The sequence below is a fragment of the Strigops habroptila genome, chromosome W (genome assembly GCF_004027225.2).
Source record: "Strigops habroptila isolate Jane chromosome W, bStrHab1.2.pri, whole genome shotgun sequence".
NCBI lineage: Eukaryota > Metazoa > Chordata > Aves > Psittaciformes > Psittacidae > Strigops > Strigops habroptila.
Window position 1 is genome coordinate 26,097,589 of NC_044301.2, and position 68,229 is coordinate 26,165,817.

At 46.5% G+C, this 68,229-nt stretch overlaps 1 protein-coding gene and 1 pseudogene across 1 annotated transcript; both read left to right on the forward strand.

Annotated features, from left to right (window-relative positions):
- Nucleotides 1-4,085: 4,085 nt before the first annotated feature.
- Nucleotides 4,086-11,713, forward strand: LOC115619299 (annotated as a pseudogene).
- Nucleotides 11,714-17,497: 5,784 nt separating this feature from the next.
- LOC115619300 (heat shock factor protein 4-like) lies at nt 17,498-42,637 on the forward strand. Its single transcript, XM_030511338.1, is given in 9 exon segments — nt 17,498-17,539; nt 18,396-18,460; nt 28,729-28,828; nt 29,574-29,698; nt 34,389-34,395; nt 37,346-37,563; nt 39,552-39,657; nt 41,125-41,190; nt 42,587-42,637. Coding segments are annotated over 9 exon segments (780 nt in total).
- The last annotated feature ends 25,592 nt before the right edge of the window (nt 42,638-68,229 follow it).

The following is a 68,229-nucleotide window of genomic DNA, read 5'->3' on the forward strand; positions in this document are numbered from 1 at the left end:
GCCTGCACTCTGCTGCCAAAGGGATTGAGAAAAATGCATTGTCAATATCACTTGTGGCATCCCACTTGGCTGCCTTTGACTCCAGTTCATATTGAAGTTCTAGCATGTCCGGTACAGCAGCACTCAATGGTGGTGTGACTTCGTTCAGGCCACGATAGTCTACTGTTAGTCTCCAGTCTCCATTATGTCCCCTGAGATACCAGGCAAGGTGGACAGCTGCTTAATTTCCTCTCTTTCCAAGGCAGCGATACCAAAAGCCCATCTATACCCTTTTGGGTCTTTGAAGCAGCCTCTCCTGAGATAGTCTGTGCCAAGGATGCATGGAGCCCCTGGACCAGTCACAATGGGGTGCTTTTGCCACTTCCTCCCAGTCAGGCTGATTTCAGCTTCCAGTACAGTTAACGCTTGGGATCCTCCTGTCACTCCAGAAGTATAAATGGGTTTCACCCCTTGATACCTTGATGGCATCAGGTCACACTGTGCACCGGTATCTACTAGAGCCTTATACTTCTGTGGGACTGATGTGCCAGGCCATCTGATCCACACAGTCCAGTAAACAAACACAATTGTCCCTCTCCTCCATGTGGCTGGAGGCAGGGCCCCTCTAATAGTGATCACAAAATTCTCCACTTCTGTCTTGTAGAAAGGGATTAGTATTCCTTATCACAGGAGCTGGAGTAAAATCAGCTCTTCCACTCCATCTGGGAAACTGCTCACCAGAGACTGGAGCAGCAGCTTTCCTGGGAGGATCATCCTTGACCATTGTTCTCCTCTTCAGTTCACGCACCCGTTGCTCCAGAACTGAGGCAGGTTTTCCATCCCACTTTCTCATGTCTTCTCCGTGATCCCACAGGTAAAACCATAGGGTGGCCCATGGCATGTACCTCCTCTATTTTCTCGCTCAAGCAGTAGGGCACCTTCCGTTAATAGCTGAGACATGGGTTAGTACACGTGGGGAGCTGGATAGATCGAATAAATCGTCTCTCAATTGTTTGAACTCCTGGGACAGTTTTTCCACAGCTGAAGTGAAGGAAGGGGTGAGATTGTCTTTGAACTCTTGGATTTGACGAATCAGGTAATCCACTGTTGGTGATACTCCGTCATTCCAGGTCATTGATGCCAATGTGTGTCATATGATGATGGTGCACTGTGTGTAAGTTTCCGCCACATGGGTCGTGTACATTCGACTTCATCTGGATCTACGGATGTGTTCCTGGCATCCGGCCTACGATAGATCATCTCTATAATGGCTGATTCCCTCAGGGACTGGATGCCTTTCTCTATTGTGGTCCAGTTGGCTGAGCGACACAAAACGTCACCCTTGTAGGGAAACCTTTCCTTCACAGCTGCCAAGAGCCACCTCCAAAGGCTGAGGGCTCGCTTCTCTCTTGCAATCGCTTTGTCAATTCCTCCTTCCCTAGCAAGTGATCCCAGCTGCTTGGCTTCCTTACCTTCTAGTTCGTGACCGTCGGCCCCATTGTCCCAGCATCGGAGCAACCAGGTGACGATGTGCTCCCCTGGAAGACGGGTGAAATCTTTTCGCATATTCCGTAGTTCGGTTGAGGTCCGGGGTCGAGAAGTCACCTCGTCTTCTTCTTCCTCTTCCTCTGATCCACGTAGTAGTAACTCTTGTTCAGATGCTGTTCCGTGTAGTAATGGCATTGGGTCTTCATCTTTCTTCACTGCAGGGGTTGCTCTTTGTGCCTCTCATTTGCTTTTGCTTACAGGGGCAACAGACATTGTCACAAACTGGACATTTGGTTTAGCTGCAGTGTTTGTCACTGTGGTTGGAGTGGCTGCAGTGTCTGCCACTAGGATTGGAGTGGCTGCAATGTCTGTTGCTGGGGTTTGTGTAGCTCTTGTGCTTGTCACTGGGCTTGATGTAGCTGCTGTACTTGGAGTAGCTGCGTTGTCTGTTGTGGTCAGGGTTTGAGTAGCTGCTGTGCTTGTAGTTGCTATAGCTGCATTGTCTTTTGCTTTGCCATCAGATTCAGAGACTTTTTTTTCCCTTTGAAGGTGCTGGATAGTGTTGAGCAGGGCTCTGTAGGCATAGGCCAAGCCCAGCACGTTGCAGTGTGTTGTCCCTCTCTGGTATAGCAGGACGACAGCACACGTCGTTTAAGTGTTTTACTAGTTTTTCCGGATGTTGCACTTGTTCAGGGTTGAAGTTCCAAAGCACTGGAGGGGCCCACTGGCCTAGATACTTGCCCATACTATCCCACACACCCTGCCACTCATGACTGTCCAGCCTCAGGGAAAATCTCTTGGTGGTCCTCCTATATCGTCATCTAAGCCTAGACCAGATTTGAACCCGATACTGCTTAGCTTTTGAGATTAAACAAAATAGGGTGTTCCCAGGGTGGGATGGCCGTGGGTAAAACACACTCCATATGTTTGCCAACATGCTGATCCCCAGCACAATCAGCAGGCAGGTCTCAAGGGTATTCAAAGGCCATCCAAAACCTTCAGAACTCTCAACTGCTGTTGCAAATAGCCTGGTGGGGGAACGGGGGGTGTAAGGGAATGCCTCCTTCGTAGGTTGACCCCCCGAGGAGAAAAAGAACATATGCAATTGCTAAAATATTCCATTATATACCTCCCAAAGTATAGAGGTGATGGCCGCACTGGAAGCACAAGCCAGACCAGTTTCATGATCAATGAGTCCATTGTATTACAAGTCATTACCATGAAGTACAGTGAAACAAGAACCTTAGCCCAGGCCCCCCAGCTGATAAACACTAAAACAGCAAATAGTGGCTGTAAGTAAGGTACAACATGCTGAAACTCTGAGATCAAGTGCAACAACTCTGAGAGCCAAATAATCACCATTGTGACGTGTAGTAACAATGAGTGCTTATCACAAATATGATTAGACACACTCTGGTCAGATCTGTCGTTATCTCAACCCTTCAAGCCCCCCGTTGGGCGCCACAAAGAACTGTCATGGTTTGAGCCCAGCCGGTAACTCGGAACCACACAGCCGCTCGCTCACTCCCCCCCTTTCTTCCTCCCCCCGCTCCCGGAGGCATGGGGAGGAGAATCAGAAGAACGTAACTCCCACGGGTTGAGATAAGAACAGTCCAGTAACTAAGGTATAATACAAAACCACTACTGCTACCACCAATGATAATAATGATTAGTGAAATAACAAGGGGAGAGGATACAATTGGTCACCACCCGTCAACCGATACCCAGCCCGACCCGAGCAGTGATCTGGGCCTTCCGGGTAACTCCCCCCGGTTTATATACTGGGCATGACGTGCCGTGGTATGGAATACCCCTTTGGCCAGTTTGGGTCAGGTGTCCTGTCTCTGCTTCCTCCCGGCTTCCCCTCCTCTCTGGCAAAGCATGAGACTGAGAAAGTCCTTGGTTGGAATAAACATTACTTAGCAACAACTAAAAACATTGGTGTTATCAGCTTTGTTCCCAGGCTGAAAGCTAAAATATACAGCACTGCACCAGCTGCTAAGAAGGAGAAAAATGACTGCTATAGCTGAACCCAGGACACTCTGTCTGGTACTTCACAGAGATCAGGTAAGAGGAATGGGGTTCTAATGTCCAAGCATCTTTGCAGGAATAACCAGATTGTTGTTTCCAGCGCATGTCAAACATTTCCACCGCTTTGCTATGACATGATTGACATTCTATGTGTGATGATTTTATTTTACATGACTAGCACCTGTTTATATAATAGAGAAAATTGTGTTATATGCTGTGTTTTTTCAGTTGCTGCTCACGATTTGGGTCTTATGGGAAATATTACATTCTTAGGTACATTTTTCCAAGTAGCTATTTGAAAATGGCAAGGGACAAAGTTACTAAATAGTTATCCTTCTTGTGACACTTCTCTGATGGGTCTTTCTGGGGATCGATGACTCTTGCCTCCTGACTCACTCTTTCAATGTTTGGCCTTACAGTGACTCTCCAGGCATCAAGTGAGAAGAAATGCCTGGGGGATCTGTTGATGTTTGCAGAAACACTAGTAAAGGAGAGTATCATCTGCTCTGTGGTCACCAAGCTCAGCAATCACCGTGACTGAGAGTTTGTTTTCCCCTTCCAGCTGGTATTCAGAGGATGAGGAAGGCATGCTGCAGAGCCTGCTCCAGTTCCTCAGCCAAATCAAGCACCTGAAGATTGTGTTTGACCAGTCCAAGGAGGGCAACCGGAAGAATGTGACGCACATCTTGGATGTGTTGGCAAAACAGAACCACAAACTGCATCAGCTGTGCATTGTGTGCCGCAAGGAGACCCCCAATTTCTACTCTGGCCAGGACATCCTACAGAGCATATGGAATATATGTGACACTAAAAACCAGATAGATCTTCAGCATATTGATTTTAGGAAAATGCCCTTCACTCTCAACGATGAGCTTGTTGAACTCTTAGCTACCACCAACCCAAACTTGCACAGTTTGTTCATCAACAACCACACCCTAGCATGCAACGTGGCTCCAGACACCATTAGGAAAGTTCTCTGAGCATGTCCCAAACTCTCAGCCTTGGGGGTTTACTATGCCAGTTTATCTGATGATGTATTTCAGGAACTGCTCAAGCCTGAAAGAGCAGCTTTCACCCATTTAAACATTTTCTGTGAGCATCTAGATAAATATATACCAGTGATCTCAGAAGAGCTCTGGGCTGCTGTAAGCCAAAAGGATCCTCAACTCTGTGTAGACCTAGAATTTGATCATACGGTCCCTGCCTGCAAAATACCGTGAATCCTAAAGCTGAATGTACCTGTGAGCACACTGCAACTTAACACCTAGAATTACATGGTAAATCAGATTAGGTTTGTCGCCCAGAGCTACAGAAGTACTTTAAAGAAGCTGGCGCTGCAAACCACATTCTCGGAGGACTTAAACTCCTCGCTAGTGGATCTGACTAAGGTAGTGCAGAAATCTGTTGGAGATCCACTGCTACTGCGTGGTCAGCCAGGAGGTGGTAGAAGCATTCCTCATGCACTGCCCCAGTCTGAAACAGTATACCCTGAAGGTCACCAAGGAATGGCACCCCTGGAAAACCAGTAATAGTTCAATGACCAGTCTTTATTCTTCTCTGCTTCTTTATGTAGCAGGGAAGCAGAGTTTACCCTTGGCAGGTTTGTACTGAGGACCTCAATGAAAGTTTATTTTGATTCTACATTTTAAAAGAACCTCAAAAAGTCAAGCACTTTGTGTCAGGCACCCAGCGACCACTTAAATAGACAGTAAATATCAATGCAGCCATTTTCTGCCTGGTGGGGTACTTAGCCATGTGGATTCAGTGAGCTATAGCAATGACCTGTGGTCATCTGATGGAAAATACACTCTAATCTTGATAATTCCTCTTTTGGCATTTCAGTGATGGTGAGCTCACCCGTTATCAGGTAACTTCCAGCTTGGAGGGATAGAACAGGAGCTGAATTATGTTAGAAAATTCAAGCACTTAAGGGAAAACATTCACAAGTTAGTAATAAAAGGCACATGGCCTGCAAATTATTCCCTTGTCTATCTTGTCTGTCTTTTGCTCAGAAATGCAGATTTCCAGGTTGTAATTTGAATGCCTTTTGCAAAGACCTTTGCTTTTATTACATTGTTAGTGTTTCTCAGGAGAATCAAGAGAACTGACAGGTTTTGCATCTGATGTCTGCATTCACACACAAGTTACCTTGCCTCTGAATTAGATGTGTGTGTTGGTCTGTTGTATCAAAGATTTTGGTGAATGTTATTTGAAAAGCAGTTTCTGAGTTGAAATGAGCCTTGGATAAAGCTACAATGGGAGCACCTATTTAGAGCTATCTAAAGCATTTATTGTTATAATAGTAGTAGTAATAAAAATAAAGCATATTGTCATCTAGATTCTGTGTGTAGCTGTTTCTATCAGCCTCTCTTCTCATCCAAGAGCCAAATCATTCTCTTGACAAATAACATGGGATCTGTAGACAAACTAGCTTGCAATTCTGACTTTTCAAAACCTTGCTGAAGACATAGAGCCCTGAGGTCTAGTCGGCCCTTGTTCATCTGTGCTGGCCAAAGTTTAGAACAAGGAAATTCCAAAATAACAATTCCTGTGTCTTCACCAACTAGGTATTGCTGTGCCTGGCTGCCCCAGAGACTCACGGCAGTGGATTTACCCCGGTGAGTTGCCAGGCTTCCAGCAGAAGGTGCTCAGCACATGTTCCCTGTGCATGATGCTGCGTGTTTATTCACAGTTGCAGTGCACTTTCATTCTGTGTACCGTTCTCCAGGGCTGGTGATGCCATCGTATTGTGCTGAGTTTTGAAGAGTGCAAGCAGCACTGCTGATGCGACTCCCTGGGAGCCTACTTTCTGCTGGCCCAGGATAAAATTGGGTGGTTGGTTCTCTGTTGGGTTCAGGGAGGCAGCATGCCGAGAGCAATGGAGCTGGTGTAGCTGGGACACTGGAAAACTAAGCAGGACACACCCAACTCTCTGGTGATGGATGGATACTCCAGCAATGTGCTAGCCTTCCTAACCAAACTCAATGCTGGTAGAAGATCCTGAAATGAACCATCTCATCTGCTGGAGTACTGTAAATACAGTGAGTATGAGGTGTCAGTGAGTGCCTGCAACACCAGAAAAAAACAGGTTTGAGGCCTGAGCACTGCATTGCTGTCATGATTTAAGCCCAGCCAGTAAATGGGAACAACGCAACCACTCGCTCACTCCCCGCCTTCTTCCTCCCCCTGCTCCCGGAGGGATGGGGAGGAGAATCAAAAGAATGTAAACCCCATGGGTTGAGATAAGAACAGTCCAGTAACTAAGGTAAAATACAAAGCCACTATTACTACCACCAATAATAATAATGATAAGGGAAGTAACAAGGGGAGAGGATACAATTGCTCACCACCTGCCGACCGATATCCAGCCCGACCTGAGCAGCGATCTGGGCCTTCCGGGTAACTCCCCCCAGTTTATATACTGGGCATGACATGATGTGGTATGGAATATCCCTTTGGCTAGTTTGGGTCAGGTGTCCTGTCTCTGCTTCCTCTCGGCTTCCCCTCCTCCCTGGCAGAGCATGAGACTGAGAAAGTCCTTGGTTGGAGTAAACATTACTTAGCAACAACTAAAAACATCGGTGTTATCAATCAGCGTTGTTCCCAGGCTGAAAGTTAAAAAACACAGCACTGCACCAGCTACTAAGGAGGAGAAAAAATGACTGCTGTAGATGAACCCAGGACAGTACCCATCCCTTATTCTATACCATTCACGTCAGGCTCGGATCCCACATTTTTCGATATACCATATCGCTTTTGTCTCATATATATATATATATGCACACACCCACACACCCACGCACAAAGAGAGAGATATCATTCCTTAGTCCATGGACAATCCCTACAAAGTTTGCTGAATTCACTCAGTTCATGATGTCAGGCTCCATCTCTTGTAACAGTCTTTCAGGGCAAGAGGGACGGTGTGTAGCGTTGGGTTGTTGCCTGCTGATGACACCGCCAAACTCGTCTGGTCACTGTTGAGCTCATCTGGTTTCATCAAAATTCATTCTTTGTTGGAGTGATGATTGGAGGGAAGTCGGGGTCAGTTGCTGGTGACCTGAAGACATCTAGCTGGTGGGCTATAAAAGTGTTATACAGCAGGCAACAGCATACAATTGAGTTCATTGGCTATTTTCCCCCAAAATCAAATCCCCTTGAGGTACACATCAGACTTCTTTGTCTTCCCGCATTACCCACCAAGTATATCCAGGTCCCTGAGCAAAAGCAACCCCACGAGTGGGTTTGCATTTACCTGAAGCATCTTGTGCGATCACGAGAAGGTCGAGTTCGATATCCTCAGGACAGTGAGAAGAGCATGCAGCAAGCTCACTGCCCTGGACTTCAAGAGAGCAGACTTTGGCCTCTTCAGGAACCTCCTTAGTAAGGTTCCATGGGATATGGTCCTAGAGGGCAGGGGGGCCCACGACTGCTGGTTGATATTCAAGGATCACCTGCTACATGCTGAGGAGTGCTGCGTCCCAACTCGAAGGAAGTGCAGCAGGAGGGCCAGGAGACCTCCATGGATGGATAAGGAACTGCTGAGGAAAGTTAGAGGGAAAAAAAAAGCTTATAGAAGGTGGAAGCGAGGACAGGCGGCCTGGGAAGAATACAGGAACTGTAGGAGAGGATGGAAATTATTTCATTATTGCCAGAGAGAGGTAGCTGCTTGGCTGGAGAAGAAAGAGTTAAAGAAGCAGCAAAGCACACTGTGTGATTAAGCAGAGCAACCCAGCTGGACAGGAGTAGGAGAACAGAAAGATAAGGAACTGGTTATTCTGGGACCGTTTGTGAAACGACGAAGAATGTTGAAAAAACCAAAACTGTAAACCAGGAACTAAACATGATGTGATAAAAAAGTTTGGCATAAGAGTTAAAGCAATAGGCTAAAGACAGCTTTGCTAGAATGGTATAAAACCTAGAGCAATAGGCAATAAAGTGATTTGCTGCATGAAGATGCTCTGAGTCTGTGCCTTACATACGCCACACAGGAACATTGTCCGGGAAGCTAGGAACCAGGTTAGGAAGGCTAAGGCCCAGCTATAATTAAATCTGGCAAGGGATGTGAAAGATAACAGGAAGGGCTTCTATAGGTACGTAGCAAAAAAAAGACAGACTAGGGACAATGTGGGCCCTCTCCGGAAGCTATCGGGAGAACTGGCTACCTTGGATTTGGAGAAGGCTGAGGTTCTTAATGACTTCTTTGCCTCAGTCTTCACTAACAAATGCTCTAACCACACCACCCAAGTCTTGGAAGGCAGATGCAGGGACTGTGAGAATGAAGACCTTAGGCCCACTGTAGGAGAGGATCAGGTTCGAGACCATCTTAAGAACCTGAACGTGCACAAGTCCATGGGACCTGATGAAATCCATCTGTGGGTCCTGAAGGAGCTGGCGAATGAAGTTGCTAAGCCACTGTCCATCATATTTGAAAAATCCTGGCAGTCAGGTGAAGTCCCCAATGACTGGAAGAAGGGTAATATAACCCCCATTTTCAAGAAGGGGAAGGTGGAAGACCCGGGGAACTACAGACCAATCAGTCTCACCTCTGTGCCTGGCAAAATCTTGGAGCAGATTCTCCTGGAAAACATGCTAAGACACATGAAAAACAACGAGGTGGTTGGTGACAGCAAACATGGTTTTACTAAGGAGAAATCCTGCCTGACCAATTTGGTGGCCTTCTATGATGGGGCCACAGAACTGATGGACAGGGGCAGAGCAGGTGATGTAATCTATGTGGACTTGTGCAAAGCGTTTGACACTGTCCCGCATGACATCCTTGTCTCTAAATTGGAGAGACATCAATTTGATAGATGGACCACTCGGCGGATAAAGAATTGGCTGGATGGCCGCACGCAAAGAGTTGTGGTAAACAGCTTGATGCCAAGTTGAAAAACAGTAACGAGTGGTGTCCCTCAGGGATCGGTGTTGGGACCTGTCTTGTTCAACATCTTTGTCGGCAACATGGACAGTGGGATTGAGTGTGCCCTCAGCAAGTTTGCTGAGGACACTAAGCTGTGTGGTTTGGTTGATACGCTGGAGGGGATGCCATCCAGAGGGACCTGGACACACTCATGAGGTGGGCTGATGCCAACCTTATGAAGTTTAACCAAGCCAAGTGCAAGGTCCTACACCTGGGTCGGGGCAATCCCAGGCACAGCTACAGGTTGGGCAGAGAAGAGATTCAGAGCAGCCCTGCTGAGAAGGACTTGGGGGTGTTGGTTGATGAGAAGCTTAACATGAGCCAGCAGTGTGCGCTTACAGCCCAGAAAGCCAACCGTATCCTGGGCTGCATCAAAAGAAGCGTGACCAGCAGGTCAAAGGAGGTGATCCTGCCCCTCTACTCTGCTCTCGTGAGACCTCACTTGGAGTACTGTGTACAGTTCTGGTGTCCTCAACATAAAAAGGACATGGAGCTGTTGGAGCGAGTCCAGAGGAGGGCCACAAGGATGATCAGGGGGGCTGGAGCACCTCCCATATGAAGACAGGCTGAGAGAGTTGGGGCTGTTCAGCCTGGAGAAGAGAAGGCTGTGTGGAGACCTCCTAGCAGCCTTCCAGGATCTGAAGGGGGCCTATAAGGATGCTGGGGAGGGACTCTTCATTAAGGACTGTAGTGGTAGGACAAGGGGTAATGGCTTCAAACTTAAACAGGGGAAGTTTAGATTAGATATAAGGAAGAAGTTCTTTACAGTGAGGGTGGTGAGGTACTGGAATGGGTTGCCCAAGGAAGTTGTGAATGCTCCATCCCTGGCAGTGTTCAAGGCCAGGTTGGACAGAGCCTTGGGCCACATGGTTTAGTGCGAGGTGTCCCTGCCCATGGCAGGGGGGTTGGAACTAGATGATCTTAAGGTCCTTTCCAACCCTAACTATTCTATGATTCTATGAATCTATGAAGCAGGAATAACCCAGACTGTCTTCCCCAACAAATTCTTTATGTGCACCACAGGAACTTTATCTCCCTCTACAGTACGTAAAAGTTCTGATTGGGCTGGGCCAGCCCTGTTGGCAGATCCCCTACTGTTGACCAACCAGGTGGCTTTTGGTAAATGTGTATCCCAGTGTTTGAAAGTCCCACCACCCATTGCTCTCAGTGTAGTTTTTAACAGCCCATTGTACCATTGGATTTTCCCAGAGGCTGGTGCATGGTAGGGGATGTGATATACCCACTCAATGCCATGCTCTTTGGCCCAAGTGTCTATAAGGTTGTTCCGCAAATGAGTCCCATTGTCTGACTCAATTCTCTCTGGGGTGCCATGTCACCACAAGACACGTTTCTCAAGGCCCAGGATAGTGTTCCGGGCAGTGGCATGGGGCTCAGCATATGTTTCCAGCCATCCAGTGGTTGCTTCCACCATGTTAAGCACATAGCGCTTGCCTTGGCAGGTCGGTGGCAGTGTGATATGGTCGGTCTGCTCTCCTTTGTGCTTGATTTCTTGTAGATGTGGCCCAAAAACATGCCCAGACCTAGAGAGGGGGCACTGCTTGAAAAGTGGGGGGAGTGAACAGAAACAGCCTCAAAAGTGCTGGGGTGGGAGGTGAGGAGGAAGGTCTGGGTCTGTCGGGCCTTCACCCACACCCTCTCCATGCAGACAGCTTCAGGAAGGTAGTGGACATCGAGCAGGGGAGTCTCGTCAAGCCCGAGCGGTATGACACTGAGTTCCAGCACCTCTGCATCCTGCAGGGCCACGAGAACCTCCTGGAGCACATCAAGAAGAAGGTGAGGGCCCGTGGGGTGGGGGGACCCCCAGTGAGCCCCTTGGCCGGGAAGGAAGGAAGGCTGAGGTGTGGCAGACCCCTGGTCCAGGAGGTTCCACACCACCCATGTGGAAAGGCTGCGTGGTGCTTCTTCAAAACATCCCTCAATGATATGCCCCAGAACTTAGTCTGTGCGGAGATTTAGCTCCCTTGGTTTGCTTTAAGCCTGTTGTCTCTTTATTTAATTTGTTTCTCCCAGGCCTTCTGTTAGGAGAGAAGTAATGAATACTTGTTTCCCATCCCTCAGGCATCTTGAGCAGGAATTGCCTTGTTTCTCCCTAAGCAGGAGCCTTGGGCCTTTCTAACCCTCTTAAGTCCCCTTTTTTGGGGTGGATTGACCAGAACAGCACTCCATGGTCATTGTGAGGGTTTCTACCACAGCTGCATTCCTTTCTTGATAACTCCCCAAATGCTTGTTTGCTTTCAGATCACAGGCCCCTGTGCTATGGACTGCTCAGCATGACTCCAAGATCACCCCATGGTCTGGTTTCTGTCCATCTCCATGTACAGTTGGGGCAGGGGTCCTCGGTGTGCAGGGCTGGGCTTTCATCAGAGTTTTATCTGTGGTTATTGGCTCTGTTGCTCAGTATCACAAGACCTTCATGTAGTGCTGCACGGCCAGGCTTGCTTCCACCGCTCTGCTTTTGAATCGTTATAAGTACGGCATAACTACTGTGCGGTCTTCCAACAGTCATCTCCTCTTATAGAAGAGAGAACCTACTCCTGCCCTCTGCTGTCTTTTAACCTGTTACCAATGCCCAGAAAGGGCTGTTCTCTTACTGAATTAGTGTAGCAACTTCAGAAAAGGGGCTTCAGCAAAAGCCTTCTGGAAATCCAAGTGTAATATGTCAATTTGACAGCCTCATCCATGTACAACACAAGGCTGGATTGGGTCTTTCTATAGTTAAAGTAGAAAGATTTAATCACACAACCTGGTTCAATTCCTCCCTGGTCCTCAAAATACTTTGTTTTTCTTTCCCCAAGCAGATTTGAAATAAGTCCCCTCTGCTGGGGAATATTCTGTTGCCAACACACCCTCTGTATGAAAGGATTTGTCCTGCTCTTTGCTCTATTTTATCCCTTTGGCCCTTGCAATAATACCTTAGGGATAGTTCAGACTCTTGTACACGTTGCCTGTCCTACTATTTCATCACATCAAAGCCCATCTGGTGGAAGTCCTGCACCCGAGCCACAGCAATGACTCTGCCCATGGCCCTTCTTGCATTGGTAAAATCCACCTTTGATTTTCCCTCCTCAAGTGTCAGTAGTGAAAAGTGAGGAGACCAAGATGCTCCAGGAGGGCCTCAGCAGGTTGCTATATGATGTACAGATACTGAGAAGTCAGCAGGAGAACATGCAATGTCATGCGCAGGACACGAAGCAGTGAGTTGAATCCTACTCAGGCTGTATTTGCTTCTCTAGAGTTGTTGGTCTTGGGGAATGTTTGAAAGAAGAAGCCATGTGGGATTTCTATGCAGACCTGATGATCTACAAAATATGAATTAATACTGAGCCTCTGTCTTCTGTGAAAGGTAGACGTTCTCTTCATCTATGTTTTCCCTTTACAGATGAGGAAAGCACAGAGGCAGCCATGTAGGAAATATGGGTATAACCTGGAGACTTAACTCAGATAACTATTTATTTCCTCCAGATAGAAATCTCTCTGTCATCCTCCACCTTCAAAATATATGACTAGCCTAAAATATATAAGAACACAAGAACTCCTGTAGTATTTAGTCCATGGGCCCATCTTTCTGAAGACTATGTCTTCTGACATGGCCAAAATTGTTGTATAAGAGCAAAACAAGCAATTGCAATGCTGCTTGCATGTGGCTGCCTGACCTCCAGCTGTCTGAGCCTCTGGGATTTTCTGAGTCAGACATGGTCCCTAGGAATTTAGTCAATTGATATGGTTTTATAAATCAGGTTGAGAGGTTTTTATTTACCTCCAGAATTTTAATCCTTACAAAGAACTTTATTTTAAAAGCACATGAATAATCAAAAAGACCCCCAAACTTTTTTTTTTTTTTATAATGATTGCTGGATATTCATGCATCACCAGATGACACTGGCATCCTGGGCTTTGAGAGAACGCCTTATACTGAGAAGCTTCATTCCAGCCCAGCACCTTATGTGCAGTGGATAAATACTTTTATCCTACCTCAATTTTTAATGAGTCCCACACTCAGCACATGCATGAAAACCACACCATGAGATCCAGGTGAAGTGGCAATGAAAGAGTTTCTAGGCTTGTATCTTATTTAATTTTTAAGGAAATTGATGATTTGGCCTTCCTTTTAGTTTATTTTCCCTTTTCATTTGCTCACTCTCTTCCTCCATCTGGCAAAAGGCAAAATTGCATTCAACTGAGGAAAATAATACAAATTTTATAAAGTAAGACAGACCAGAAATCCAAAGCTGAAACCATGGTGAAGAACCATAAGGATATAACTTCAGTACGAGCTGTCAGACTACAGAACCTGCTTTACTGAAAATCCTGTCAGTACGAGTTCAGAAAGTTCACTGCAGAGATTCTGGCTGTGGTACCAGGGCAGCTATTGTGCTATTTCAAGCCCTGGACCTTATCATCCCAGTTCTAGCATCAATCCACACTAGAAAAATTAAAAAAACCCAAAAGGATTTATAAATTTCACCTGTGTGATACGTTTTGCTTGCCTGACAGTTTTCATACATCCATATACTTGAGATAAACTGACTGACAAAACCATTTGCTCATGGATTTGGCTGACATATGGATTTGGAGGCAGCACAGTAAATAAACTTGGCATCTTCCCATTCCACTTAGTGGGCTGACTGTTCAAGGAAGCCTGTAAACGCCCTTGTGTGCTGCATCTGCAGACAGAAATGAAATATGCTCTATGCAGTTGCAAGCTGGATACAGGCCTGTGCTGGATGAAATCAGTGACTCCCACTAATAAAATCATTACAGTTCTCCTAGTTCAAGGCTATAAGATGCAGAAGCATCCCTCTAGCCATTCCAGTCGCTATGAAACATGCCTTTATACCACCACGTGTATGAGGTTTCAGCAGGCAGAATACGTAAGATCTCTATCCATAGGACCTCTTGGCCTTTGGGGGCACTGGGGGCAGTTGTGGAGAGGTTAAGCTTTCTTGGCTCCTTGTCCTGGGTTCAGCTATAACAGTCATTTTTCTCCTTCTTAGTAGCTGGTGCAGTGCTGTGTTTTCAACTTCAGTCTGAGAACAGTGCTAATAACACACCGATGTTTTTAGTTGTTGCTAAGTAATGTTTACCCTGACCAAGGACTTTCTCAGTCTCATACTCTGCCAGGGAGGAGGGGAAGCCGGGAGGAAGCAGAGACAGGACACCTGACCCAAACTGGCCAAAGGGGTATTCCATACCACGGCACGTCATGTCCAGCATATAAAATGGGGGGAGTTACCCAGAAGGCCCAGATCGCTGCTCAGGTCAAGCTGAGTATCGGTCGGCGGGTGGTGAGCAATTGTATCCTCTCCCCTTGTTATTTCCCTTATCATTATTGTTATTCGTGGTAGAAGTAGTGGTTTTGTATTATACCTTAGTTGCAGGACTGCTCTTATCTCAACTGGTGGGAGTTACATTCTTCCGATTCTCCTCCCCATCCCTCCGGGAGCGGGGGGGGGAAAAAGGGGGGGAGTGAGCGAGCGGCTGCATGGTTCCGAGTTACCGGCTGGGCTCAAACCACAACAGTTCTTTGTGGAGCCCAACGTGGGGCTTGAAGGGTTGAGATAACAACAGATCTGACCAGAGTGTGTCTAATCATATTTATGATAAGCATTCATTGTTTTGGATTAATAGTCACTCGTCACAATGCTGATTTATTTGCTCTCAGAGTTGTTGCACTTGATCTCAGAGTATCCGAATGTTGTACCTTACTTACAGCCACTATTTGCTATTTTAGTGTTTATTGGCTGGGGGGCCTGGGCTAAGGTTCTTGTTTCACTGTACTTCATGGTAATGACTTGTAATACAATAGACTCATTGATCATGAAACTGGTCTGGCTTGCATTCCCAGCGTGGCCATCACCTCTATATTTTGGGAGGTATATAATGGAATATTTTAGCAATTACACTTTTATTTATTTCTTTTTCTCCTCGGGGGGTCAACTTAGAAAGGAGGCATTCCCTTACACCCCCTGCTCCCCCACCAGCCTATTTACAACAGCATTTGAGAGTTCTGAAGGTTTTGGATGGCCTCTGAATACCCTCGAGACCTGCCTGCTGATTGTGCTGGGGATCAGCATGTTGGCAAACATACGGAGTGTGTTTTACCCACAGCCATCCCACCCTGGGAACACCCTATTTCATCTGATCTCAAAAGTCAAGCAGTATCGGGTTCAAATCTGGTCTAGGCTTAGACAACGATATAGGAGGACCACCAAGAGATTTTCCCTGAGGCTGGACAGTCATGAGTGGCAGGGTGTGTGGGATAGTATGGGCAAGTATCTAGGCCAGTGGGCCCCTCCAGTGCTTTGGATCTTCAACCCTGAACAAGTGCAACATCTGGAAAAACTAGTAAAACACTTAAACGAGGTGTGTTGTCATTCTGGTTATACCAGAGAGGGACAAATCATGGCAATGTGCTGGGGCTTGGCCTACACCTACAGAACCCTGCTCAACACGATCTAGCACCTTCAAAGGGAAAAAGATGTCTCTGGATGCTATGGCAAAGCAACAGACAACGCAGCTACTCCAACTCCAAGCACAGCAGCTACACCAACCCCAGTGACAAGCAGAGCAGCTACTCAAACCCCGACAGCAACAGACACTGCAGCCACTCCAACCACAGTGATAGACACTGCAGCTAAACCAAATGACCAATTTGTGACAATATCTGTTGCCCCTGTAAGCAAGGGGAAAAGCAAATGAGAGGCACAAAGAGCAAACTGTGAAGAAAGATGAAGTCCCAATGCCATTACTACACGGAACAGCATCTGAACAAGAGTTACTACTACGTGAATCAGAGGAAGAGGAAGAAGAAGAAGAGGTAACTTCTCGACCCTGGACCCAACCGAGCTGCGGAATATGCGAAAAGATTTCAGCCATCTTCCAGGGGAGCACATCGTCACCTGGTTGCTCCGATGCTGGGACAATGGGGCCGACGGTCACGAACTAGAAGGTAGGGAAGCCAAGCAGCTGGGATCACTTGCTAGGGAAGGAGGAATTGACAAAGCAATTGCAAAAGAGAAACGAGCCCTCAGCCTTTGGAGGTGGCTTTTGGCAGCTGTGAAGGAAAGGTTTCCCTACAAGGATGATTTTACGTGTTGCTCAGCCAAGTGGACCACAATAGAGAGAGGCATCCAGTCCCTGAGGGAATCAGCCATTCTAGAGATGATCTATCGTAGGCTGGATGCCAGGAATGCATCCGTAGATCCAGATGAAGTTGAATGTACACGACCCATGTGGCAGAAACTTACACAGGGCACACCATCGTCATATGCCCACTCATTGGCATCAATGACCTGGAATGACCTAGCACCACCAACAGCGGATGAACTGACTCGTCAATTCACTTGTATGGCATGGTTTATGTCCTCCTCTGATTTTTGTTTTTCTTGTCCCATAATCTTCTCCACACTGATATTGCAGTATATTTATTTTCCCTCTCAAATTGTGTGATGCTCTTACATGTCCTATGGAAATTGGTCATCAACAAAGCACAGATTATGCCTTCTAGCAAAAGATTTTCATTTCCCTGTCAGTCCTTGCTGATGGTGATGTTAGAAACCACTTTTCTGTCAAAGTCCTGAGTGAGAGAGCACAACTCTCACTAATTGCCCTGTATTGGCTGCGTTCTGGTTGTACAGATGCCTTTGGGCTTCCCAAATCTTTCTTTTGTACAGGAGAGGAGCCTCCTCCTCATGCCAGCACTGAAGCTGCAGGCAGCAGAATTGGTTAGCCATTCCCCCATTGGGGACCTCCAGCAACTGTTACAGTTGCAACTGTTACAGCAACTGTTGCTGGTGTTACTGGTATAGAATCATAGAATCAGAATGGTTTGGGTTGTAAAGGACCTTAAGATCATCTAGTTCCAACCCCCTGCCATGGGCAGGGATATCTCCCACTAGACCAGGTTGCCCAAGACTCTGTCCAACCTGGCCTTGAACATTGCCAGGGATGGAGCATCCACAATTTCCTTGGGCAGTTGTGGAATTACTAGTTGAGGAATTACTGTACAACCTTTTAGACGGAAGGAGCACTGCAGAACCATCTCCCATAACACCTAGCATGACCAGTACTAGAAAAGGCCTCTCCAGTGATTTCCAGATGGTGCTGACGTGACTGAGCACATCACATTGCCCAGTCTCCTTGAGAGCCACGTTCTGACCCTCACGTGGCATCACAGAGCCATAGGACTGGATAGAAATGCACGAGGCTATCAAGCCTTTCTCCAGCTCTGAGGCTAGACCAGCCACACTACTTGTTGTAGAGACATTTATGCAACTCCATTTTGTTATATTGAGCAATGAGTAAGAGACACGCTCTCTTTGTTTGGAGGTCAAAGCAGAGCATTAGGCTCAAGCTGACCTGGGAATATGTTGCCAAGTGATTCCTCTCCAAAGCCATTCTGCATCCTTTTTTAGAGTCCTCTTATATCAACACTGAATTTCACAGGGCTGAAAAACTCATCCGAAAGAGCTGAGAACTCCATCCAGTGTCTCCCCTAGGGGGTTGCTTCTTTCACTTGCAAAGTCTTTGTCAGACTTTATAGAGCCTCTTATAAAGATCTCTAAAGACTTTTATGGAGTCCAAGTCTAACTGCGGGCCTAGGAATGTTTGCATATGTACTTCACAGGCAGTTTCCCAGGTCTAATTGGGCTAGCTGGAGTTCTGTATGCACAGACGTGAAGAGAGAAAGTGCTCAGCACATGCATCTAGCAGCCTTCACCCAAAGCAGGCACCTGGCTGCGTTCCTTGAAAGCCAGGCAGGTCATTTGAGTTCTTAGAATGCTTAGTCCTGTTCTGGGCTCCAATGTCTCATGCAGTTTGGCTCCTACATTCCATGGCTGCTCCCAGCTTTGAGGTGGTTCGGGAGGGAGGAATGCATGAGATAAGAATGGCTGCAAGAGCAGGGAGTGCTGAATCACTCTGCTGATGAACACCGGATTTTGATCTCTCCTGATAGCTGATTCAGTTTCTGTTTGGCCAGCTCCAATCAAGCCCTAGCAGCGCTGGGATAAAGAGGAAGCTGTAAGTACCCTTGTGTGGTGCGCACATGCTCACGGGTGCATAATGCTGCCCCTCACTAAAAGCACAAGCTCAGCTTGCCTGGACAGGCAGTCACCAGACCAGGGCACCATGGTGATGGGAAATGAACTGCCAAGTCAGACCTGCTTACATGCCCCATTCAGTAGCCTTTAGAGAAGCACCATGTCAGCTCATGACCTTTATTTGGGGAACACAGTGTGTGGTGGGAGATGGGAACACTGACTAGTGGGAGGGTAAAGGGCAGGATCCCACTGCTGGTCCTATAGGTTCCAGTTTTGCCACTTGTCATCAGTAGGAGCAGGGACTGTACAAAGTAGGAGCAGAGCCCAGCTAGCCCACAAACACCTTTAGTTTGACCCACAGTCACTGCATGGGGTGTGTATCAAACACAGGTTTGGTGGCAGGTAACCTGCAGGCCTTACAGAGAGGAAGGTGGAGAAAGCTAGGGGTATCTTTAGAGTCATAAATAAGCTCTTCAAGGCAAGTGAATAGAGGAGCTTGGCTTAGGAAGCTTAGTGCCTTCCAGGAGATCAGCCATGCATTTCTTGCTCTGTGGTACTTGTCATCTAAAGAGGGGAGAGGGGCTACTGAGAGGAATTTGTCTCTGTGGCTCAGGCTGAGGGCAGGGACCCACCTCCAGTTCCCACCTTTATTACCTTGTGGCCTTTGGCAACTCAGAAACTTCTTCATGCTTCAGAGAAGGGAGACAGACTTCCCAAGAATGGCTGCTCAAGGGAGTTGGTTTTCTTTAAGTCGGCATCCTTGTTCTTGGCTGACGACTCTTGTGAGGATTGTAAAGGAAACACAGATTGAATGAAGGAGCCCATAATCTGTACAAGCAGGCTGGGTACGTTTAAGCTCTGCCTACCCCCTCTACTGAGCCTCTTGGAAGGGGTAAACTGCAAGAAGAGTGGTAGCAAGGAAGAAGGCTCAAGGGGAGGGGATCAGCTGCTCTGAGTCACTGAGGTTCACAAGTGGGGAAGCAGAGAAATGAAATGCTAGATCTGATCTCTAATTTCCACGGTCAAGGCTGTGCCCTCCCTTTGGCTTTGCAGCCCAAGAAATGTCTTAGACCACTGCTTGTTAAAAAAACCCAAATTGTTAGTGAGAAACTGTACTGAAAGGGGCAGAAGAGCACAGAACTATCTGCACAGCAACTGTATTGACCTCCTTAAGAAGAGGGATCACATCGATAGAACCCAGCTGCAATTTGCATAGTGTTGTGCATGATAATCTGGGTTTCTGCTCCCTTGGAAACACAAAGGTCTGTCTTCAAGTAACCTCAGCTCTTGTGTCTATATCTCTACCTCTAACATTTCACCTTTCACAGTTTTGTTTCCCTGCCTCTCTTTTAAATGGCTGCAGGAAAGCATACTCTACAGCCTGGAGCAACTGTTGTCACAGAGCAGGGTGCTGACTGAAGGCTTGGGGTAGGTTTGGACAGGATGGGCACATCTGTAGGTCCCACAGGAATGTCTGACCTGGGAGGCTTTAGATAGGTTAAATGCCAAAGTTACTTTGATAAGAAGTGTTGGATGGGGAGGGTCATTTGTGGCTCCCGGAGCAGAGAGCTGGACACTTTTAGAAATTTATAATTGTCTCAGGCCTGACTACGATATCTCAGTGTATACTGAAAGGCAGATTATGCCATAACAATGTCCATGTCAGGGTGATTCAAATGTTCTTTTCTATTCTGTGTCTTTAGTTAATGTCATAGAATAGGAAAAGACTCTTAAAACAAGCTGTTAGACCACACTGAGATCTCAAGCACTGTGGTCACTTTGTCCTGCTGTATAATGCCCTTCACTGTGGGATCTAATTGGAGTCTGAGCAAACCCATAATTTCTCCCAGCATATCCAGCTCCAGTGTCTGTAGGATGAAGGGAGCTAGGAATTATCTTCTGTCAAGCCTGTTAGACATTACTGTGGAAAAAACTGTTAGCTTTCCCTGGTGCACTCCACCAAATCACTGTCTTCTAAAGGAACACTGAAGATGCTTTTCCTGGCTGTGGGCCAGTGGGAGGAGAAGAGGGATTTGCTAGGCAGTTTTATAGGATCATCACAGCAGTAACAATAGTGGGTGTGTAGGAATGGAGCCTGGTTTATATCCCCCAGACCCTCATGATAAATGGGCAGCTGTAAAGCGAGACGAGCGGGCGATGCGGATGTACTGTGTGCTTTCCCTGTGGTGTATATGCCTGATCAAGATCCGCGATGGGAAGGTATCTTGTATGCTCTTATCAAAGATATCAGATGAACAGTGACGGACCATGGACTTGGGGCTCTGTATACAACCCATTTGATACAGTCTCTCTGTGATACTTGTGTATTTACCCCAAATGTTTTTAAAACATTGTTTCATTTGATAATGACGGACATGCGATACACTATGTGGGAGAGGATAGAAACTATTTGATTATTGCCAAAGAGAAATAACTACTCGGCTGGAGAAGAAAGAGTTAAAGAAGCAGCAAAGTACACTGTGTGATTAAGCAGAGCAACCCAGCTGGACAGGAGCCAGAGAACAGAAAGATAAAGAACTGGTTATTTTGGGACTGTTTGTGAAACGACGAAGAACGTTGAAAAAACAAAACTGTAAACCAAGAACTAAACATGATGTGATAAAATAGCTTGCTATATAAGAGTCAGAGCAATAGGCTAAAGATAGCTTTTGCTAGAATGGTATAAAAGCTAGAGCAATAGGCAATAAAGTGATTCGCCGCATGAAAAAAAAAAGGGAAAAAAAAAAGAGTAAAAACTGATAATGGACCTGGATATACAGCCAAAACTACCTTAACACTTTTCCAACAACAGATATCCCACACTCTCCCATGGGCCAAGCAATTGTTGAGCGTGCGCATGGCACCCTCAAGACTATGCTAACAAAACAAAAAAGGGGGAGTGGGGGATACACACCCTATGAATGTTCTTAATTTTTTGAACCTCAAAAAATTAACTTGTTAGGTTCTGTTGAAATGGATGAATGTTTGTATTTTAATTATACAGGTCAGAATCAATCATTAATTCAAATTGTTAACTCTTCTTTGTCTGTCTATTGAAATGCTTCTATATGGTGTAATCATACATCTGTTAACATTTCTCGCTCCTCTAAAAGTCCTTTATCGCTTCCCTGAGGCGTCTTTCTAATCTGTGGCGATCGAGCATGGCCTGGTATCCCTTCTCACCTACGAGGAGGCCCTTGTAGTCTAGGCAGATTAACAATGTTAACCCCAAATATTTCTATAATACTGATGTGGGGTCGTATTTAGAGGACAATGGACATATGATGAACCAGCCATATGAGGGCCTCTTCTAAGCACGTAGCTGCATACCAAGAAGAAGATGATAAGAGGATGTGAACCAGCCATCAGAGAGCCTCTTCTAAACACGTAGCTGCATATCAAGAAGAAGATAAGAGGAAGAAAACATCTGCAGTCGGATACATGGGAAGAACACCAGGAACTAGATGAGCCAATAAGGACACTTATCAAGCCGCGTGATTGCCTTGTGCAAGAGGGCTTTTACCAATCAAAAGGCACGTGACCGCATGTAGGGATAGAAAACTTTGTATATAAAGGGATAGCCAAGAACAATAAAACGGCTTCTGCTTGATTCACATTGAATTGTGTAGAGTCCATTGTCGTCTCTCCTCAGCTGGTGACCCCGACGTGATCATCATACGATAGTACCGGGAGCAACCCCGAAGGAGAGGACCGGCTGGAGAGCCGAGCCAGCGGGACTGGAGTCGGGATGGATCGGAGGACGGTCCGTGAAGAAAAAGAATGTACATTGCAACGGGACACCCTTGGAGGTGAGCAGCCGGTAATAAGAGATGGGGCAGAGTGTAACAAAGGAAGAAAGTGCGATTGTGAAACTGCTCCTACATATACTCTCCAAGAGAGGAATTAAACATGATGAGCTTGTGCTCCGAAACTTATTAATATGGTGCCGAGAGAACGGGTTCCCCCCCGATCCACAGGCTGCTTTTAAGGTCGAAACTTGGGAAAAGTTTGGGGAACGGTTATGGGATGCCGTAAGCGACGGCAACAAAGAAGCTAAGGGACTAGCAACAACTTGGAAGCTGATTCTAATGACCCTTCAAGCGATGAGGGCAGTGTGATCAGCTGCTGCCAGAGCTTTTATAGCTTTACAGCCCCCATCATCTAAGATCAAAGTTTTCGATCGGCTCCCTGTCCCTTCCCCTGCTGCCCCGTCGGCACCTCCAATAGAGGACGAGGTGGATCCCCGGAAAGAGGAGGGGATGGAAGTGGATGAATCCTGGCCCGTACCGCTGCCTCCCGACCCTTGCATAGAAAAGCCACCCAGGGGAGAGCCACCACCCGTCCCGCCCGACCCATCTCACTCCAAGAGCCAGCCATCGCTTTTTCCACCTCTCCCTCCGTCCACGCCTCCCCCACCAATGTCTCCACGAAAATCATCCACGCTCGAGCCCCACAGGGAACCGGACTGGGTGCAGAAACTACTTCGAAAGTTGGAGGACTTGGAAAGAGATAAGATCACTCGAGAAGAACACAGTGGGGAGGAGGAGGGCGCGATAGCATGCTTGGGAAGCTCCAGGGGGTGGGGGGAGGCGAGAGGCAAAACTGCTAAAACTGACAGGGACCCAATACGTCAAAGGAGAGGGATTATTCAGAATGCGTTAGTGGAAGGAGAATTCCTTCCCACGGCATTCCCAGTAATTTTGAGCGGAACGACAGCGAGGGGGCCGTGGTGACCTAATCATTGGGAGAGCTTTCGTTGGGAAATCATAAAGGAGGCATTACTAATGTCGTTAGCTGTGCAAAATGCTAACGTGGCATGCAAGCGCATTCTAATGGCTTTACCAAAAAATTCTAGTATTGTGGAAATGGTGGAGGCATAACCAAAAAAAAAAAAAAAAAAAAAAAATCCCAACCAAAAGAACATAATAAGGGTCCTTGTATAAGATAAATCATTGTAGCTGACATGGTTTTAGGACCTTATGACCTTCATACAAAATTTATTGTAACCAAAACAGGACTGCAGCTAAGGAGTATCTGAAACTAAGCAGATGTTCAGGAGGTGATGTAGCGAAGTTAACTGATAAGTAGAAGGACAAGGAGAAATCACTCATTTATGTCAGCAGTGTTACCAAACTAATTAAGCTGGTGTGTTTGTCTAATTGGATTTTGTCTGTGTTTTAGGTATTGTAGTTGTGTGGAGTGTGTTTGTGGGATCCCTTGTGTGTGTGTGTAAAATTAATAATAGGATATCAACAGAGCAAAGTAATGTATGCAGATATGTTTTTCACGTTAAGAAGCCAGCAGGAGTGGCAGAAGGAATGTGGAATTAAGAGAGCTCTGCCAGATCCCTTAATTTTAGCTTTGGAAAGGGACAAAAAAGAAAAGAAAAGAAGCAACGGAAACCTAAGTTGGAGAAGTGTTGTTCGGGTTGTGATATTGGAGAAATGTGTTTAAAATTAAGGAAAAAGGAGGAAGATAGGGTAGAAGATTATGTATTACTGAGACCTCCGAGAGGAACATCCCCCGCCCCGAATCCTTCTGATACTGACAAGGAGGAGAGGGTTGCTGTTGCTGACAACTGAGCAGGAGGATCTGAAAGTGTTACCCCAATTGCTGCATGCATTCGTAGTAAAACAGGACTGGTAACTCAGGCACCTTTGAGACAGGCAATAGGACCAGAGGGTCGGACGAGAATAAAAGTGAATTTTTCAATGGGAAATTTAGATGCTTGGAAGTTAGCTGTGAAAGACTATCGAGATGATCCAATAGGAGTGGCAAAAAGGTTTGAGTTGATTGTTAAAAGCCAAGATCCTGACTGGGGTGATATAGACGTAATGCTGGATGCTTTAACTGAAAAACAGCTGGTGTTAAAAACTGCCTGCACTCATGTGAGTGCTCAGATTACTGCAGGAGCATTAGCAGGCAGAATGGAAGACCATATTCCCACCACAGCACCAGACTGGGATTATGATGAGCCTGAGGATTATGCCACTCTGAAAAGATATCAAAATTGGATAAAATTTTGATTGGAAAACGCAATTCCTAAAACAGTAAAGGAGTCAATCCTCGTGGTACTGGACCTTCGGAAATTTGGCAAATGGATGTTACGCATGTCCCAGAATTCGGTAAACAAAAAAATGTGCATGTCTGCTTGGATTGTTTTTCTCTTGCAGTTTGGGCTACAACTCAGACTGGCGAATCTAGCAAACATGTGCAGCATCACATGCATTCGGCTATAGCGGCCCTTGGCATGCCACGAGAAATCAAAACTGACAACGGCCTTGGCTATGTAGCTCATTCCACGCAAGCGTTTTTCCAGCTCTGGGGCATTACTCACGTGACGGGTACGCCCCATTCACCTACCAGTCAGGCTATGGTCAAACGTACGAATCAGACATTGAAGTGTTTGCTTCAAAAACAAAAAGGGGGAGAAAGTGCTATATCACCAACAGATAGATTAAACAAAGTCCTATATGTGTTAAATTTCTTACGATTGCCGCAAGATAGCTTGGTGCCACCAATGGTCTACAAGGAGGGTTGGAAGAAGTTAAGAGCAGACAATGTAAGGTAATGATTAAAAACGGATAACGGGCCTGGGAAGGACCAGTTAAGTTAATCACATGGGGAAGAGGATATGCATGCGTTGTTACAGATACAGGAACCAGATGGATACCAGCCAAGTGGGTAAAGCCATGGCAAGAAAAGTTGCATGACCCACCCGAAAACACCCCAGCACCTAAGGACTCCGTGCCATAACTGTGGAACTTGGGAGCCTTGGAGTTTGTGTGTTTGCAAGTATTGTGGGATCAGATGGTATTGTCGAAGTTCTAGGGCACGCGCGGGGTGCAGAAAGTGTTTTGAAAGTAAGTTGCGAGATTGTCATGATGCGATATGTGTGCTATTGATAACCGGACACGAGACAATACACAGCTCACGTCTCGATGGTCTATGGGCAGAGTGGGTAAAACACCTGTTTTTAGAAGCTAAGAAAGTGCACATCTGTAGTAGCAAGTGCGGGCGGGATAATTTAGTGCCGCACATTTGGGAAGTTTCGGAGGAAGAGTGGGAAGGCACAAAATGAAAGTGTAGGAAACGATACATGTGCAAAAGGGGAGGAAAAAACTGAGGGATATGAAGGGCATGCTTGTGCTGCTTGAGATAATTGTACAAGGACTTGCTCACCTTGCTGTCAAAATTGACCCATGGCAGAACATATGGGTCACTATAGCCAATGAAACAGGTCAGGACTCCCTCTGTTTGTCTCTAGCAACCCCAGGAGACCCATTTAGAACTTGTTTAATCGGGGTAGAAGGTTATCAGTCACAATGGTTCAAGGGATATGTGTCAAATGACACACTGTCTGCTTCCCAGAAAAATTCTCCAAGATGCCTTCCTTGCTTTTTCCCTCTCCCCCACTCTCCCCTAGGATCTCTAACTGTCTGGCTGCTTCCCTGTGACATTTCAGTCCTGAAAGAAGCCAGGCTGAAAGCCTCTCTCATCAGTTCACAGGAAAGTATTACTTGTCAACAAGGATACAACTGAGGCCCAATTGTAAAGATCAGGAACAATTTTGGGATGTGCCGTCTCGAGTTATCGCCTCCTCGTTTGCACCTGGAGTAGCTGCAGCAAAAGCATTAGGAGACGTGACCGAGTTAGGGTGTTGGGCCGCAAAGCAGATAAATTTAACGTCTGAAGTACTTACGCAAATGCTTAATGATGTAGATAGCATAAGACACGCTGTTTTGCAAAATAGAGCTGCAATTGATTTTTGCTTTTAGCACAGGGTCACGGGTGTGAGGATTTTGAAGGGATGTGTTGTATGAGTCTGTCTGACCATTCGGAGTCAATTCATAAAAGTCTCAAGGAGATAAAAGACAACATGAACAAACTAACGGTGGTCAATTCAGGTTTAGATAAGTGGTTAAGGGGTTGGGGCATAACGGGATGGCTTTTAGATCTTTGTAAACAAGGCATTGTAATTTTAAGTATAATTGTGATTGTATTGTTAATCGTTCCCTGTATCTTAAAGGGAGTGTCTAACATGATTACTAATTCCTTGAAGAAAGTTTGGCTGGTTCAAAGAGAAAAAGGGGGAATTGTGGGGTCATATTTAGAGGACAATGGACATATGATGAACCAGCCATATGAGGGCCTCTTCTAAGCACGTAGCTGCATACCAAGAAGAAGATAAGAGGAAGAAAACATCTGCAGTCGGATACATGGGAAGAACACCAGGAACTAGATGAGCTAATAAGGACACTTATCAAGCTGCATGATTGCCTTGTGCAAGAGGGCTTTTACCAATCAAAAGGCGCGTGACCGCATGTAGGGATAGAAAACTTTGTATATAAAGGGATAGCCAAGAACAATAAAACGGCTTCTGCTTGATTCACATTGAATTGTGTAGAGTCCATTGTCGTCTCTCCTCATACTGAATTATACTAAATTCCACCATCTCCGCAGGTTCAAAATATTTGCTCATGCTTTTACTCCTGACTGCAAAGACATGGCTACATTGTGGAGTCCTGCAGAGATAATCTCAGTGTCCTTTTTTGCACCAGGAGTAGCCGCTGCACAAGCTCTTGCAACTCTAAAACAAATTAGGATGTTGGGTTGCAAAGCAAACAAAGGCCACATCTAATGCTCTTTCCAGTCTCCTCCTTGCTACAGATTCCGTAAGACATGCAACCTTACAAAATCGGGCTGCCGCAGATTTTCTTCTCCTTGCCCATGGTCATGGGTGTGAGGACTTTGAAGGTCTATGTTGCATGAACCTTTCAGACCACTCTGAATCGGTTCACAAAAGTATACAAACTCTTAAAGAACTTACAGGAAAACTTCAGGTTGAGGATGACTGGAACCCATTTTCAGGTTTATTTGCTGGAATAAGAGCATGGGTAAAAAATTGATTGTATTAGGAGCTCTTGTTTTCTTAGTGTTTATTAGCTTGTTAATTTGTATTCCTTGTTTAATGAAACTTATGCAATCTCTTATTGATCAAGCCCTCAAACAGGTATTGATAGTAGATGTACAAAACAAAAAAGGAGGAGATGTGGGAGGTGAAGGCAACGGGGTCTGCATGATGAGCTTGAGCAACACTCTGAATACAAGCTATGAGGCCCTGATACCAAATAAGCCTTGGGAAACAGATAAGCCAGGATGTTGAAAAACAGGGAGTGTAACAAGGAATTTTAATTGAAGGCCAGATGTGAAGAAAGAAGACTGAACTGTTGCCGCATGAACAGCGCGTGATCAGCATTGTGATTGGACTATTGTACGTGTGTTTAACCTATGGGATTTTCACAGAATCCAATGGGATTAAGCGTGGCATGCCCAGGCATGTTAGGAAAGTACCAAATGAGGGTATAAAAGGGGTTTGATTGATTGTAATAAAGTTTGTCTCAGTATCCTCACCAACCTGAGTCCATGACTTCAATACACCACAGGAAAATATACCAGTTCCCATCTTCTCTGGGACTATATCACAAATCCAAGGACTGCCACCCAGGAAGTTTCATTATGGAAAGGTAGTGCCAGTTTGAGGCTCCTTCTCATTTACTCTTGGTTTCAATCATTTACTAAACATAAAGCACTCCTGTACAGGACCCAGCACACAGACCCACTTCTTATTGTCAGTGACCATCTGTAAAAGCCTGTCAATCATTTATTAAAAGCCTGTATGCAATGGGTTTAGGCTCTGCTCTGCTTTGTGTCTCCCTCTGCTTTGTTACTTACTTAGTGGTTGGCACAGGTTCCTTTCATGCAGTGCTATGTGGTTGGCACAGGTTCCTTTCATGTACGGAGATGTAGTTTTGCCAAAGAGGCCCTGAGCGCTGGTAACAAGGCCAGATTCCCAGTATTGTCCTAATAATTCTAGTGTAGCTACCTCCGGTTAAACAACTGAAGATTAAGCCTAGAGCTTGAAACCACCAGCAACTAGAAGAAAGTATGACTTGAGTTTGTTCAAAATATGAATTGAATTTGGTTTTTTACTTGCATCTTTCAAATGAGAGCTAGAAAAACTAAATCATCTCTTCTCTGTATGGCTAATGCCCTTTTTAAATGGTGACCTCCTCCAAAACTGTTGTTTCCCTTCCCTGTCCATAACACTGGACAAGAAAGTACCTTACAGCTGAAGAAAAACAAGAGTACCCAGGGAAAATAACCCTAGGCTGAGACGTTTCTTGTATGAGCAACCAGGAACCAGTCAGTTATGTGCTGGGAAAACAAACCTGTTTCTCTTCACAGACCTCTGATGCTTGACAACAGGATCTCAGCCCCACAAGTGTCTAAGTTCAGCTGGCATTTGTCTACAGACCCCCTCCGTGACCCCTATTTCATACAGTCGGTAGGTTTACACCAGCCTCTGAGCTTTCTGGGATTTCTTTGGCCAGAGTGGGAAAATGTTTGAAGCAATAATACGGATTACACAGCAAGTAGTTTGGCAAGAGCTTGGCAGAGAAGAAGAGGTTTGCTAAGCTGAGTGACATTCGTTATTTCTTCAGCTCCCCTGTTTCAAGAGGGGCACACGCTTGCATGCCCTCGTGCTGCTGTGGGAGGGAAAGGCAGCCCCTGCACACCAAACTCTCCATGGTGTTACCCCAGCCTGGCTCACCTTGAAAGCAGAGAGGAAGAAGTATGTTCTAGCAAGGAGTACTATGATCTTTCTGACCAGAGCCAGATTGTTGCAGTTGCTGAGAGATCCCCGCCACCCTAACCCACCAAAGCAGACATCACACGCACCACACTTAAAATACTTGAGCTGTTATGGGAGACCCATACTCCCATTGGGCTGTGTTGGGTCTTTCCCTCCAGAGGAAGCTAAGCAGTCTAGGCAAAATATCAGCCATGGTAAAACCTCTCAGTAGCTGACACTTCAGTCACAGTGCTTACTTTACACCTGCACCTCTGTGTGGTTGGAGGAAAGACCAGAAGAAATTATAATGTTGCATAGTACGTAAAAGCTTCCTTGGTTTCCATACAAGGAGGACTCAAGGGCATGGTGAGCAAACCCTATCTATCTCATCTCAGATAGGGCCTTGGACTTGTTCTGGGCCTTAGAAGGATAAATATGATTTTTGCTTTCCTCTTAGCCATCGACAGAACCTGCCTCTTGCTTAAACAGCCCTGCAATTGCTGGAGGACCCATCATATCTGATGTTACCGAGGTGTCACCATCCAACATAATAAATATGCAATCCCCTCCTGAAAATGACAGGTAAACATGTTTGTGATTAAAACCAGGGTGAGTCACATCTGGAAATCCATAACTTTAAAAGAGTTTTTCCTGGCTGTAACTCTACCAAAGTTTCTGTCTGATTCACAAATCTCAATAGAGATGGTGGGCTGGAATATTTTTTCCCAGTTTGCAATGTGAGTCAGATTTTCAGAATTAGGGAGGGATAATAACAGCATAACTTTCAAAACAAAGTCGTGACTTTCATGCTGAGAACTTACACTCACCTCTTTGAGACGTATTCCATGTTTGTTTATATTTTGTTCTCAGGACAGGGGCACTCTCAGACTTTATCAAATAATGAGGTACTAACGCTTGTTGGGCTTGTTGAGACAGAGAAAGAAGTTTCCTTTTTGGCTTTGACAAAGAAGAAACAATCAAATGTCTTCATTTTTCTGCTAATGAGAATGGAGGGTTGCATCACAACAACTTCTGATATTTGACAGCTTTTCTGTGAAAAGGCCCTAGTAACTTAAGAACTGAAGGCAGAGGTATTTTAATGCTTATCTCTTCCTGCCACAGACATGCAGAGAATTTAGGGCTAGTAGCAGAACAGCTACAACTACGTCACTGTGTCCTGGGTTCAGCTGTAACAGTTATTTTTCTCCTTCTTAGTGGCTGGTGCAATATCAGTTGCCCCTATAAGCAAGGGGAAAAGCAAATGCGAGCCACGAAGAGCAACTCGTGCAGTGAAGAAAGATGAAAACCCAATGAGCATACTAGAGGGGGTGACATCTGAATAAAAGGAATTAGTACAGGAATCAGAGGAAGAGGAGGAGGTAACTTTTCGATCCCTGACCTCGACCGAGCTGCAAAATATGCAAAAAGATTTCAGCTGTCTTCCAGGGGAGCACAGTGTCACCTGGTTGCTCCAATGCTGGGACAATGGGGCCGACAGTCACGAACTAGAAGGTAGGGAAGCCAAGCAGCTGGGATCTCTTGTGAGGGAAGGGGAAATTGACAAAGTGATTGCAAAAGAGAAACGAGACCTCAGCCTCTGGAGGCGGCTCCTGGCAGCTGTGAAGGAAAGGAATCCCTAGAAGGACGATGTTATATGTCGCCCAGCCAAGTGGACCACAATAGAGAGAGGCATCCAGTCCCTGAGGGAATCAGCCATCTATTGTAGGCCGGATGCTGGGAATGCACCCGTAGATCCAGATGAAGTTGAATGCACATGACCCATGTGGCAGAAATTTACACGGAGTGCTCCATCATCATGTGCCCACTCATTGGCATTGATGAGCTGGACAGAAGCAGGAGCACCAACACTGGATGAAGTGAGTCATCAACTCCGAGAGTTCGAAGACAATCTCACCCCTTCCATCATTTCAGCTGTGGAAAAAATGTCCCAGGAGGTCAAACAACTGAGAGATGATCTATCCAGCTCCCCACGTGTACAGACCCACATCTCAGCTATTAACAGAAGGCGCCCTATTGCCCGAGAGTGAAGATACAGGAGGTAAATGCCACGGGCCACCCTATGGTTTAACCTGCGGGATCACGGAGAAGACATGAGAAAGTGGGATGGAAAACCTGCCTCAGTTCTGGAGGAACGGGTGTGTGAATTGAAGAGGAAAACAAAGGTCAAGGCCGATCCTCCCAAGAAAGTTGCTGCTCCAGTCTCTGGTGAGCAGCTTCCCAGATGGAGTGGAAGAGCTGATTGTACTCCTACTCCTATGAATAGGAAGGCTAACTCCTTTGTACAAGAACTAAGCGGAGACTCTTACGATCACTATTAGGGGGGCCCTGCCTCCAGCCAGGTGGAGGAGAGGGACAATCAGGTTTACTGGACTGTGTGGATCAGATGGCCTGGCACATCAGTCCCACAGGAGTATAAGGCTCTAGTAGATACCGGTGCACAGTGCACCCTGATGCCATCAAGCTATCAAGGGACTGTGAGAGACTGATCTGAAATCAGACTCCACTGTCCATTGTCTCAAAGATTGGTATGAGAAGCTGAGGTGGGATTCTACCAATCCATTGTCTCAAAGATTGGTACGAGAAGCTGAGATGGAATTCGACTCCCACCACCGACGACAATGATGACGACATATCCCTGGGACACCGCTGGATCCACGGTAGTGACTCTCTCTCTCTCTGCACCCTGAATCCTTGCTTCATTTCCAATCTGTCCAATCGCTATCCCCTTTATTACAATAATTTCCATTTTTTATCATAATTGTCTTTTCGTGATACACCAACTGATCAGTTACGGTACTTGACCTCGTTTGTGTCTTAATATCACTCTTGAGATCATGAACGGAAACAGAGTCTGACACTGGGGTTTTCTCCAATGGACCCTGACAGGGGCGGAACCCATTTATATTTCTGGAGTGACAGGAGGATCCCAAGAGTTGACTGTACTGGAGGCTGACATCAGCCTGACTGGTAAGGAGTGGCAAAAGAAGGCCACTGTGACCGGTCGAGGGGCTCCATGCATCCTTGGCATAGACTATCTCAGGAGAGGGTACTTCAAAGACCCAAAAGGGTATAGACGGGCTTTTGGTATTGCTGCCTTGGAGATGAAGGAAAAGAAGCAGATGTCCACCTTGCCCGGTCTCTCAGAGGATCCTTCCGTTGTGGGGTTGCTGAAGGTCGAAGAACAACAAGTGCCAATGGCAACCAAAACAGTGCACCGGCGGCAATATCGCACCAACCGAGACTCCCTGATTCCCATCCATAAGCTGATCCGTAGACTGGAGAGCCAAGGAGTGATCAGCAGGACCCGCTCACCCTTTAATAGCCCCATATGGCCAGTGCCAAAGTCTCATGGAGAGTGGAGACTAACAGTAGACTATCGTGGCCTGAACGAAGTCACACCACCATTGAGTGCTGCCATACCGGACATGCTAGAACTTCACTATGAACTGGAGTCAAAGGCAGCCAAGTGGGATGCCAAAACTTATATTGACAAAGCATTTTTCTCAATCCCTTTGGCAGCAGAGTGCAGGCCACATTTTGCTTTTACTTGGAGGGGTGTGCAGTACACTTGGAACCAACCGCCCCAGGGGTGGAAACACAGCCCTACCACCTGCCATGGATTGATCCAGACTGCACTGGAACAGGGGCAAGCTCCAGAACACCTGCAATACATTGATGACATCATCGTGTGGGGTGATACAGCAGAAGAAGTTTTTGAGAAAGGGAGGAAGATAATCCAAATCCTGCTGAAGGCCGGTTTTGCCATAAAACGGAGTAAGGTCAAGGGACCTGCACAGGAGATTCAATTTTTGGGAATAAAATGGCAAGATGGACGTCGCCAGATCCCCACAGACGTGATCAACAAGATAACAGCAATGTCTCCACCAACTAACAAGAAAGAAACACAAGCTTTCTTAGGTGTTGTGGGGTTCTGGAGAATGCACATCCCAAATTACAGTCTGATTGTAAGCCCTCTCTGTCACGTGACCCGGCAGAAGAATGATTTCAAATGGGGCCCTGATTACCAACAAGCCTTTGAACAAATTAAACGAGAGATAGTTCATGCAGTAGCCCTTGGACCAATCTGAACAGGGCAAGAATGTGCTTTATGCCCGCGGCCGGGGAGAATGGTCCTACTTGGAGCCTCTGGCAGAAAGGTCCAGGGGAGACTGGAGGTCGACCCCTCGGCTTTTGGAGTTGGGGATTGTCGTGGTTTGAGCCCAGCCAGTAACTCGGAACCACGCAACCGCTCGCTCGCTCACTCCCCCCCTTCTTCCTCCCCCCGCTCCCGGAGGGATGGGGAGGAGAATCGGAAGAATGTAGCTCCCACCGGTTGAGATAAGAGCACTCCAGTGACTAAGGTATAATACAAAACCACTACTGCTACCACCAATGATAGTAATGATTAGTGAAATAACAAGGGGAGAGGATACAATTGCTCACCACCCGCCGACCGATACCCAGCCCGACCCGAGCAGTGATCTGGGCCTTCCGGGTAGCTCCCCCCGGTTTATATACTGGGCATGACGTGCCATGGTATGGAATACCCCTTTGGCCAGTATGGGTCAGGTGTCCTGTCTCTGCTTCCTCCCGGCTTCCCCTCCTCCCTGGCAAAGTATGAGACTGAGAAAGTCCTTGGTCGGAGTAAACATTACTTAGCAACGACTAAAAACATTGGTGTTATCAGCGTTGTTCCCAGGCTGAAAGTTAAAAAACACAGCACTGCACCAGCTACTAAGAAGGAGAAAAATGACTGTTATAGCTGAACCCAGGACAGGGATACAGAGGATCTGAGGCCAGCCATACTCCAGTTGGAAAAGAGATACTGGCAACCTATGAAGGGGTTCGAGCTGCTTCAGAAGTGATCGGCATTGAAGCACAGCTCCTCCTGGCACCCTGGTTGCCCATGTTGGGCTGGATATTCAAAGGCAGGGTCTCCTCTACACATCATGCAACCGATGCTACATGGAGTAAGTGGGCCACACCAATTACACAACGAGCTCGAATAGGAAATCCCAGTCGTCCAGGAATTCTAGAAGTCATCATGGACTGGCCAGAGGGCAAAGATTTTTCAGTGTCGCCGGAGCAGGAGGTGACGCGTGCTGAAGAGTCCCTACCATATAATGAACTGTCAGAGAGTGAAAAGCAGTATGCCTTGTTTACTGATGGGTCCTGCCATATAGTGGGAAAGCATTGGAGATGGAAGGCAGCTGTATGGAGTCCCCCGCGACAAGTTGCAGAAACTGCTGAGGGAGAGGGTGAATCGAGTCAGTTTGCAGAGGTGAAAGCCATCCAGCTGCCCTTGGACATTGCTGAACGAGAAAAATGGCCAGTACTTTATCTCTACACTGACTCATGGATAATGGCAAATGCCCTGTGGGGGTGGTTGCAGCAATGGAAGCAGAGCAACTGGCAACGCAGAAGTAAACCCATCTGGGCTGCTGCATTGTGGCAAGATATTGCTGCCCAGGTGCAGAACCTGGTGGTGAAGGTATTCGATGTAGATGCTCATGTACCCAAGAGTTGGGCTTCTGAGGAACGTTGGAACAACCAGCAGGTGGATAAAGCTTCTAAGATTGAATTGGCTCAGATGGATTTAGATTGGCAACATAAGGGTGAATTATCTTTAGCCCGGTGAGCCCATGACACCTCAGGCCATCAAGGCACAGATGTAACATATAGATGGGCTCGTGATCAAGGGGTGGACTTAACAATGGACACTATTGCCCAGGTTAGTCATGAATATTAAACGTGCTGCAATTAAGCAAGCCAAGTGGTTAAAGCCTCTCTGGGATGGAGGACGATGGCTGAAGTACAAGTATGGGGAGGCCTGGCAGATTGACTATACCACACTCCCACCGACCCGCCAAGGCAAGCGCCATGTGCTTACCATGGTGGAAGCAACCACCGGATGGCTGGAAACATATGCTGTGCCCCACGCCACTGCCCGGAACACTATCCTGGGCCTTGAGAAACAAGTCTTGTGGTGACACAGCACCCCAGAGAGAATTGAGTCAGACAACGGGACTCATTTCCGGAACAACCTTATAGACACTTGGGCCAAAGAGCATGGCATTGAGTGGGTATATCACATCCCCTACCATGCACCAGCCTCTGGGAAAATTGAGCGGTACAACGGGCTGTTAAAAACTACCCTGAGAGCAATGGGTGGTGGGACTTTCAAACACTGGGATGCACATTTACCAATAGCCACCTGGTTGGTCAACACTAGGGGATCTGCCAACAGGGCTGGCCCAGCCCAATCAGAACTTTTTCGTACTGTAGAGGGGGATAAAGTTCCTGTGGTGCACATAAAGAATTTGTCGGGGAAGACAGTCTGGGTTATTCCTGCTTCAGGTAAAGGCAAACCCACTCGTGGGGTTGCTTTCACTCAGGGACCTGTGTATAGTTGGTGGGTAATGTGGGAAGATAGGGAAGTCCATTGTGTACCCCAAGGGCATGTAATTTTGGGGGAAAACAGCCAATGAACTCAATTATATGCTGTTGACTGCTATATAACACTTCTATAGCCTGTCAGCTAGATGCCCATCTCCACAACTCTGGGCTTTGAAAAGAAGATAAGTGCTGTCTTGATCATCATCAGAGAATAAAGTCATGGGAAAAGCCAGCAGCAGCAGTGGGATTCTTCCAGAACTGTCCTTAGGTCACCATCGACTGACCCTGACTTCCCTCCAATCATCACCCCAACAAAGAATGAACTTTGATGAAACCAGACGAGCTCAGCAGTGACCAGACGAGTTCAGAGGTGACATCAGCAGGCAACAATCCAACACTACACACTGTCTCTCTTGCCCTGAAAGACTTACAAGAGGTGGAGCCTGACATCATGGACTGAATGAATTCAGCAAATTTTATAGGGATCGTCCATGGACTAAGGAATGATATCTGTTTCTTTGTGAGTGTGTGTGTATGTGTATGTATATATATACACAAGACAAAAAGCGATGGTATATTGAAAAATGTGGGATCTGAGCATGACATGAATGGTATGGAATAAGGGGTGGATACTGTCCTGGGTTCAGCTGTAACAGTTATTTTTCTCCTTCCTAGTAGCTGGTACAGCACTGTGTTTTTGATTTCAGTGTGAGAACAGTGCTGATAACACACCGATGTTTTAGTTCTTGTTAAGTAATGCTTTCCCCAATCAAGGACTTTTCAGTTTCTTGTGCTCTGCCAGTGAGGAGGGGCACAAGAAGCCGGGAGGAAGCAGAGACAGGACACCTGACCCAAACTAGTCAAAGGGGTATTCCGTACCCTAGCACTTCATGCCCATTATGTAAACTGGGGGGAGTTACCCGGAAGGCCAGATAGCTGCTCAGGTCGGGCTTGGTAACAGTCGGCGGGTGGTGAGCAATTGTATCCTCTCCCCTTGTTATTTCCCTTATCATTATTATTATTGGTGTTAGCAGTAATAGTGGTTTTGTATTATGCCTTAGTTACTGGACTGTTCTTATCTCAACCCGTGGGGTTTACATTCTTTCAATTTTCCTTCCCATCCTGCTCGGAGTGGGGGGGTGGGTAGGGGAAGAAGGCTGGGGACTGAGTGAGTGGCTGTGTGGTTCTGAGTTACCTGCTGGGCTTAAACCACGACACCAGGAATAACATGGAGTGCCTCTCCCACTGGAAAAAGGCAAACCTCTGATTCCAAACCAGTAAAACATCTGACTGGGACTGTCAGATCTTGACAGCTTCTGTTCCAAATCCTGCACAGGGCTCAAGGTCCCGACCTGCGTCATTGCATCTCTACCGTGCTTGCTGGTTGAATTCTAACTCCTGCATGGAAAAGGTCTTACTGATCCCTTTCCTGTCTCTAGGGTGGAGACTTTTCTTTTTCAGGGGAATCTCTCTAGCCTAGTGACCCTTTAACCTGTCCCAAGTCTAATGCTCATCTTAGGAATGATTTACACATGGAAGTGTATTTTCCATATTTACAAACAACGGAATGGGGCAAATTCAGTATAACTCTGAATGATGAAGTTACCGAAGGTATTCCAGCTGAGCGTGTTTCTGGAACTTGGTGAAAGGTTGCTGGTTTCTTTTACCCATCTAGGGGAGTGGAAAGACACCATGGGGCAGTTTGATGGGAAGTGGAAGCAAGCCCTTGTGCTATTGACCTTCTCAGTAGCACAAGGCCTTTGTGGAACAGATGTGTGTGTGGTGCTAAGTCTTGTCTCTGATACAGGGAAGTGCCTCATGCTGATCAAGGAAGAGCCAGTTAGCCCTGGAGTGAAAGCCACCGCCAAGCCTCATGTCCCCCTGCCAGGCTGCTGGGCTTGCTCTGAGCCCCCCGTGCTGCCGGTGGCCATGGTTCAGTCTGTTTTGGAAGGCAAAGGGGGCTGTGGCACAGCCCCACTGGGGACCTCATAACCATCCAAGAGAAGAGGCAGAAGAGCACTGCTGGACAGGTGAGGGGAGCGAGGGGGAGCTGTGGCCCTGCGTGTTCATGGCCCTCTTTTCCCATTCACAGTGGGGAAAGGGAGGCTGAATTTGTCATCTAATGCAGCCTCATGAGCTCCATCCTGTACCTGTGACACCTGCTTAGAGGATGCTTGAAGCCCAGGGGACAGTTCACAGGGGTAGGGGGGTCTGTGGGTGAGTTTGCTTGAAGGACCCAACAGAGGAAGAGCTGTCAGAGCATGTGCTTCAGCCATGGGAGCAGGAAGAGGCTTTTTGCAGTGAGAGGGATTTGCCCAAGGTCCAAGTGAAAGCTGGAGCCCAGACCAGTGTCCATATCTACAGACTTGCAGGCCACTGGACCACACTACACCTCCAGCAGCTTGTGTGCCCTCTGCCACTTGTTTTGTTGAGTCATTACATAAAGTCATAAGGAAATATTTGTCAGTGGTGCTTCTGTGCAGTGAATGAGGTGTCACTTGTGTGCCAGTATGCAGACAGTGATGGAAGATGACAATCAATCGTTGTCATAACCTCTGCACTAAGTAGGGCATATATTTGATAAGCCATCAAAGCATTTATCAGGCCCAGGCTTGGGCTTGAGAAGGAAATAATTTGCCCCCTGTCTTTTCCTCTCCTGTGCTGTGAAGTCAAAGAGACTTCTCCTTAGTCTGTTCTCCCTGTGCATCTCCCCCTATCCCCTTTCCAAGGTGACTTTCCTCTTTCAGTGCTAGATCTGTCTCTAGGAGGCAGCCACAATGTGGGCAGCATGCTTTGGGAAGACACCGTGGAGCTGATACCACAAGAGATCTGGCTTCCCCATCGCTGACTAAGAGTGAAACCCCACAGAACTCAGCTGCATTGCCATGCTTGCCTCCTTGGAGGGGCTCAATAAAATGCTAAGCAGTCCAAAGCAAGGCTTTATAAAAGGGTATAAAATCATGCCTTAAAATTATGAAATAGCAGGTGAGGCAACTCACAGGGGTGGAGAGTTGGGAGTTTATGTTCACTGAGTGCAGGAGTCTGGTACAAAGGGATGGAGGTTTTATTATTTTGAAGCCAGGGCATGCAGGTATCCTGCATGTGACAGTCACCCAGAGGATGATGTCCTCTTTCAAAAGGGATTGGCACAGTGCCATTAGGCTCAGCCACAGGGCAATTGGGGTGAGCCACTTCTGGAGCTGGGGTCTGCCATGGTCTGAGGCTGAAATCCCAGCAGCACCGGTGTCATGGGTGAGTGCATAGCAGACTTCAGCAGGAGGAGAGCATGGTTGCAGCTTGGTGGATGATGTGGAAGTTAACTGCAGAATTCATTCTTGATAGCAACTGCAGCAATGTAAGGAGAACTGGGGGAAAAAACACCATAACACTCTATAAGGTTATCAGAAAGGCTTCTATTTCTCTTTGGGTCCTTACAGAGAACCAAATTCCTCCTTCTGAACCCACTGAGTATTTAAAGCCATTTTATTAAAAGAAAAATCATCCTTTTTTAAAGACTCTGGATTTTAAGAGAATTTTTAATAGCTTTCAGGGGGATTAAATACATCAGCTCCTTTAGATGAATGTCTCAGGTAAACGCAGCCTGCAGGCTCCCTTGAAAACCATTAGTTAGTAGTAATTCAGCCATCTTGGACCCAGGAGGATGGGAATACAGCCTGTTCTGGATGTCAAGTGCCTCTCTATGATTTCTTCTAAGGAGAGCTTTACTTTTCCCAGTCTTGAGGAGATGTGCACAGACTCTCCATCCCCAAACCGCATGTCACCCAGGAGAGTAGTCTCACTTGTTTTACCATCAGCCCATCTCCCTGTGTGCTCTGCTGGGTTGTGCTTCTGGAATTAAACCAAGTTATATGGCATAAACCCAGGCTGACAGTGGGCTCTGGGTTTTCAAAATGAGATTTAAGCATAAACCTCAGATTGGAAGGCTGCTCAGTCCTGCTTTCTATATGTATCTATGCAAGTCTCATTTGTGGCAATATTTCCCCTTGTCTTTTCTCGTAACAGATATTTCAGACCCCTTGGAGGGCTCTGACTGGAGCTTGGAAGGGCTGCAGCTGCTGCTGAGGAGCCAGCAGTATGGCCTGGAGCACGCCAGCCTCTTGGATGTGAGTGTCAGGCCCTCCATTGGCTGGCTGTGGGGAACAGTTGCCGGGTTCACAGTGGCACTTTGGTCTGTAAATCAGACAGACAGACCATGCTGCTTGTCCTGATGTGGCACTTTATCTGTCACATGCTGCCAGCAGAGCCACAGCCCTGTTTTGACCTGCTCAAAAGAACTGGCAAGATTTCAGACCTTAAATGATGCTTTTTTATATTTCTTCTGAAAATATATGTTTGAACTTCTAGGAGCACAAAACAGTGCATTTGGTGAAGACATCAACATGAGACCTAACACATTTATGTAAAATAGGTTCAATACAACTCTCTAGCTAGTTTGGTAATTGCTTTGGGTGGGTTAGTTTATTTTCTGCATATTCTGCATCTTAGATACTCCTAGACTGTGTTTAGCTCTACTACCTTCCCCTCTTCTTCACATTCTGGGAAGTGTAGCTGATGTCAAATTCTCTCTCTGATGAGATATTTATGTCTGCAGTTTTCGGGTCACTTTTTTCTTTAGAAATGGATGGTGCCTTTTTTCTTAACTACATATGCAGCAATATGAAGGTTTGTTTATTTCCCTCTCTCTCCCCTTGTACATATAGTTAGTATATGAAAGGTTTTTGTCAATAAACAAATAACTGTACATAAGAATCTATATGTCAAAGATATGCTCCCCTGAGGAGGTGCTTCAGATACAGGCACATGGTAAGCTTGCATGGATAAACAGGAATGAAAAATAATTTTAAAAAATCAATCTTGCTCTCTTAAAGCCAATTCCCAAGTGTCTGTGATGATTGATTTTGACTTTACGGAAAGCTTTTCTAATGGCCTGCTTTATCATTGACTGTTGGTTTCTGTTTCTTATTTCTCATTAAGAGATGTTTTCCTGTTACTGACACACTTTTCTCTCTGTGCCGCTCAATGTCACAAGAGTGAGAATGAATCATAAAACTGTAACTCCAGATCAACAGCTCCTTTTCCCAGGTTGCTTGGACTTCTCAAGAAATGGCCATTTCTTGGCATTGATGCAGCAGTAATCTGCCCTCTGCTGCTGTGTTTTGGAATGCTTTTTAAAAAATAGATGAATCTGGAAGTGTCCTAGGACCCAAGAGCAGCAAGAAAGGGCTTTGACTTGCATGTGCAGTGACACAAAGAGCTGCCCTGGTTTACAACATAACTGTGGCACCAGGTGTTTGTGCTGTCCCATCACTGGCAGCAGCAAGGCTTGTGGCTCAGCACAAGTGCCCACCACTGGACCCTTGCTGTTCTGGCTGTGCTACAGATCAACACTCATGAAGCCTGTAGCTTCAGTCAGTATGCTGGAGCAGCTGAGGCACAGGCAGGAATTGCTTTCTGGTATCTCTGCCAGCAGGGCTGTGACCCCAGCAGACAGCCAAGGCAGGCAGCTGAGGATAGGAGTATCTTAAGCCATGACATCTTTCAGAGCCCTCATTGTATTTTTCTTCCAACAGGTCTTTAACCCCAATTTATCTTTGAGTGAGTGGAATTTGACTGAAATGGAAGCCATTCTGTCCCTGGTAAGTGATGTGTGTTTCTGAGATATGATGATAATAATAATAATGCAAGGCTTGTGCATAACTGAAGAATGCTGAGTTATTTTATAGCCAGAAGGGGAGAGTGGTAAAGCACAGCAAGTACACATCTCCTGAGGCTAGGCTGAGAGTGCTACCTTATACTCTTGAGCTGCCTTTCCCACTAATCCAGAGCTTGTTTAGAGACACGTTGGTGTCCTGGAGTCTTTAATTGAAACTGGCCACTCTGAACTTTCTCTTAGCATGAATGTCACATCCTGCTAATACCAAAGATTCATAAAGTGTCTTTGTGCCAAAGGTCTTTATAAAATATGCCTTTATAAAGTGCAGCCATCCCTGTACATTTCAGGAGCAGTAAAACCACATGCAATTAGAATAGAGATTCATGGATACCCCTACAGAAGAAACAAGGAGAAATTGGTTGGGATTGACATTGACACAGACATTTCTGAAATGCATATGGTGATTTAATAAGCAGTGAAGGAAATGTGTGTTTCGTGGCTGGGTTCTTTTTCCTGCTCAATGGAGGGTGAATTTTCAGAGCCCTTACTGCCAGCCAGGTTGGATGGTTCTGCCATCCCTAGAGACATGCAAGCAAAGTGTAATCTATTCTAATGAAGTGCAAAAGGTCTCTAAGCCTGCATCATTATATCACTGTCCTTTTTAGGTTTTGGTTTAATCATTTTGAATTTACTAGGTAATTCCACTTCTTGAGTGTTAGAAAGGAGAGTGTCTGGATAGATGATATTAGCAAGTCACAAGCAGTCTCTTTTTAAAAGGATTGCATGAGAGGAAAGGCCAAGAAGGAGGCTGCAATGTTCAGTCCTCGAGTCCACTGAATTTCCCAGCATCTGGTTTAGCTCACTCTTAGGCTTGCTCGTCCTACAGGAAGTTCTGAGCATAGAAAAGCCTGGAAGGTTCTGTAATGCCTGGAAGGTAATACCTGCAGCAACTCCACACCTAGAAGTGCTGTGCAAGCAGAAGCTATTTGTACTTTAAAGACAGTCATAGGCAAACGGAACGAAAATTCCTTTCATATTTGTTGCTGGCTGCAGAGGACTCTGGGTTTGCTTTGTCTGGCAGCCAGGCAGGGACAGCCACAGTGACACTAGCCTGGGCTCCTTGTGTGGCATGAGCCTCATGCCATGCTAGCCAATGCTAACGGAGTTACATCTCCCTTAGCCCTCTCTGTCAAGCATATCTGCCCTCAAGCACACACTTTTGACTGTTTTAGCAAAGTGCAGGGCAGGGAGGATAGCTTGAGTTACTGGTGGATGTTGTGCAGCATTGATGAAGCACTGATTTTCAGAAATGGCCTAGTTCTAACGAGCTCCCCTGTCTTCGTATAAATGTACATTGTAGTTTATATTTTTGCATCAAGATACAGCGACTCACAGTGGATCTGGAGAAGAATGCAACTGAGCTGGTTTAAGCCCAGCTGGTAACTCAGAACCACGCAGCCACTTGCTCACTCCCCCCCTTCTTCCTCCCCCCGCTCCCGGAGGGATGGGGAGAAGAATCGAAAGAATGTAAAACTCCCACGGGTTGAGATAAGAACAGTCCAGTAACTAAGGTACAATACAAAACTACTATTTCGACCACTAATAATAATAATGATAAAGGAAATAACAAGGAGAGAGAATACAATTGCTCACCACTCACTGACCGATACCCAGCCTGACCCGAGCAGTGATCTGGGCCTTCTGGGTAACTCCCCTCAGTTTCTATACTGGGCATGACGTGCAGTGGTATGGAATACCCCTTTAGCTACTTTGGGTCAGGTGTCCTGTCTCTGCTTCCTCCCGGCTTCCCCTCCTCCCTGGCAGAGCATGAGACTGAGAAAGTCCTTGATTGGAGTAAACATTACTTAGCAACAACTAAAACCACCGGTGTGTTATCAGTACTGTTCCCAGGCTGAAAGTCAAACACACAGCACTGCACCAGCTACTAAGGAGGAGAAAAATGACTGCTGTAGCTGAACCCAGGACAGTCCATGAGAGCCACTTCAATCGTAGCAGGTTTATCCGCTTGCTGGTTGTTCTGGTGTTCCTCAGTGGCCCGACTCTTGGGTACATGAGCATCTACACGGCGTACCTTCACCACCAGGTTCTGCACCCAGGCAGCGATATCTTGCCACAATGCAGCAGCCCAGATGGGTTTACTTCTGCGTTGCCAGTTGCTCTGCTTCCATTGCTGCAACTTGTAGTAGGGGACTCCACACAGCTGCCTTCCATCTCTGATGCTTTCCCACAATATGGCAGGACCCATCAGTAAACAAGGCATATAGCTTCTCACTTTCTGACAGTTCATTATATGGTGGGGCCTCTTCAGCACGCGTCACCTCCTCTTCTGGTGACATACCAAAATCTTTGCCCTCTGGCCAGTCCATGATGGCTTCTAGAATTCCTGGGAGACTGGGATTTCTTATTAGGGCTCGATGTGTAATTAGTGTGGCCCACTTACTCCATGTAGCATCAGTTGCATGATGCGGAGAGGAGACCCTGCCTTTGAACATCCAGCCCAGCACAGGCAACCGGGGTGCCAGGAGGAGCTGTGCTTCAGTTCCAATTACTTCTGAGGCAGCTTGAACCCGTTCATAGGCTGCCAGTATCTCTTTTTCAGTGGGAGTATAGCTGGCCTCGGATCCTTTATATCCCTGACTCCAAAAGCCGAGGGGTCGACCTCGAGTCTCCCCTGGAGCTTTCTTCCAGAGGCTCCAGGTAGAACCATTCTCCCTGGCTGCAGTATAGAGCAAATTTTTCACGTCTTGCCCGGTCCGGACTGGTCCAAGGGCTACTGCATGAACTATCTCTTGTTTCATTTGTTCAAAGGCTTGCTGGTGCTCAGGGCCAGGCACGTACACCAACCCCAGTGACAAGCACAGCAGCTACTCAAACCCCGACAGCAACAAACAATGCGGCTACTCCAAGCACCGCAGCTACACCAACCCCAGTGTCAAGCAGAGCAGCTACTCAAACCCCGACAGCAACAGACAATGCAGCTGTTGGTGTTACTCAACCCCCAAGCACAACAGCTGCACCAACCCCGGCAACAGACACTTCAGCCACTCCAACCCTAGTGGCAGACGCTGCAGCCACTCCAATCCTAGCGGCAGACACTGCAGCCACTCCAACCACAGTGACAAACACTGCAGCTAAACCAAATGTCCAGTTTGTGACAATGTCTGTTGCCCCTGTAAGCAAAAGCAAACGAGAGGCACAAAGAGCAACCCTTGCACTGAAGAAAGTTGAAGTCCCAATGCCATTACTACATGGAACAGGACCTGAACAAGAGTTACTACTACGTGGATCAGAGGAAAAGGAAGCAGAAGAAGAGGTGACTTTTTGACCCCGGACCTTGACCGAGCCATGGAATATGCAAAAAGATTTCACCCGTCTTCCAGGGGAGCACATTGTCACCTGGTTGCTCCGATGCTGGGACAATGGGGCCGACGGTCACGAACTAGAAGGTAGGGAAGCCAAGCAGCTGGGATCACTTGCTAGGGAAGGAGGAATTGACAAAGCGATTGCAAGAGAGAAGCGAGCCCTCAGCCTTTGGAGGCGGCTTTTGGCAGCTGTGAAGGAAAGATTTCCCTACAAGGATGATTTTACGTGTTGCTCAGTCAAGTGGACCACGATAGAGAGAAGCATCCAGTCCCTGAGGGAATCAGCCATTCTAGAGATGATCTATCGTAGGCCGGATGCCAGGAACACATCCGTAGATCCAGATGAAGTCGAATGTACATGACCCATGTGGCGGAAACTTACACGGAGTGCGCCATCATCATATGCCCACTCATTGGCATCAATGACCTGGAATGACCTAGCACCACCAACAGTGGATTACCTGATTCGTCAATTCTGAGAGTTCGAAGACTATCTCACCCCTTCCATCATTTCAGCTGTGGAAAAACTGTCCCAGGAGTTCAAACAATTGAGAGATGATTTATCCGATCTATCCAGCTCCACACGTATATCAACCCATGTCTCAACTATTAACAGAAGGCGCCCTACTGCTCGAGAGAGAAAATATTGGAGGTACACGCCATGGGCCACCCTATGGTTTTACCTGCGGGATCACGGAGAAGACATGAGAAAGTGGGATGGAAAACCTACCTCAGTTCTGGAGGAATGGGTGCGTGAACTGAAGAGGAGACAACGGTCCAGGATGATCCTCCCAGGAAAGCTGCTGCTCCAGTCTCTGGTGAGCAGTTTCCCAGATGGACTGAAAGAGCTGATTTTACTCCAGCTCCTGTGATAAGGAATACTAATCCCTTTCTACAAGACATAAGAGGACAATCTTATGATCACTATTAGAGGGGCCCTGCCTCCAGTCAGGTGGAGGAGAGGGACAATTGTGTTTGTTTACTGGACTGTGTGGATCAGATGGCCTGGCACATCAGTCCCACAGAAGTATAAAGCTCTAGTAGACACCGGTGCACAGTGTACCCTGATGCCATCAAGCTATTAAGGGGTGGAACCCATTTATATTTCTGGAGTGACAGGAGGATCCCAAGAGTTGACTATGCTGGAAGCTGAAATCAGCCTGACTGGGAGGAAGTGGCAAAAGCACCCCATTGTGACTGGTCCAGGGGCTCCATGCATCCTTGGCATAGACTGTCCCAGAAGAGAGTACTTGAAAGACCCAAAAGGGTACCGATGGGCTTTCGGTATAGCTGCCTTGGAGACAGAGGAAATGAAGCAGCTGTCCACTGTGGGAGAGGATGGAAACTATTTCATTATTGCCAGAGAGAAGTAACTGCTTGGCTGGAGAAGAAAGAGTTAAAGAAGAAGCAAAGCACACTGTGTGATTAAGCAGAGCAACCCAGCTGGACAGGAGTAGGAGAACAGAAAGATAAGGAACTGGTTATTCAGGGACTGTTTGTGAAACGACGAAGAATGTCAAAAAAACCAAAACTGTAAACCAGGAACTAAACATGATGTGATAAAATAGCTTGCTATATAAGAGTTAGAGCAATAGGCTAAAGATAGCTTTGCTAGAATGGTATAAAAGCTAGAGCAATAGGCAATAAAGTGATTCGCGGCATGAAGATGCTCTGAGTCCGTGCCTTACATACACCACAGTCCACCTTGTCCGGTCTCTCAGAGGATCCTTCTGTTGTGGGGTTGCTGAAGGTCGAAGAACAACAAGTGCCAATGGCAACCAAAACAGTGCACCAGTGGCAATAGGAACCGAGACTCCCTGATTCCCATCCATAAGCTGATCCGTAGACTGGAGAGCCAAGGAGTGATCAGCAGGACCCGCTCACCCTTTAATAACCCCATATGGCCAGTGCAAAAGTCTAATGGAGAGTGGAGACTAACAGTAGACTATCGTGGCCTGAACGAAGTCACACCACCATTGAGTGCTGCTGTACCGGACCTGCTAGAACTTCACTATGAACTGGAGTCAAAGGCAGCCAAGTGGGATGCCAAAACTTATATTGACAAAGCATTTTTCTCAATCCCTTTGGCAGCAGAGTGCAGGCCACATTTTGCTTTTACTTGGAGGGGTGTGCAGTACACTTGGAACCAACCGCCCCAGGGGTGGAAACACAGCCCTACCACCTGCCATGGATTGATCCAGACTGCACTGGAACAGGGGCAAGCTCCAGAACACCTGCAATACATTGATGACATCATCGTGTGGGGTGATACAGCGGAAGACGTTTTTGAGAAAGGGAGGAAGATAATCCAAATCCTGCTGAAGGCCAGTTTTGCAACAAAATGGAGTAAGGTCAAGGGACCTGCACAGGAGATTCAATTTTTGGGAATAAAATGGCAAGATGGATGTCGCCAGATCCCCATAGATGTGATCAATAAGATAACAGCAATGTCTCCACCAACTAACAAGAAAGAAACACAAGCTTTCTTAGGTGTTGTGGGGTTCTGGAGAATGCACATCCAAAATTACAGTTCGATTGTAAGCCCTCTCTATCACGTGACCCAGAATAAGAATGATTTCAAATGGGGCCCTGAGCACCAACAAGCCTTTGAACCAATTAAACGAGAAATAGTTCATGCAGTAGGCTTTGGACCAGTCCGGACCAGGTCAGATGTAAAAAATGTGCTCTATACCGCAGCCAGGGAGAATGGTCCTACCTGGAGCCTCTGACAGAAAGCTCCAGGGGAGACTTGATTCGACCCCTCGGCTTTTGGAGTCGGGGATATAGAGGATCCGAGGCCAACTATACTCCCACTGAAAAAGAGATACTGGCAGCCTATGAAGGGGTTCGAGCTGCCTCAGAAGTGATCGGAACTGAAGCACAGCTCCTCCTGGCACCCCGGTTGCCTGTGCTGGGCTGGATGTTCAAAGGCAGGGTCTCCTCTCCGCATCATGCAACTGATGCTACATGGAGTAAGTGGGCCACACTAATTACACATCGAGCTCTAATAAGAAATCCCAGTCATCCAGGAATTCTAGAAGCCATCATGGACTGGCCAGAGGGCAAAGATTTTGGGATGTCACCAGAAGAGGAGGTGATGTGTGCTGAAGAGGCCCCACCATATAATGAACTGCCAGAGAGTGAAAAGCAATATGCCTTGTTTACTGATGGGTCCTGCCATATTCTGGGAAAGCATCAGAGATGGTAGGCAGCTCTGTGGAGTCCCCTACTACAAGTTGCAGAAACTGCTGAGGGAGAGGGTGAATCGAGTCAGTTTGCAGAGGTGAAAGCCATCCAGCTGGCCTTGGACATTGCTGAATGAGAAAAATGGCCAGTACTTTATCTCTATACTGACTCATGGATGGTGGCAAATGCCCTGTGGGGGTGGTTGCAGCAATGGAAGCAGAGCAACTGGCAACGCAGAAGTAAACCCATCTGGGCTGCTGCATTGTGGCAAGATACCGCTGCCCGGTTGCAGAACCTGGTGGTGAAGGTACGCCACGTAGATGCTCATGTACCCAAGAGTCGGGCCACTGAGGAACACTGGAACAACCAGCAAGTGGATAAAGCTGCTAAGATTGAAGTGGCTAAGATGGACTTAGATTGGCAACATAAGGGTGAATTATTTTTAGCCCGGTGGGCCCATGACACCTCAGGCCACCAAGGCAGAGATACAACATATAGATGGGCTCGTGATCGAGGGGCGGACTTAACAATGGACACTATTGCCCAGGTTATTCATGAATGTGAAACCTGTGGCAATTAAGCAAGCCAAGCGGTTAAAGCCTCTCTGGTATGGAGGACGATGGCTGAAGTACAAGTATGGAGAGGCCTGGCAGATTGACTATATCACACTCCCAGCGACCCCCCAAGGCAAGCTCTATGTGCTTACCATGGTGGAAGCAACCACCGGCTGGCTGGAAACATACGCTGTGTCCCACGCCACTGCCCGGAACACTATCCTGGGCCTTGAGAAACAAGTCTTGTGGTGACACGGCACCTCAGAGAGAATTGAGTCAGACAATGGGACTCATTTCCGGAACAACCTTGTAGACACTTGGGCCAAAGAGCATGGCATTGAGTGGGTACATCACATCCCCTACCATGCACCAGCCTCTGGGAAAATCGAACAGTACAATGGGCTGTTAAAAACTACCCTGAGAGCAATGGGTGGTGGGACTTTCAAACACTGGGATACACATTTACCAAAAGCCACCTGGTTGGTCAACACTAGGGGATCTGCCAACAGGGCTGGCCCAGCCCAATCAGGACTTTTACCTACTGTAGAGGGGGATAAAGTTCCTGGGTGCACATAAAGAATTTGCAGGGGAAGACAGTCTGGGTTATTCCTGCTTCAGGTAAAGGCAAACCCACTTGTGGGATCGCTTTCACTCAGGGACCTGCATGTACTTGGTGGGTAATGTGGGAAGAAGGGGAAGTCCGATGTGTACCTCAAGGGGATTTGATTTTGGGGGAAAACAGCCAATGAACTCAATTGTATGCTGTTGCCTGCTATGTAACACTTTTATAGCCCACCAGCTAGATATCTTCAGGTCACCAGCAGCTGACCCTGACTTCCCTTCAATCATCACCTCAACAAAGAATGAATTTTGAGGAAACCAGACGAGCTCAGCAGTGACCAGACGAGTTTGGCGGTATCATCAGCAGGCAACAACCCAACACTACACACCATCCCTCCTGCCCTGAAAGACTATTACAAGAGATGGAGCCTGACATCATGCACTGGATGAATTCAGCAATTTTATAGGGATTGGTCCATGGACTAGGAATGATATCTTTCTCTTTGTGTGTGGGTGTGGGTGTATATATATGTGTATATATGGGACAGGGGCGATGGCGTGTTGAGAGATGTGGGATCTGAGCATGACGTGAATGGTATGGAATAAGGGGTGGATACTGTCCTGGGTTCAGCTATAGCAATCATTTTTCTCCTTCTTAGTAGCTGGTGCAGTGCTGTGTTTTTTAACTTTCAGCCTGGGAACAACACTGATAACACCGATGTTTTTAGTTGTTGCTAAGTAATGTTTACTCCGACCAAGGACTTTCTCAGTCTCATGCTTTGCCAGGGAGGAGGGGAAGCCGGGAGGAAGCAGAGACAGGACACCTGTTCCAAACTGGCCAAAGGGGTATTCCATACCATGGCACGTCATGCCCAGTATGTAAACCAGGGGGAGTTTACCGGAAGGCCCAGATCACTGCTTGGGTCGGGCTGGGTATCGGTCGGCGGGTGGTGAGCAATTGTATCCTCTCCCCTTGTTATTTTCCTTATCATTATTATCATTGGTGGTAGCAGTAGTGGTTTGTATTATACCTTAGTTACTGGACTGCTCTTATCTCAACCCGTGGGAGTTACATTCTTCCAATTCTCCTCCCCATCCCTCCGGGAGCGGCGGGAGGAAGAAGGGGGGGAGTGAGCAAGCGGCTGCATGGTTCCGATTTACCGGCTGGGCTCAAACCATGACACTAAGTAGAAGCCCCCACGGAGAAAACTCCGTCACCTCCCAATCTCCTTGCATGGCTCTCCAAGCCATGGCAGCCACAAAGGCACTGCACGGCAATGAGAGCCTCTGTTTTCACTGTCACTCCATGGGAGCAAGCAAAAAGTGTAGTAGGTGCAAAAAGCTGGGTGGGGGAACGCAGTAGAAATACCTGCTGTGAGTCCCTGATGGTTTCAGGGAGCAGGCCCCCTCACTCCACAGCCAGCCCCTGTGAGCAAAGGTGGACCCTATTCTGTTCTTCACCTCATGACCATCATCTGCCTCCTTATGGAGGAGGGATGAAAAACAGCCTGGGGCTGCTGATGTGGGGAAAGATAAAGGTACCTTGGCTTGGTGCAGGGAAAGCGTGAAGCTGAGTAGCATTTATGGCTGAGATTTCCAATCAGCTGCACGATTCAGCAAGGAACTGCTGTTTCAGCCAGTTGCAGATCACGAGGAAAAGGCTTTCCCAGACTGGAGCACCTGAACACAGGGCCTGAGGGTTGCTCATCAGGAACCCTTCCATATGACAGTTTTTCACAGTGACATTCTGTTCAATAAAACAAAACATTTGAGCTGAAATTAAAAATACATAAAAAAAGCACAGGCACTTAGGAAAAAATACAGTTTTACAGTATATTTAAAAAACAGTTGGGTCCTTGTGAAAACAACAGAGTGGATCAAAACCTGCTTTTGTGACAAGTTCACTGGAAATGAAAAACTTTGCATACTATGGGGCCGTGGTCTGGGCACTCCTCAGACCCTTGGCCTCTGTTAGAGGAATAAGGGTCGTTGTTTTCATTGCAGAGACAAAGAAACAGCCACAGAGATAAGGAAACACTATGGCTGCAGTCAGCTGGCCAGTCAGTAGCATTGGCAATTTAGGTTTGACTCCAAATAAAAATGTTTTGTTGTGAAATAATTCAAATTAAATGGGAAAAAAAGGTGGCTTGATGGGGGGAGGGACCCTCAAATCTGTCTTCAGGCTCTACATTGCCCAGCTCCTGCCTTCTTCCATCATTTCCCTACAAGAAAAAAAGAAACTAACCCCCAAGTGGATTTTCCTTCTGACCTGAACCCAACCTCATTTTCTCATTTTGAGCCTTTGCAGAGGTAAAGTCAATAATCGCAAGGGAATTAATAAAAAAATAAATAAAAAGGAAAATTGGGGGTGGAAGATGGAAAAATTAGTACATTTCCTATTGAAAAAGTTATAGAAAAAAATAGCCTTTTTTTGTGGTTGTTATTTGTAACTGGTCAAAAAGGCAGAACTGATGGCAGTCCCCACCCTGGCTCTGCATTCAATCCCTTGACACCCCTTCCCTGTCCCATGGATGACCATGCACAGAAGGAGCCAGGGAGGTGCTGGCACGGGACTATGTGGCGCTGGAGTCCATCTGTGCTCCAAGCCTGCCCATCATGTGTCTGCACTTGGAAGCCACCCCAGCTCCTTCCCCTGGTGCGGTTGCTACATCCACCACTACAGCGTGTGCGAGGAGGGAGCCCGGCCTCGCATCTCGGTCCTGCTGGCACACGCACCCATCCCGGCCAGCAATGGGGAGAACTTTGCTGGCTTTCAGCATGAAAACGGCCCAGAGAGCAGGAGACAGAGTGCTGCTTTGCTCAGTGAGGATTTCTTCGGTTTTGCTTAACGGCTGAGGAATGTCTAACACTACATCCAGATGTGCCGACTTGGCAGCCCACTGCTGAGCTGTTACCGAGGGGATGCCAGACCAGCGCTATCAAATGGGATGTAAGTATCTCTTATGTATGTTTGATCAGGGTGGGTTGGGGAGTTCTGCAGCAAGCAGTGTGAACTGGAGACTGTCCTTACTGCTTCACTTTTCCTCCAGCCTGCAGCTTTTCTCTCTGCCTTCTTGCTGTTGCAGTGTTGCTACGTGCAGCAACCCAAACTGTGATGGTTAACATGCAGCCAGGTTGGCTACGGGCTCTGAACATGCAGTCTCCAGCCTTGCTATTTCTGCTTTACACTTTACTTTTCAAAGAACTTTCTTTGGGTGTTTTAGGTTGTTTTTACAGGAGAAATTCTGTCTTCTTTAGACAATGTCTCCAGTGCTCCAAGCTGGGGTTTCCTCCCAGCTGCAAACGTTCTAGAAGCGGCACATTACGCTTACAAGCCATTCCTCATCACTAAAAGGACATGAATCTTCCCCGTGTTACACTATTGTATATTTTAAGTAAAACATGGGAAATTCTCAAGCTGTCTAGTGTCACAGAAAAAGAAAAAAATTCAGTCCCAGTGAAATGGGCAGTTCCTGATCACATTTTTAACAGCTTTTGGGCAGATTCTGATAAAATTATGTGATGGGTATCATCTTGAAATCAGTGGGGCAAGTCAGCACATAGTCCCTCTCCTGTTCATGCCTGGGTGTAACAATCCATACATGCTAATGCACTGTAACTGCTGGGGTTTGGGGCACATCAGGCAAGTTATTTGTCGGATCAGAAGGGGGTCGAGGTAGCTGAAGAGGCAGTGAGTGCTGCGAGAGCTGGGAAAGGAGAGCAGTTGTTTTGGTGGGGCTGTTCTTAACCCTTCATGAGCCTGCAAGGCTTTATCATCCTCCTGGTGTTACCGTAAAAGTCAGTTGGAGAAACTCTCTAAGACTCAATTTGGAGTTTTAGAAAGCAGACATTCTTTATTGCAGCACTGGGCGCACACACGAATAGCTTCGCAAAGGTGAGCGTGCCCGTTACTTGCTGGCAGCAGCTATATATTTAGCATACTCATGCATTTCATAGCTTTCCCAGGAACTATTTATAATATTTGCATCCTAATTAAGCATGCGCTTTCTTGCTGAGCGAGGGTCTCTTGTGGTCGCCGATAGTCTTCCTCACTGTGTTTACTGAATGACCTCAGTGCTTGCGCACGCTTGCAAGATCCTAGTGCTGTTAGCAGTTGGTATGTCCTTGCTTCTGTTCTGTTCCAGTTTTGTTCCACATTGGGCGCCACTCTGCTATCTTGAAGGCTGGCATCCTTGGTCTTATTTACTGTCTCCTTAGTTGTTATCAGTCCCATGATGTTCCTTCCCCCGTCAGCCAAACATTCCTTTCTCTCTACGTGTTAGTTAGAACAGTTTGCTGTATTTTACTATGTTAAAGACACACATACTATTGTTATTTTAAACCTACAATTTAAGCCTACACTGGGGGCAGGAGAAATGAATGTTTGCAAGAGAGAGGGCAGGTTTCTTGCCCTGCACTTGGCTGCTCCAGGAGGGACCTGTCTCCCCAAAGGACTCAGGGTGTGATTTTTACTGCTGAGTTCTCTGTAATTCTGACAATCAATCAGACCACCTACATGCAGGACTGCATCTGAATTTAGGGAAGTACCTCTTGAGGCTGCCAAGCCTGCAGAAGATGGGTTGTGCAGCCAGGCAGCGCTGCCCAAGGTCATCAGGACTCCCATGAACATTTGCCTTCTGCCATGGCAGCACATGATTCCCTGCTGGGGATGGTGCAAGTTCCTTTCTGGGACCCCTGTACATGAGAGCAGACATCTTAACATCCATCTCCAGCTTCTGCACAGTAGCTCTGCAGTTTCTACATTCAAGGTTGTATACTTCATAAAAACTTCACTGACTGGGGTGAAAGCTAAAAGGAGGCAACTGCAGCAGCTATTTGCAAGCAGTTATCTAACGTGTGACTGGCATTTCCAACATGAGATACTGTCATAAAATGGGACTGGCCAGTTGGGAAGCTGATGAAACCACTGATTTCAGGACTGGGGCAAGCAGAGAGATAAATCATAGAATTACAGACTGCTTTGGGTTGGAAGGGACCTTAAAGCTCATCTAGTTCCAACCCCCTGTCATGGGCAGGGACACCTTCCACTAGACCAGGTTGCTCCAAGCCCCATCCAACCTGGCATTGAACACTGCCAGGGATGGGGCAGCCACAGCTTCTCTGGGCAACCTGTGCCAGTGTCTCACTACCCTCACAGGGAAGAATTTCTTCCTAATTTCTAATCTCGATCTCCCCTCTTTCAGTTTAAAGCCATTTCCCCTTGTCCTGTCCCTACAGGCCCTTGTCAAAAGCCCCTCTCCAGCTTTCTTGTCAGCCCCGTTTAGGCACTGGAAGCTGCTTTAAGGTCTGCCTGGAGCCTTCTCTTCTCCAGGCTGAACAAGCCCAACTCCCTGTCCTGTAACATGGATCTCATCCATTCATTTGTGCTGGCCTGAAAAGCAGCTCAGACAGGAGAGTTGGAAACAGTCTCTGGAGTGGGACCCACATTTTTGTTCCCTGCTTGCACTGTGTTTCAGCCAATAGAGCTCTTGCTTCCAGGTGCTGCAACACAAGTAACAGCAGCGGTGACACTGCACATGGGGTCGGAGCACTGCTGCGATGGCAGCACCAGCACCCCACTTGGAGCACTATGTGCGGTTCTGGTGTCCTCAACATAAGAAGGACATGGAGCCGTTGGAGCAAGTCCAGAGGAGGCCACAAGGATGATAAGGGGCTGGAGCACTTCCCGTATGAAGACAGGCTGAGAAAGTTGGGGCTGTTCAGCCTGGAGAAGAGAAGGCTGCGTGGAGACCTCATAGCAGCCTTCCACTATCTGAAGGGGGCCTACAAGGATGCTGGGGAGGGACTCTTCATTAGGGACTGTAGTGATAGGACAAGGGATAATGGGTTAAAACTGAAACAGGGGAAGTTTATATTAGATATAAGGAAGAAGTTCTTTACAGTGAGGGTGGTGAGGCACTGTAACAGGCTGTCCAAGGAAGTTGTGAATGCTCCATCCCTGGCAGTGTTCAAGGCCAGGTTGGATGGGGCTTGGAGCAACCTGGTCTAGTGTGAGGCATCCCTGCCCATGGCAGGGGGGTTGGGACTAGATGATCTTAAGGTCCTTTCCAACCCTAACCTTTCTATGATTCTATGATTTTATGGTTACTTCATTTTTCTAGGGCTGTGCCCTAACCAACGTGCCAAAGGGCATCTCTTGTATTTCAGCCTGTCCTGCCTTCTAGTCAAAAAGATCAAATCATTCAGCATCACTTTGTAATCCTATAGCTCCAAATGAGACCTCTTCACAAACACCCTGTAACACGGAGAGGATCTCTCTGGCACCAAAACTACTTGCAGCATCAACTTTGATGAAGTTATTGACTTTGCCTGGAGTGGGGGAGGAACCAAAACAAAAACCAACCAACCAAAACCAAAACAGGAAACCATGCAGGAATAAAACTTTTTATATAACACCCAAACAGATATGAAAGAGGGCTTCTCCTGCTCCACACACAGAGCTTTTTTCTCACCTTCAAACACTCCAAAACAAGCTCAAACTGTTAAACCTGAGTGTTTGGTGCATGTTTTTGTATGTGAGGCAGAGCAAACCCAGCATCGGAAGCAGACACATTTCCTCGTGGGTACCCTGAAGATCCCAAACACCCATGCAATAATAAATGAAGATGAAGTTTTGCCTACACAAGACCCATACTGAGATAACTCAGCAGACAGTTTGAAACCTTTGCCTTAGCACTTGTACAGAAACCTGAAGGGAAGAGAAGGACGACAGCCCAACGTGGCTTAAAGATAGCAAAATTGATCTCCATGCAAGACACAGTGCTACTTGTATCTGCATGTCCAGCAATGCATTTAAGCTAAACTGGTGCAGGCAGAGTCAAATACTCTCCCGAGCCTCAGGGGCTCGGAGGATGGGACCACGTGAGAGTTAGTAGGAAGATGTAGTCACCAGAGCTTCCGGCGGTGCAGACTTCCTGCTGTCAGCATCCTGGTCTGGTGGGATGGAGCTCATCTGTGCACATCTGTTTTACACCGTCGCAGCTGCAGGATGGGCATAGGGTGTGTTATTGTTGTCACTGGTGAGTTCTTGAACAGCATCAGGAGGAGATGGCAGAGAAGCAGCAGCACAAAGTGAGGAGGGGCTGGGAGCTTGATTTGCTCTTGCTGAGTGTATCAGGATGGAAGAACTGCTGGAAATGAGGAGGGAGAGTGACACGTGCACAGACAACCCCTGCTGCAGGCCAGAGCCCAGGTCTCAGCTTCCAGCACTGGGTGTTACAACCTGAATTTCTGCTCATGAAATGCATTCAACCAACATGAAATGAAAACAAGTATCCAAAACATTGCCTCAAAACACCCCTACCACTCAGAATTTTCCAAATTCCCCTGAGGACTGCAAAAAAACTCATTGAACTCATCGGGGCTGGATCCCCCAACACTTTCTTCAGCTCATTTTACAGAGAAACAGATAAGACATCTCCATCAGCAACCACAACCCCACATATTGCATGGCCACACAACATATGTGGCCCCTTCATTGCCCAACCCAAACCTACCAGTAGCAGCTCCAGCTTCAGGAGTGAGGAGGGGAGCTGGGAGGGAGCCAGAAATGCTTCCTATGCAGTGGAGCAGCAAGTTGATCCATGGACAACCCACAGCTGTGCTTGGTGGGGATGGACGCTCCCATGAGCCAGGCTGGGATGAGTGTGCCACAGAGCTCATCCTGTGTTTTGTACCCTCTTGCTTGGTGTACCATGTTTTTCAGCTTGCCTCTCTATTGCAGCTGCTTTTCCTGAGGCTGGGTTGGTTGAATAACCACACTTCAAGGCACAAAGCAAAGTGCCAGAATCACCAAGGCTTCTTGACTGAATTCAGGGACAGGATCCAGAGGCTTTTTCCCACGCAGGCCCATGTGAGCAGAAGCACCAAGTGATGGAGATGTGATGGCTACTGCAAAAGAATGACATTTCCAGGATGAGCTCAAGGCTTCACGTCATTCCGCTGGGAATGAAGGACTAGCAACTTTTGTTAAAAAAATAAAAAAATAATAAATAAATAAATAAATAAATAACTGCTTTTATTCTGGATGCTCACCAGGGTGATGTGCCCAGCTCTGGCCATTTCCAGATTAGAGCATTTTGTTGCCTCTCAGGTCCTGCAGGCTGTGGCCCCCTTGGTCCTTCCAGCATGTTCCCTATGTGGCTCCCCCCATTGCCACCTCATGGATATGGGACCTCTCAGCCTCTTCCTACAGCCCACCTCAGCCCCCTTGAGACCAAGCCATTAGGCCTTAGTTGAAATAACTTTACTTTTTAGCATGAGTATGACTCAGAACTGAAACACAACTGCTCGCTTAGCAGGGGGCCCTCTGTGGGTGAGGACCTGCCCTTCTGGTGAGGCATGATAAGCAATGCATTAGAATGCAGGCCTGTAGACAGCTTGCATCTGCTTCTGTAAATTGCTTCTAAGCAGGGACATCCCTAATGGCAAGATATGATAACAATTTGAACGAAGAACTAAGCACGTAGCTCCCAGGTATTAGCAGTTGATCAATAATACTAAAGCTAAAAGGTAAACACCTGTAAGAATCCTGATTAATACTAACCAATAGACTGTCGTTGTAGCCCTAACTCAAGTGTGCAGTAGGATAAAATAACTACAGTTATGTAACTTACCAAATTGTATGTGTGGATGCTTTAGATAAAATTATATCAAGACAGAAATGTAAAGTATAAAAAAAACCCTGAAATTTACTGTGCTTGGGACATGTGTATGGAGGTTTGAACCCCCACATGCTCCCGGCGTCAATAAAGGTCTGTGCTTTACTTTACAGTGCGTACTGTGAAGTGATTTCTTTGAATCACCCTAATGCTGCTGATGCTCACAGCCCAGCACACAACATTCCCAACCTTCCCTAGGACATGCCTTGTTCCACTGCTGGGGCAAACTGCATCGTCCCATTCTGACCTGCTCAAGCCAGACCCAACATCCCTCCTGCAGCCATCCCTGGGCAGCCAGCCCAGGGACATAGGGACAACTGCCTGTTTTTCCAAGCTTGGAGGGCATGGGAGGCAGCCCTGGCAGCTGAGCCCTGCAATTCCCTGAGGCACCAAGTGATGCAGCAGCTTTACATCCCCAGCTCACAAGCTGGCTGGCGATCCCCCCCGTGTGGTGTATGAAGCAGAGGCGTGTCTAACTTGGATGAGGATATGCAGTGAGATGCTGTGCTGAGAAACACTCTGCTGTGCTCACATCTCTTTTGTTTGGCATCAAATATTTTCTGCTCGCTTTGATAGCTCTGCAATTATTTTTTTCCCCTAGCGTCAAGGTAGATGAACATACCTGAGTGTCTGCCAGAACCATCAATCCCTCTGAATTCAAGAACAGGTCAGCTTTTCCCACACTGACATCCATGGATAGAGCTCTCCCATGCATAATAATCGAGGGTATTTCCTCAAAAAGGAGGAAATATTTAACAAAGACTGGAAAATCCATATAACTCAATCAAGGAATCATTTCAAGGGCTGCAACTTTGTTTGAAAAGATGTCTATATTCAGCACTGAACAGTTTCCAAGGGCACTTATTGACATATTCCGAGATGCTGGCAGGATAAATCTGTAAGCCATTGAAATGAGGAGTTTCATGACACACACATTTTATTCCAAACCCTTGCCAATAAAATTAAACACAGGAAAGAGCCAGGACTTTCATCCAGCTCTTTAATTACCATCTGGAGCCTGGTGGCTGAAACAAGATCAAATTTTTGCACAGAAAAGGGGAAAAAAAAATGCTATTACAGTGGGGAAAGAGCTTGAGCCACACAAACATCCCAACACTACCAGGATCCATCCTGCCAGGGGTTGCACAACTCCTACTCGCTTTGGAGACCACACGTACAGAGCTGCATATAGAGCTTATCCCATCACAACAGCAGGAGCAAAAATGCCTCAACTTTAGTTCTTAGCTTTTTGAGATGGGCTCCCTATTTTAGGTTTCTCAATAGCATCCAGCAGAAATTCTTGCTAATGATGGGCAGAAGCAGGACAGACTCTTTCTCCTGAGTGTACCCAGATCAGTGGGTCCAGATCAGATGTCCTGGGTGTAGTGGGACCATCCCTTCATATCCCTGGAGCTTCTGGAAAATTACTGAAGGCGACATGAGAGAAAGCCCGCTGGGAACCACGTTGTGAAACCTACAACGTTGTGAGAAACCACGTTGTGACAGCTAAAGGATGATTTAGCACAGAACTGAAGCCCAGTGGGTCGCTGAAGAGCACTGCAATCAGGACTTGCCAACAGTAATTTGCACATGACAGATCTAGGATGTTAGTTTGCATTCTACACGTGCTAGAAGGGACTGTTTCACGAGACTGAAAATAGTTATGAGCCAAGTCATGTGGCAGAAAGAACATAGAGAGAAAGCAGCTTCTGATTATTATAAGCATTTTAACAACAATTTATGAGAGAGCAGAGAAAATGATGCAATCCTGCTGTTAATATCAAAGCTATGCCAGTTAAAACACTTGCTTAGCCCAGGAGAGAAGTGAAAGGTACAGTAAAAAAAGCCAACAAATGGAGAAAAATGCAGCAATCTCTAATAGAGGCCAAAAAATGGCAAGAAAGAAGGCCTGAGGAAAAAAGCATGGTCATCAGGACAAGGAGGAAGTGATTTTAAATCCTCTTGTCACTGAAAGTCAGAAGAATAAAACTCCTTAATGCCAATGTAGCATTAAGCAGCAGGCACTTCTTTATTGCAGCACTGGGTGCTAGGTGGAATTTCCACAAATCAAGCACACCCAATGCCGATTTCATCGTTACATTTATACACAAAAATTACAAGGTAATGCACTCCCAGTTACAATGATTAGTTAGTGATTTACATACAATTATAATATCTGCAGTGTCATTCTCTTCTGCTACTATGCTTGCACAGAGGAAGGGTCTTCACCTGGGCAAGGGTCATCTTGATCTGTGGGTGTGTTTTTTAGTATTATAATGAGAGTATAATGAGGATAGTTCATTAAAGGACACCCTAATTTTGTTTTGTTGCCAAGTTGGCCGGCTAGATACCTATCTTGCCAGGTTGTCAAATAACTCATCCTATATACAATAGGCCCTAGGTGCTCTGGTTATGGTCTAGAGAGTAAGGACTAAGGTTAACGTTCCAGAAAATAGAGACTTCAAGCAACGCAGCGTCGGATTTCAAGCAGCACATCAACCCATATATCATTGGTTAATAAATGCTAACATAATGCTAACATAAAGGCTAACTTCTTAAATCAAGATGTTCCTATAGCTGTTTCACAAACAAACACAAAATATAGAAAGATTCAATAAAACTTAAGGTAATCTGCAACACTCTGGGAATGCAAAGAGCCTTACAGCAAAGCACACATAAGCCATTTGCTAAAATAAAGTTTTCAGAAACAATGGAGACAAAGACGACAAGGTCAGTAAATATTTTGGAGCCGCACTTGAGAAAAAGATAGGTGATAGAATATGATGATAAAATACTCTCCATTTCAACAGTAACTTACAGCACAGACACTTCACAAGCTCTTTCCCTGAACTACATGCTGCTTTCTGCCTTCTTACCACTCTTGCATAATTTTTTGTTTTGTTTGCAGTTGAAGAACAGATCGAACGAGGCAGGTCTCCAGGAAAAGCATAAGTGAGGAATTAAATCTTGTATTTCAAAAGGCAGCTTCACCTATCACGCATGAATAAAACATTCCTAACACCAGGCTTTGCCTTGCTTCTGCATATTGGGATTTATTTGCCCACCTCTTGCTTACCGGTTAGGGCAATTTGGCAAAGACAAAACACCCATGGCCCCTTCTGACCTTATTAATGGAGATTATTTACAATGGATTAATATTTTATAAAGATTACTGGCAGCAAAAAGGCCCTATATACATTTGAGAGTGTGCCTAATGTATTCATTTTGAAGGCACAAATCATATTTGGTTTACAAGACCTGGCTCTGTATGCAGGGAAATGCCAGCAATATGCTGCTGCTGAAAAGCCTGCCCTTCAGCAGCCAACTCCGCTCCTCCCTGTCTTGACTCAAAAAGGGTAAAAGCAGCAAGAAACAGTTACCAAGTTAGAGGTGGGGGAAAGAAAAGAAAAAAGAAAAAAACCTCTAACGATTTATGGAAGAATGGTGTTGTGGTTTAAGCCCAACTGGTAACTTAGAACCACGCAGCCGCTCGCTCACTCCCCCCCCTTCCCCCTAGCTGCCAGCGGGATGGGGAGGAGAATTAAAAGAATGTAAACCCCACAGGTTGAGATAAGAACAGTCCAATAACTAAAGTATAATACAAAACTACTACTACTACCACTAATAATAATAATGATAAGGGAAATAACAAGGGAAGAGAATATAAAACTAAAAAGGGAAGGGAAAAAAACCCAACAATAAACACAAGTGACACACAATACAGTATCCACCCCTTATTCCATACCATTCACGTCATGCTCCGGTCCCACATTTTTCAATATACCATTGCTTTTTGTCTCTTGAGAGATATACACACACACACAATCACATGTACACACAAAGAGACAGATATCATTTGTGAGTCCATGGACTATCCCTATAAAGATTGCTGAATTCATTCAGTCCATGATGTCAGGCTCCATCTGTCATAACAGTCTTTCAGGGCAGGAGAGACAGTGTGTAGTGTTGGATTGTTGCCTGCTGACAACACCACTGAAGTCATCTAGTTTCAAAGCTCATTCTTAATTGGGGTGACAATCAGAGGGAAGTCAGGGTCAGTCGATGGTGACCTGAGGACAGTATTGGGAGACTCCTGCTGCTGCTGCTGGTTTTTCCCATGACTATTCTTGGCTGACAATCATGACAGCACATATCTTCTTTTCAAAGCCCAGAGTGGTGGAGATGGGCATCCAGCTGAGGGGCTATAGAAGTGTTATACAGCAGGCAACAGCATACAATTGAGTTCATTGGCTGTTTTCCCCCAAAATTAAATCCCCTTGAGGTACACATCGGACTTCCCCTTCTTCCCGCATTACCCACCAAGTACATGCAGGTCCCTGAGTGAAAGCGATCCCACAAGTGGGTTTGCCTTTACCTGAAGCAGGAATAACCCAGACTGTCTTCCCCAGCAAATTCTTTATGTGCACCCAGGAACTTTATCCCCCTCTACAGTACATAAAAGTTCTGATTGGGCTGGGCCAGCCCTGTTGGCAGATCCCCTACTGTTGACCAACCAGGTGGCTTTTGGTAAATGTGTATCCCAGTGTTTGAAAGTCCCACCACCCATTGCTCTCAGTGTAGTTTTTAACAGCCCATTGTACCATTGGATTTTCCCAGAGGCTGGTGCATGATAGGGGATGTGATATACCCACTCAATGCCATGCTCTTTGGCCCAAGTGTCTATAATGAGTTCCAGAAATGAGTCCCATTGTCTGACTCAATTCTCTCTGGGGTGTCGTGTCACCACAAGACTTGTTTCTCAAGGCCCAGGATAGTATTCCGGGCAGTGGCGTGGGGCACAGCGTATGTTTCCAGCCATGTGGTGGTTGCTTCCACCATGGTAAGCACATGGCACTTGCCTTGGCGGGTCAGTGGGAGTGTGATATAGTCAATCTGCCAGGCCTCCCCGTATTTGTACTTCAGCCATTGTCCTCCATACCAGAGAGGCTTTAACTGCTTGGCTGGCTTAATTGCAGCACATGTTTCACATAGATGAATAACCTGGGCAATAGTGTCCATTGTTATGGATTTACCTCTGCGTTGCCAGTTGCTCTGCTTCCATTGCTGCAACCACCCCCACAGGGCATTTGCCACCATCCATGAGTCAGTATAGAGACAAAGTACTGGCCATTTTTCTCATTCAGCAATGTCCAAGGCCAGCTGGATGGCTTTCACCTCTGCAAACTGACTCGATTCACCCTCTCCTTCAGCACTTTCTGCAACTTGTCCCAGGGGACTCAATACAGCTGCCTTCCACCTCCGATGCTTTCCCACAATACGGCAGGACCCATCAGTAAACAAGGCATATTGCTTCTCACTTTCTGACAATTTATTATATGGTGCGGCTTCTTCAGCATGCATCACCTCCTGCTCTGGCGACATTCGAAAAGCGTTGCCCTCTGGCCAATCCATGATGACTTCTAGGATTCCTGGACGACTGGGATTTCCTATTCAAGCTCATTGTGTAATTAGTGCGGCCCACTTACTCCATGTAGCATCGGTTGCATGAGAGAGACTCTGCCTTTGAACATCCAGCCCAGCATGAGTAACCGGGGTGCCAGGAGGAGCTGTGCTTCAGTGCCAGTCACTTTGGAAGCAGCTCGAACCCCTTCATAGGCTGCCAGTATCTCTTTTTCAGTGGGAGTATAGCTGGCCTCGGATCCTTTATATCCCCGCCTCCAAAAGCCGAGGGGTCGACCTCGAGTCTCCCGTGGAGCTGTGAGAGAAACAGTGTTGTCACTCTTTCTTCTCCTTAAAAACAACAAACAAGAAAATTAAGGGAAATACTGAGGAACCTAAGGCATGGGATCCTCTGAAAAATTTACCCCCTCCATATGATTCCCCCCAAATAGTTTATAACCCACCCCCTGAAAATCCTGATGAGTAAGCAGCATCTGCAGCTGTTGTGGGTGCAGTGCCACTGGGCTCAGAGGAGCCTGCCCATGCTCAGATCACTGCTGTGTGTGTGCAGTTGGGCATCACGAGATGGTGACAAGGGAGGTTGACACAGCCTCTCTGAAAGAGGCCAGCTCTGCACCACTGCCAGCACTGTGCTGGCACAGGAGTGCCAGGGTGTGATGCATTGGGCAGAGGGGATGTCCAGGGCTGGCAAGGGATGGGTGCATATGCCAGGTCAAATCTGAGCTGCTTTGACAGGGCTGGCTGTGTGAGGCTCACACGGTGCCTCCCTCTGCTGCAGCCAGGCTGAGCCAGTAGTCTAAATCCCTCACTTTCAGGAACAATAAATTCTCTCACTAATTTTATGAAAGGGGGGGGGAAGCTATAAATGACTTACACTATTTCAGGAAAATTGTTTGGCCCTGCAGTAGAAAAACCTGTTCCACAACTTGCTGTTTGTATTTGTGCAGTCAAGCTGATCAGATGGCTGTACCCCTGCCACAGCTCAAAAACACTGCTCACCAGCAGCCCCATGCAGGCACAGCACACTTTGCACACATAATCACACATACATGTGGAGCCATACACTTAATCGCACACATGTGCACATGTAATCACACAATCAGGCACACAAATTATTAAACCAAAGGATAACTGTTTCAGGAGTAAAAGGAGAGGGATTTTCAGTTCCCATTTTTGAAAACACTACCTTGAAATTAAATAGTGAAACAATTCAAGGGCAATTATTATACATTCCTGAAGCAGGAAGCAATTTGCCAGGGAGAGATTTAATTGTACAACTAGGGTTAGAAATGTAAATTTACAGGGATCAAATTTTGGTTTCAATGGCTCTATTAATGGAACAGGATGAGAAAAAGATAGACCCAGTTGTTTGAATAAAAGAGGGAATTTGAACCTCACCTAGAGAAGACCTAGGGATATCCTCTTATGAAATGCTATTTATTTGGACTACCTTACATGGGTGAGGTTGGTGAAGTTCTGCAGTTTGAAACCAAGGATATTTTTCTTAAGAACTATATACTGGGGTTGTCATCTTCTTTGTCTTTTCTCAGAAACAAAAGACTGCTTGCCCCAACTCCACTGCTGGAATTCACGGTTCATACTATCCGACCAGGAGAGTGGGTCCTGATCAAGACCTGGAAGGACTCAAAATAACAACCAGACTGGGAGGGCCCGTTTCAAGTACTGTTGACCACTGAAACTGCTGTGAGGACTGCCAAAAAAGGTTGGACACACTACACTAGGATCAAATGACCAGTGGAACTCTCATCTGAAGATGGGCAGTGACGTGTACAATCAACTAAGAACACCCTGTGTATTAAGATAAAGAGACAATAAGCATACACGCTTGCTTCTGAAACTTTGTGAGAACCTTTATAAGATTATTTTGTATTTGCTGTGCTGAAAACATAGGTTTTAGGAAAAATGTGGAAAATCATACTGATAATGAACGTTTGTCTATTAGGAGTTCAAGGGAAAAATTTGGAACAGGAAGCCCATTTTGACCAAACGAGAGGAATTCTAGGATACCCAGTCAAATTGTGGATAAATATTACTAAGGAATGAAATTCACAAACTATCCAATTTGATGCCTGTTAAGTACTTAAGTATGAAGATCTAAAAGAGCGAAGAAAGTTAAGCAGTTATGATAAATACTTATGCCCAGACTATTATCTCCAACCATACTGGGGATCATCTTGTCCTAGGTGGAGTGATGTTTGGTTTACAACTGCATTTAATGGGTGAATCTCACCCAATGCTTAGGGAAAATCTCTAAAAAGTAAAATTACGATGTTTAAAGGTCACGTAGAACCTGACTGTGGGGATTTAGAGTGTGGTATCGTAGCACTTGCCATTGCAAGTGCTGGTGGGGAAGTAAGCCAAGTTCATGGCCTAGGGGCAGATGTGATAGGAGGGGATCTAATTGTTAGATTTAGAATAGTGGTTTGGGAGCCAAAGAGGAATGAATGTGGCCAGCCTGTGGACACCACCATTCCTCCATCGGTGGGGGCGTGGACTCCACCAAATAATCCTAAGGTAGTAAAGGTATGTCCTGGGTTCAGCTATAGCAGTCATTTTTCTCCTGCTTAGTAGCTGGTGCAGTGCTGTGTTTTTTAACTTTCAGCCTGGGAACAACGCTGATAACACCGATGTTTTTAGTTGTTGCTAAGTAATGTTTATTCCAACCAAGGACTTTCTCAGTCTCATGCTTTGCCAGGGAGGAGGGGAAGCCGGGAGGAAGCAGAGACAGGACACCTGACCCAAACTAGCCAAAGGGGTATTCCATACCACAGCACGTCATGCCCAGTATATAAACCGGGGGGAGTTACCCGGAAGGCCGAGATCACTGCTCGGGTCGGGCTGGGTATCGGTCGGCGGGTGGTGAGCAATTGTATCCTCTCCCCTTGTTATTTCACTAATCGTTATTATCATTGGTGGTAGCAGTAGTGGTTTTGTGTTATACCTTAGTTGCGGGACTGCTCTTATCTCAACCCGTGGGAGTTGCATTCTTCCCATTCTCCTCCCCATCCCTCCGGGAGCGGGGGGAGGAAGAAGGGGGGGGGGGGAGTGAGCGAGCGGCTGTGTGGTTCTGAGTTACCGGCTGGGCTCAAACCACGACAAGGTATTTGAAATTAAAGATTTGAAGTAGATGTTTGAAATAGAAACAGGATATGGAGATATAAATGCCTGGGTAGAATGGGTCAAATATACAGCGAAAAGTTTAAATAGAAGCAATTGTTATGCATGTGCTTCAGGACGACCTACAGCACAGGTAGTCCCTTTTCCATTAGGATGGACTTGAGACCAACAGGGAATGATGTGCATAATCGCACTGTACCAGGAGAAGGCTGCCTGGGGAAACAAAACCTGTAAGTCCCTCTCACTCTTATTCCCTGCTCTGCGGGACAAGGACATCAGGGTGCCTCCTACTTTCTCCGTGGCATCTGGTAACCATGCAGCTTGTCTCTCACGATAGGGTGTGAATGCTACCAGGTATCTAGGAGAATTAGAGACATGTGCAGATCTACTAAATGTGACTGAGGACGATGCAGGAAACTACTCAGCTATAAAAATTCCCAGAGCAGACTTATGGTGGTACACACTCTGTGGTTAAAGACAATATCATCTCTGGATGAAAGAAACACTCTGTGGTTAAAAAGAATACTATCTTTGTGCAACCTATGAAATTAAGCAGGTGCAGGCTGGTTAAACAGTAAGTTGAGGTACGACATGTCTGCCAGAGAGTTATGAAACTGAACCATAAAAGGAGATAAATAAATAAGAGGAAGGGGCATACGAAATCGAGTAAGGGGAGATGTAACCAGAGGTGGGACAGTTAGCATGTAGATTATATGCGTCAGACAGGCCATAAACCTTGGAGTACCCAACCAATGGGGAAACAAGGGAGGAAACTTGAGAACGGGATAGGAAATATAAATCAAAGTTTTGCCTTTGCTGTGTGTGCCTACTTGCTAGGACACCCGTTTTTGCAAAAACATTAATAAATAGCTCCTTCACTGCTGTGTCTACCCTGAGCTTTTACAAGAAAAGTTTTTATCTAGAGATCATTTCTCATAGAGCTTTCTGCCAGAGGCTCCAGGTAGGACCATTCTCCCCAGCTGCAGTATAGAGCACATTTTTCACATCTGGCCCGGTCCGGACTGGTCCAAGGGCTACTGCATGAACTCTCTCTCGTTTCATTTGTTCAAAGGCTTGTTGGTGCTCAGGGCCCCATTTGAAATCATTCTTCTTCCAGGTCACGTGATAGAGAGGGCTTACAATCAGACTGTAATTTGGGATGTGCATTCTCCAGAACCCCACAACAGCTAAGAAAGCTTGTGTTTCTTTCTTATTAGTTGGTGGAGACATTGCTGTTATCTTGTTGATCACACCTCTGTGTATGAGAACTGGCAGGAAGGACCCTCTACTGACCTTTCCAATGCATCCCAGAAAACCAAACCCATCCATTTCAGAATGATGTCCTGAGCAGCTTTTATTAACTGCCTAATTCAATACACCAGTCGGGGGGTTGCTACAAAGCCTTGTTTGGCAATTTTCTTCATGACTAACTCATGATGAGAAAAAACATAAAAGCATCCTAAGTGGGTTCTACCAGTAGCAAGGAAAGCAAGCAGACTTCCTTAAGACAGACATAAACATCTGAAGCTAATAGAGTATAGTAGGTTTTATTGAATCCCAGGGATCCACACACAGTCAAATTTTGTTCCAACTATACATGAGTAGCCAGATTTGGTCACTATAATGAGCAGAGCTGACTTGAACCTCACATTCAGCACCTCCAAATGCACCTCTGAACACATAAACTGGTAGCATTTGCTAAGATCCATTTGTCAGGCTACTGCTAACACATCATAAAAAGCCAAAGACAGCTCTGAAGCAATTAAGTATTAAAATGTTGTTCTTCCTGTCTGCAGTTTAATTATTCATCTTCCTACTGTGTGGTTTGGTTGATACACTGGAGGGAAGGGATGCCATCCAGAGGGACCTGGACACACTCATGAGGTGGGCTGATGCCAACCTTATGAAGTTTAACCAAGCCAAGTGCAAGGTCCTACACCTGGGTTGGGGCAATCCCAGGCACAGCTACAGGTTGGGCAGAGAAGAGATTCAGAGCAGCCCTGCAGAGAAGGACTTGGAGGTGTTGGTTGATGAGAAACTTAACATGAGCCAGCAGTGTGCGCTTGCAGCCCAGAAAGCCAACCGTATCCTGGGCTGC